General features: G+C 32.6%; 6 protein-coding genes across 18 annotated transcripts in view; 5 read left to right on the forward strand and 1 right to left on the reverse strand.

The window, feature by feature from the left end:
• The window catches only part of LOC110672140 (zinc finger protein 10-like), a 1,227-nt gene extending 511 nt beyond the window's left edge, over positions 1-716 (forward strand). The window contains exon 1 of the mRNA XM_058135302.1: positions 1-716. This exon is cut by the window's left edge and continues 511 nt beyond it. Within this exon, the coding sequence (XP_057991285.1) occupies positions 1-526 (526 nt within the window). The 3' untranslated portion in view covers positions 527-716.
• Positions 717-3,733: 3,017 nt separating this feature from the next.
• Positions 3,734-7,147, forward strand: LOC110654530 (tropinone reductase homolog At5g06060). The gene is made up of 6 exons (XM_021810553.2): positions 3,734-3,879; positions 4,084-4,286; positions 4,383-4,590; positions 5,639-5,855; positions 5,966-6,072; positions 6,731-7,147. The coding sequence occupies exons 2-6, from the start codon at positions 4,198-4,200 to the stop codon at positions 6,953-6,955; spliced, it is 846 nt and encodes a 281-aa protein (XP_021666245.2). The 5' UTR covers positions 3,734-3,879; positions 4,084-4,197; the 3' UTR covers positions 6,956-7,147.
• Positions 7,148-26,261: 19,114 nt separating this feature from the next.
• LOC110643225 (protein phosphatase 2C 37) lies at positions 26,262-28,547 on the forward strand. The gene is made up of 4 exons (XM_021795517.2): positions 26,262-26,969; positions 27,068-27,388; positions 27,645-27,750; positions 27,841-28,547. The coding sequence occupies exons 1-4, from the start codon at positions 26,454-26,456 to the stop codon at positions 28,173-28,175; spliced, it is 1,278 nt and encodes a 425-aa protein (XP_021651209.2). The 5' UTR covers positions 26,262-26,453; the 3' UTR covers positions 28,176-28,547.
• Positions 28,548-31,803: 3,256 nt separating this feature from the next.
• LOC110643221 (protein HESO1) lies at positions 31,804-37,993 on the forward strand. Of its 11 annotated transcripts, none has more exons than XM_021795505.2 (10): positions 31,804-32,038; positions 33,457-33,532; positions 33,644-33,805; positions 34,524-34,688; positions 35,174-35,352; positions 35,428-35,523; positions 35,957-36,026; positions 36,469-36,599; positions 36,881-36,991; positions 37,078-37,993. In XM_021795505.2, the coding sequence occupies exons 3-10, from the start codon at positions 33,667-33,669 to the stop codon at positions 37,663-37,665; spliced, it is 1,479 nt and encodes a 492-aa protein (XP_021651197.2). In that variant the 5' UTR covers positions 31,804-32,038; positions 33,457-33,532; positions 33,644-33,666; the 3' UTR covers positions 37,666-37,993. The 11 variants fall into 11 exon arrangements, with proteins under 11 accessions (XP_021651197.2, XP_057989596.1, XP_021651204.2 ...); XM_058133613.1 differs by having other exon boundaries at positions 33,657-33,805; XM_021795512.2 differs by having other exon boundaries at positions 33,485-33,532.
• Positions 37,994-38,788: 795 nt separating this feature from the next.
• Positions 38,789-44,327, reverse strand: LOC110643222 (probable methyltransferase PMT11). The gene is made up of 9 exons (XM_021795515.2): positions 43,478-44,327; positions 42,132-42,281; positions 41,769-42,039; positions 41,373-41,483; positions 41,076-41,235; positions 40,025-40,282; positions 39,819-39,941; positions 39,495-39,572; positions 38,789-39,391 (listed from the first exon to the last, which is right to left on the reverse strand). Exons 1-9 carry the CDS (start codon positions 44,105-44,107, stop codon positions 39,184-39,186), a joined length of 1,989 nt encoding a protein of 662 aa, XP_021651207.2. The 5' UTR covers positions 44,108-44,327; the 3' UTR covers positions 38,789-39,183.
• A 9,204-nt stretch (positions 44,328-53,531) lies between these two features.
• On the forward strand, positions 53,532-58,795 carry LOC110652433 (BTB/POZ and MATH domain-containing protein 3). 3 transcript variants are annotated; one of them, XM_021808024.2, is made up of 4 exons: positions 53,532-54,546; positions 56,154-56,502; positions 56,750-57,066; positions 58,200-58,345. In XM_021808024.2, exons 1-3 carry the CDS (start codon positions 54,164-54,166, stop codon positions 57,041-57,043), a joined length of 1,026 nt encoding a protein of 341 aa, XP_021663716.2. In that variant the 5' UTR covers positions 53,532-54,163; the 3' UTR covers positions 57,044-57,066; positions 58,200-58,345. The 3 variants fall into 3 exon arrangements, with proteins under 3 accessions (XP_021663716.2, XP_021663717.2, XP_021663714.2); XM_021808025.2 differs by having other exon boundaries at positions 56,750-57,043; XM_021808022.2 differs by having other exon boundaries at positions 53,538-54,546; positions 56,750-57,026; positions 58,200-58,795.
• Positions 58,796-60,948: the final 2,153 nt, after the last annotated feature.

Below are 60,948 nucleotides of genomic sequence, written 5' to 3' on the forward strand. Positions count from 1 at the left end.
TCTTAAATCATTTGATTCACGTTACCCATCCGAGGTTTGTAATTTAGATTATGACCTTGACCCCAACCCTGGCTTTAGTATTGTTGCTTCAACTCTAACATCTTCTAGGGTTTCAGCTTTGTCCCTTCAAAGTGATCACACGTTCATGTCTCCCCATCCTTATTCCATTATTGAAGAAAAACATAAGGTGTCAGATTCTTTAGGAGTAAGGCTTCTTGAGATTTCACATTCAAAACCTCAAGAAGTGAAGAATCCAAGGGAAGAAGATTCCACAAGCTTGACACATGATGACTTTGTCCAAACAGATTTTTTTATGGGCTTCAATTCTTTTATTAGCAGAAATCCACCAACTGGTTGTTATGGTGATATTAGTTGTAAAAGGCCTAAAACCAATGCCTTCTCGATGATTAAGCCACGCTCAAGTGATAGACACACTCACCAGCCAGAGGTAATTGAGCCTCAATCTAGCTCCATGGAAGACATAGATCTTGAGCTCAGACTTGGCAGGCCACCAAAGGTGAAGTAGTAGAGCAGTGCATGCAATTGCTTACATCTTTAATAACAAGAAAGAAAATTAATAGTTATCTTAATTTGTTTCTTGTTTTCTTTCCCTTATCTAGTTTCCCCTAGTTTGATCTAATGAATTACAGGCAAAGGCCTCTGCTAAGATCTTGTACAAATATTTGAAAAGTAGAAGGAAAAGCTTTTTCTTTAAAGATTTTCCACTTCATTAATGATATGTTTATTACATCCTGCTAAATTATGCACTTGTTTATATATGTGTTCCGGGAAAAAATTAAACAGAAGAAAAATTTTTGCCAAAAGTGCAAGGAAACCATTGATAATCTTTGTTAGCATACTAAATACCAGTAGTCAACTGCAATTTCACACAGAAAGGGAGGAACTTGACTGTGTCTGTCTGGTTATAAAAAGGGGTGAAAGAACGTGACAGTAAGTCACTTCATCTACATATATACCTAATATCACAGCATGAATTCTTTTTTTCTATTCTTCAAAAAACTGAGACAAGTGAATTACTTCTTAACTTGTAAAAGATATATATTGTACTGATAGCATTCACATATTTTTAAAGAAATATCGCCATATTTATTTGAATTCCCTTTTCAATTGTATATTACCATCACCAAAAGCTTGAGTCCAGACACTTCTCTTTCTGATTCTCATCTACTTCCCTTTGTCCATACCCGGTAAAAAGTCCAAAAAGTCCACCAACTCCATGGAATCAAATTCGATAAAGTATTATGCAACAAAATATATTAAATTATTACTTGCACACAGGGAAAAAGAAAAAATAGATAAATAAAAGCCCCATGTCTACGTGTATACATCAGATCATTGACACTATTTGCGCTTCGGGTACGTGTTACTAGTGGCTATTTTCACTCTCAAACAACCAATCCTAGAATCCTCAAATTTTCCATAAATAAAGAAAGACCCTAGACCTGTACCTGCTTATAGGATTTCAGTGCTAGCATCTACAGGACTAGCCATTTAGCCACTTTCTGACATGAATGGTTCTTCCATAATACACGGCGAGTTCTTAGTGTTGTATTCTTGCTTTTTCCACCTTTCTTGTTAAGGGAAATTGATGAAAAATGGAATTTGACTTAGTGAGTACGTAGGGGGAGGAGGGGAGGAGTTGTCTGCAGTCTGCAGAGGGAATAGCTCTAAGACTTACTGCTATATTAACACAGGGAATTTAAGTTACCCCGCAACATTCAAGATTGTCTTGGTGTTTTCTTGCATGATTCTTGAGGTGGGATTTCTTAATTATTTGGTTTCTAGGTTTTGATAGATACAGAGTCAGAGAGAGAGACATGAAGGGAAAGTGAGGTTAGTTACTTGGGTTTCCATCAAGTAATTGGTTTGCGTAAGAGAAGTTAAGGAGTATTGGTTGGGGATTTTGTCTTGTATAGAGGTTAAGCATTAGTGTTGCTTAGTTATTATGAGTCTGAGGCAAGACTCAGTGTGGTGTGTAGAAGTGACAGGGATAGGGGTCTAAGGGGGTGCACATGGGGCATATATGATACGTCTGCTTCTGTGTTGCTTTCAAAGATTCATTAGATAGGACTATTGAGAGGAATGATAGGGATATATTCTCTCTATCAGCATTTTTTGGGGTTTCTTTATTTGCTGTTATTTGCACAATTGGATGGTGTTCATGTATAGTATATATGGTTCTGTTCGTTTCAGTGTATTCTTTAGTGTAGTTTTTATATCTTTTTTGGCAATTTCAGCTATTGGGTAGCAGTATCTAAGATCTGCTGGATTGGAGAGTGTGTGTGAGAACTGATAACTGAGAGGAAGAAATGGCTTTGCTTATGGAAATCGAATAGATTTTACCTTGCCCTTTAGTAAAAATGTTCATCTTCACCCTTTTAACTCAATGGTACTGGTAAGTGGCATTGAAATGGTTTCTAGAACTGTTCCCAATAGAATACCATTGAAAAAAAGCATGTACATCTTCAACAGGAAAGATAGAACTGTGCATATAAATGGGATTTGCAGGATTTTAATATTTGTCTTCCACTTTTTCTTTTCTCCTTCAAATTCTCTACATAGCAAGGCACAGGAGCGTCAGATGAGATTGTCCACTTCGTTAATTTTTTCTCTCACATTCTCTTCTTCTATGCAGGGTTCGAAGTACAGAAGACTATTGCCCAAATGCTTAGTACTCTTCATGAGGTGAGATCATGGCCATGGCAGGGTTGGGCCACAACTGGCCCTCAAATCGGATATTAATTAGAATCAATCGAGGATTCACGGGCTTGATCCAAATCAGAACCATAATTCAGTTTTAAGTGTCTCAAACCAAAAACTAAAAACTGTAATTCAATTCAGACTTGAAATTGAGTATCACAAAAATTATTATATTTGAACTTAATTTTAATTAATATTTTTAATTTTTAAATTTATCTCAAATTCTATTAAAATTTAACATAAATTTTATAATTTATTTAAAACTTGATTATTACTATTTAAATAATATTCAAACCTATCAATTTTATATGTTTTAATTAATAACCTACATAAAAAATTTTTATAATAATTTATATTTTAAATATTTCATAATTATATAAAATATTTAAATTATAAATACTATTTAAAAAATATATTTAATTAATTATTTATATAAATAAGTTCAAATAATTAAGTATCTAACATATAAAATTTAAATATTATTTTCTAAATTTAAATTTTTCTCAAATTCAATTATATATTTTATTTGAATAATTTGAATAGGGTTTGATCAGATTGTATACTAAAATTTATTTAATTATAAGTGAGATTCATAATTATGAGTTGAATATAATTTATATCTAAATTATTATCTTCATATGTACCATTAAACAAAGTAAATGACTAAATTAATCAAGGGCAAATAGTATTGCCCTATATTAGCGAGTAATTTTTATCTACACTCGAATGTATATATTCAGTTAATTATTGATTCTCATTTTAATTTAAATTATAATAGGTCCATATAAAAACAAATGAATACAAGTTTCTATTGACAAACTCACTCTCATGTTAATATGAATCCTAAATAATAAGCAAGGGAGTCACTTTTTTATAAGAAGATTAATCAAGAAGGTTTATGTAAATCCTTTCTAATAATTTTTCAATGAGATAGGACAAGTTTATAAAATAATGCAAATTTAATTATTTGAAAAATTAATTAGTAGACAAGTTCAAGCACATAATACTAATTCTATCATATGCAATCTTAATTTTCTGATTTCAAACTAGCATATTTGCAAAATCCAGATTTTCTTGGTCATTGAAATTATCAAGATTGATAAAGATTTTTGTTTTCAAGTTTGACCTAATCTGATTTAATTGAAATTTGCTCTTAAGGTAAGTCAAATTTGGGATTAATATTCATACAAGGCCCACTGGCCTGACAAATTGAGCAGGTTTTTTATTTATTTATTTTTGGCCATGCTTATGAATTTAGGATGAGGTTTTGGCTCCAACAGACAAGTAACCTAGTTATGGGTTTGTGATTTGTGATTATCTGGATCCAAAGTTGGATCTTTGACCTTAGATTAAATTTGACAGATTCACTTCATCTGGATATTTGAAAAGTTTCCAACTTTCACAAGATTAGGCCTTGGTCTCCATCGTCATCGTCATCGTCATCGTCATCTTCTCTGCAACGCACAGGACAGAATCATGGCAAAGGCAGAGAGCAGTTTCAAGGAGCCAAGATGGTCTCTTCAGGGAATGACAGCTCTTGTCAGTGGTGGCACTCGGGGAATTGGGTATCTATCGTTCTATCTCTCTTCTTCTGAGGACAATATATAAATAAATATGGTGAAATCACTGCTTCTTTAATCTCTGATTGTGGGGTTTTATAGGAATGCAACGGTGGAGGAGCTTGCTGGGCTAGGAGCTAGAGTTCACACATGTTCAAGAAATGAAGCAGAGCTGAATAAGTGTTTAAAAGAATGGGAAGCCAAGGGTTTTGTGGTCACTGGGTCAGTTTGTGATGTGACATCTGGAGCCCAGAGAGAGAAGCTAATGGAGCAAGTGGGTTCTGTTTTTAATGGCAGTCTCAACATTCTTGTGAGTAATCCAGTGATGAGTAATCCAGTGACAGCCTCAGCTATTGGATAATATCAGTATCTGTACATCTCATGATTTTGTGTGTTTCCTTTGCAATGATTTGTTGCTCTGCTTATTGTTTTCTGCAGCCTTAATTGCAATACTTGCACACATATGTGTGAACTAACTTATGCTATAGCAAATGACATTGTGTATACTGGTTTTTTAGGTATAATCTCCTGGTTCCGGTTTAAAATTGGGTTTTGTTCTTGAATTGATTTGTTTTGGAGGGTTTTGATCCAGATTGTCAAAAGCTGGACTCAGCCCACTAATGGTATTAGGTCTTCAAATTGAATAATAAAATTGTTCTATATTGTGAAATGGCTGTGCAGGTATTTTTCAAGTTATTTATATTAGATTTTCATGATGAAATCAAAGGGCAAGAATTTTTTACCCTTCTGCTTACCCAGTGGATTGAAATTATATCAAAAACAATTTTCATTAATTAAAACTATTCCAATCTTTTTTAATATACTTCTAATTTTCATTGTCCCAGGTTCCATTCTTATGGGGAACATAAATTGAGAATTCTAAGATGATTATTTATTGTACTTATGTGTACTCCACCAGTACAGATTAGCCACAATTCACTTGCTTGAATCATTACTCTACAGTTTAAACTAACCAGGAAGTTATTCTCAAGAGCTCAAGGAGAAAGGGGAAAAACTTTACTAGACTGTTATGATCATTTTGCATGGCTTCAAAGAATGGTTTCTTGTGTTGTAATAAATGAATGATGTTTAAGCCCATAATTTTGTCACAATGCAACAATATTCTTGGCATTTGTTATGTCAGTAATTGTTCAATTTTGGCTTTCCAATGAAGGCAATTGATCACATATCATTCCTCTGTGTGTGTTTGTGTTCTTTAGATGTAATCTTGAATGTCTCTAGAATTTCTTAAGGAGTAGATAATGTTTATGTGCTTATATGGATGATCATCACTCAAAGAATGTTAGTCTTTTCTATAGATATCAGAGATTTTAATGTACTTGATCTCTTACATTCAGGTAAACAATGTTGGCACAAATATCAGGAAGCCAACTATTGAGTACTCTGCTGAAGAATTTTCAAAACTCATGACAACTAACTTTGAATCTGCATACCATCTGTGCCAACTTGCACATCCTCTTCTAAAAGCATCAGGAGCAGGAAGCATTGTATTCATTTCATCTGTTGCAGGTCTTGCGCACATAGGTAGTGGATCGATTTATGGTTCAACTAAAGGTGAGTTACTGTTCTAAACTAGTATATTTTATTGCCCGAGTATGAGTAAAAAATTTGATGGGTGTCATTAATCAACTGACAAAAACGTATATCCATTTGGCTGTTCACAGGTGCAATTAATCAACTAACGAAAAACTTGGCTTGTGAGTGGGCAAAAGACAATATCAGGACAAATTGTGTTGCACCCTGGTATATCAGAACCTCGCTTGTGGAAAATGTACTATTCTCTATCCTGCTCATAGAACATTCTTTTATGTCTGGCAAATAATCATCCCTTTCAAAATATTAGCAAATTGCCATTCTCATTTAAGAGTAAAGGTATTATTTCTTTAAAGTGGCCAAACCTTAATTCTACAGTTAGTTGAATCAGTTATTCATCCTAGTTGGGATTTGCTCTTAGAACTGTTTAGACATAGAAAACCTATAAGCATCAAGTGGATTTCTGGTTGCATCTCGGGGGTCATTTTTACATGAGGTGTATTAAACCATAAAAGATGTGTGTTTACATGCATTATAAGCATGATTATGATATTGCTTATTGTTCTGAAAGCTTTCTTTGGCCATGACCCTAAAACAGTTCAATAAATTGCGATTATACTGCTGTCCTCTGTTTATTGACATGTATCCTTGAAAGTTTTTGTTTCCAAGATCTCCATAAATCCATTAATCTTGACTATAATATTATTCCGATTAACTAGTGAGCTTCAAACCGGGCACTTCCTTCAACAAAAATTCTGTGTGTATATAAGAGTGGATTATTAGACTTGGAGAGTTGTAGTCTCTCAAACACTGCATTTTGGAACTGAGAAGAAATTGGTATAAAATTCATCAATGGTACATATAACAGCTTCTCTTCTGACCATGTGTCCTTACAGTTGCTTGGTAACAAAGAGTTCTTGGATAAAATAATCTCTCGAACTCCACTTCAACGTGTCGGAGAACCGAAAGAAGTGTCATCCCTTGTTGCATTCCTTTGCCTACCTGCTGCTTCATACATTACTGGACAGGTTATTTCTGTTGATGGAGGAACGACTGTGAATGCATTTGATTCTGGCATGAGACTAGATTTAGCAAGCCATCCCTTTTCTCCCCTTCATTGAAAGTGCACATTTGTCCAACATCTTGAATTGTTCCTGCTTCATGACATATTATTTATTTTGTGAACATAGTCTTTATATTTTGTTCTGAGGATATAGTATTTATGTTTGAGAAGCTCTTTGCCTTCAGCTGGTTTCTGAAAGTGTCTAGCAAACTTTCTTTAAAATTAAAATTTTTAGAAGTTTGTTCCTGAACTACCTGTTTGGAATCTTGAATTTTACAATAATTCAATTCAATTAATTTCTTTTGTTAATTCTTATATTAGGAATGAATAGAATTCAACTAAAAGTTATTTTCAAACAAATAGAAATGAAGCATATGATTGCATAAGGATTCAACTAAATTTTTTTTCTTATAAATGAAGTCATGAAATATCCTCTGATTTTCTTTTCTAAAAAAATGCTTTTATTTAAAAAAAAAATGCTAAATTATAAAATAATTTTTTTTTCCTTTTTATTGGATGAACAAATAAATGATGTAATAAAAATTAATTTAGTATCATTCAAAATATAGTGATATTTATATAATTTAAGGCGTGTTTAATATAATTTATTATTAAATATATTTATATCACTTTCTAAAAATTAAATTATAGAAAATTAAAAAATAAAAATTATTTAATTTTGATATATATTTTGTACATAACTATAGTTATAATAAATTATTTTAATTATTATTTAAAATAAATCTTATAGAATTATTATTGAGAGCTCAAATAATTATCAATTTAATTGTTGAAAAAAAGCTATTGGTTGAATTGATAAATTTTAATTTAATAATATTAAAATTTTAAATTTTAATTTTGATTTTTAATTAAATTAAATAAATAATATTTAACAATTAAATTAAACATATAATCAACTTGATAATTTTTTTTATTTTATTTTTCTGAAAGAAGATGAAAGATTGAGTGTGGAGAAGATATTTACGTGCCTTTCGTTTTCTAATTATTATTATTTTTTTCTTTTTGAACTTTTGTATGTTTTTTTTTTTAAATATACAGATACAAATACAAATAATAATTAGAAAACGAAATCCATGCTTTCTCAGCCGTTCGATTCATTGAAGTGTCATCTCAGGAAAATGGCGAATTTTATGTCATATTCAATTATTCAATTATTAGTTCAGAATTCTCATTAAGGATTGCCGTTAAAAATATATATTTTAAAATATATTAATTAAATAATATTTAAATATAATATAATTTAATTATAAAAATATAAAAATAACATTTTAAATTATTTTTTAACAAATATCTTAAAATAAACTTCCCAAGCGCTATCAAACAGATTCAAACGGAATCACGTGGCGCAGGTTTGTGAAACGTCACCGCATGAAGGAAGAAAGAGACAGAGTCAATGGTTGACAACTTTGCTTTTGCTTTGCGAGCGTGTCAAGTAATGAGTGGGGCATTACTTGCACGACCCTATAGGACGGTGGCACACAATGTCAGTTCCCTAGGCTGTGAAGATAGCCCTGTGGGTCGAGTGTGAAGAACACGTGGTATATTTCAAATGTTTTTATGTGGAAGCATTGTGAGTATGGGCATCTTCCTGCATTTGCACAAACATCCCACGTGGGTCTCTTTTTTAAAGATGCAAACCATATGGGTCCATTATAATTAATTAATAAATAAATATACATATTAATTAACATTAAAATTTAATTTAATTGATAAATTATTTAATCATAAATAATTATATATTATATGATCCACACGCATAAATGAGAATAAAATTTAACTTAATGATTAAGATTAATTATTAGAAAAAAAATTATAATATTTAAAAGAGGATGTTACTAATATTTCCTTTTCATTTGCAAAATTAAAAAAAAATCTTTTTTAATAATTAATTATTATTAATGCTTTCATTTGGAGACAGATACCACCTATGTAACACATAAACGAAAATGAGGATACGGGAAAACTAAAAAACGGACATAAAAAAATGATATTTTAAAAAATATAAAAAATATGTAAAAATGTGTAAATATAAAAAATATAAGAGTATATATATATATCATGTAAGATGTTCATTGATAAATAAAGTCCAAATCAACATTCAAATTAAATCATAAATATACATATTTAAAAGTTTCATACTTATGAGAAATAAACATTAATTACGACACATTCAAATATTAAAAAATATATATATAATAAAATTTATAACATTTCCTCTAATTCACAGTCTTTCTTCTTCTCCATGCTTGTAGTTGCATTTTCATAAAAAAAAAAAAACAAACTCTAACTCTGGTTCATCTAATGAAAGGTCGGCAAATTTAAGAACTTACACATCTCACATACTTCCAAATTGATCACCACCAACATTTCACAATTTTGTCTTCTCATTATAATATTGGGAGGAGTTTTTCAACAGAAAACGAAAATTATTATGGATAAAAATCAAGTCCTCTGCACATTTTAGAGTTAATTTATTTATTCTACATGAATGAATAAATGAATAAATATTCTAATTTTTTTTCATAACAAGAGGAGGAAGTAGGTTATTCAAGCACTTTAAAAGCCAACCTTTGAAGTAAAGGCGTATTGGAACCAAAATATACCCACCACTTCCTAGGATCTATAGCATACATACTTCCAATAAAATCAGGATTTGCAAAAGGCCCACTTTTCAAAGAAAAATTTACAAATTCATCATTTGCTCTAATTCGATCATCTTCATAAAAAAAAAATCCTCCTAAAGAATTTAATTCTTTTGGTTGATACTTCTCCATCCATATGAGGAGGCACTCTATCTTCTCCCTCTTAAAGCCATTTTTCACTATAAAATCTTCAAAAATAAGAAAATAAATTCAAGAAATAATAAAAAAAATTATAAAAAAAAGATGAGTATGTAAGTTAGAAATTTACCTTGAATTTAATGAATGAGCCAAACAATGAAGGGAAATGTTACTCTTTACCCAATGATCAGCAAGAATTCGATGAACCACATAATATAAAGGAGAAAACTCATCTACCTGCTTTTCTTCATGATCAAAAATAACTTTCTTAACATTTTCATTCATAGAATCCCACAACTCATAAATCAAATAAAGTCATGGTTTGTCTGTATCACAAACTCTGATCATGTCATAAATGGGCCCAGTAAAGCAAGGATGTAATCAACATTTTCCCACCAATCCTCATCCACCACTTTATCACAAAGAAATCTAGCTTTGCCTTGATCATCTTCTCGGTATTATGCCAATTGATCACTCATAACAATTGCTTCTAAAGCACGCCTATTGAGTTTAAATCTTTTAAGCATCACAACAATAGAAGCAAAACGAGTGTCAGTAACTGAAAGCAATTTCAAAGGGCTAAACCGATTATAAATTGCAAGCCTCATGGAATGATTCATTATAAAACTCTTGATTTGCAAAGCATCTCCAAGTGATCCAATGACACACATCATAAGTTTCTTGATTAATTTCCAAATTTTTTGCTGCACATATATTCTTCAAAGTAAGATTAAGAGTGTGCACAACACAAGGAGTCCAATAAATATGTGGAAACATTCCCTCAATGATTTCTCCAACATCTTTACAATTTGAAGCATTATCAGTAATGACTTGTACCACTTTTTGATGACCTACCTCATCAATTACTTCTTTTACAAAATTAGCAATAAATTGCTTATCTTTCACTTCATCAGAACAATCTACAAATTTGATAAACATGGGGCCAGACTCAGAATGTGACACCCCTTACCCGTCTACAGTGTAGCCGAGCAAGTTATGTCACTCAGTGTGCCGGAGCACCAATTTATGTTTCTATTACAATTTATCCCTTTATAATTCATTTATTTTTCAATTTAGATAAATCTGAATTTATCCGCAATTTTATAGAAAATCCGGCAGAGTGCCGGCTGTAAATTGGAAAAACAGTACTTCTGAACCTGTTTAAAAACACTTCCAAAATAATTTCCAAATCCAAACTCTATTATACACATTCAAGTCAATCTCAAAATCACAATACTATTTTCAAAACTTTCTGTTCACTTCATCACTTGAAGCATATTCACAAATAATTTTCAACATTTCATTTATCAACATACATTATGCAGAAAATCTCAATAATATGAAATTTCATATATTTACATTAATACATAATTACAAGAGTTTATAGTTACAATCCAAACTAATACAAAATGCAAAAATACAAAATGGTCACCTATAGTCCTAATGTCCTACCATATGAAGTGCAGATGTGAGGTAACTTCGGACCCCGGATGCAGCTCTGAAGGCTCACCCCGTCTGATGTCTGCTGGGCTCCCCAGCTAGGTTTCTAGTACCTGCGCATGGCAAAAGCGACGCGCTAAGCAATTCTGCTTAATGGTGACAATATAAAATAAAATAAAATAAAATAAAATAATTATGCAGAATGTATGATTTCATTTTATTGTAGACTTAATTTCTGATATTATTTGTAGTATTATTCACTTAAAATTTGATAAGGTTTATTATCATTGCCCGAGTAACCCATACTAGTTGACTGGACTGGATAAACGGATAAACCGGCACTGGGTACTAAGTACCTCAAACCATCACACCATCGGTCATATTGTGTCTCCCGGTGTGCAACAGAACAGCTAATAAGCTGTAATAATTATCAGGGTCAAAACCCAAGCATATCAACTCAAATAACATAGCCAAAGGCTATTATTTCACAGAATAGCATGGGAAAGTCATGAAACACAGAATGGCATGAAGCCATATGCAGTATTGCTAACATAACCCTATTGGCATGCCAAGCTATCCAAACCAATCTTGTTAGGTATACTAGGGCATTTTACACTTTTGAGTTTTATAATTTTTGAATTTCAAGTTTTGATGTTACTATTCACTTCATTAGTCAACCAAAATGTTGACTTTTGCATAGACAATAGGTATATTGGTTTTTATACTCCCAACATACCATATTTTGCATTCAAAATTTGTTGGTATTGGTTGTCAATACCATTTATTAGCTTAAAGTTAATTGAGCAGAATTTTCAATTTTCATACCTTATTTTTACTGTTCTATTTGTCATTTTTACAGTGGGAATTTGGCAAAATGATCAACATGAAAGTTGTTTCTTATTTTGTCTAGTTTAATTTTCTTTTTTGAATCACTCCATTTAGAGTTTTGTAACTCATGTTATGGTCCAAAAACCACAACTGGCCAGATTGAAATTTTTCTGGACTGACCATATATACAGTGCAGTGAACAGTGACTGCAACTCACTTGTTGGATAGGTTCTGGTCATAATTTGGGTTAGATTTCTTCATGAAAGTTGTTGGTCTATATCTCAACTTGTTGCTGATAAAATTTCAGATCAATTGCACCATTCTACACTGAGGTATGGTCATTCTGCAGAAAACGACTGCAGTTCACCCAGATTATGGCAAGTTTTTTGTCCACTTGGTTTGGTTTTATGGGCATGGTTTCTTCACTAAAGTTGTGCCATTATGTGTCTAGTTTCATGTCCAATTGGCCTTGCATCAATTGAACCTCTACAATTCAAGTTATGGCTGCCCAAACCTGCTGGACTCATATCCAATTCTGCAGGTCACCTTGGGCAGCCACACCAACTGCAATTCCCACTAATCAAACCATCTCATTTCTTGTTTACACATAACCAAATGGTCACTAATTAACCATTAAAACTTACTTTCATAATTACATGATTCAATTCTCCATTTTATACCTAAACCCTAACCCTAACATCTCAAATCATGCATTTAACTTGCATTTCACCAATCCACTTAGTGGGTACATATTGTGGGCTGCCATGATGGTCTTTTAACTTCATTAACTCACTACAAACAAACCCTAACCATGGATGCCATGAATCTAGGGTTTCCATTCAAATGGTATTCAACAATTTTTCTTTGCAATTTACCCATATTCAAAGTTCTTAACATGAATTTAAAGAAAAATTCATGGTTAGGTCACTAACCTTAAAGGAGTGAGATTTTCTCACTTGCTAAAGCTCTTATTTTCCTCTTCTTTTTGCTCCCAAAAGAATCTCCAAGATGCAAGAACACTTTTTTGTGTTGGGAGTTTAGGGTTTAGTGGGGTGAGAACTAGTGAAATCAAGCTTTGAAAAAGCTTGAAAATGTGGCTATGGTGGGTATGTCACGTAAGGGAGGAGAAAGGGAGAAGAAGTCTGATTTTTTTTGTTCCTTTTCCAGCCCATTTGTCTCTTTTAAGTAAACTTATGCCATGTGTCAACATTGGGTTAGTTGGGTGAGTTTTTAATGACATCATGATGATGTCATAAATCTATTTTTCTTTCATTTTCTTGTCCAATTAATTTCAATTAAATTTTTAACAACATTTAATCATATTTTATGTTATATAAATTATTTATTTAACTGGACAAGTTGGCCCAAAAATCATCTCTGAAGACAAAATGATCAAAATGCCCTCCGTTTGGCTTAATGGGTCAAAATTGTCTGTACCGATTGAAAAATTTTTCTAAGTATTTTCTTGGTATTCTAATGCCATAAATTTTACAATTTTTCCTAAATTTTTTTCTTATTAATATTTGAGTTAATTTTTGGTTCCTTACTTTAGTTTAAATTTTTTTTTTTCCGAACGTTCTAGGTATGCAGATCGACATCGTCACCGTGTAAATGATGGTATGCGGACTAGCTAAAATGAGGATGTTACAACTATTCCCGCCTAATAAAAATTTCATCCTCGAAATTTACCTGATGCAAACAGTTGAGGGAACTGTTGCCTCATTATCTCTTCACTTTCCCAAGTTGTCTCTTCAGTATTGTGGTGCCTCCAAAGCACTTTCACCAGTGGAATTTGTTTATTTCTCAGTTCCTTCACTTCCCGAGCTAGGATCTGTATAGGTTCTTCTGGATATGTCAAGTCCGGTTAGATTTCAATCTCTTCTATGGAAATGACATGTGAAGGGTCTGAGCGATACCTTCTTAGCATGGAAACATGGAATACATTATGAATTTTATCTAGTTCTGGTGGTAAAACTAGTCGATAGGCCACTGGTCCCACACGTTCAATGACTTCATATGGGCCAATGAACCTAGGGCTTAACTTACCCTTTCTTCCAAATCTCAGTACTTTCCTCCATGGTGAGACTTTGAGAAACACTTTATCTCTAACTGCATACTCTATCTCTTTTCTCTTCAAGTCGGCATAAGATTTCTGTCTATCTGAGGCAACCTTCAAGTTAGCTTTGATTATCTTCACTTTCTCCTCAGTCTGTTTCACCAGGTCTGGTCCTACCAGCTTATCTTCACCCAATTCAGTCCAAAACACTGGGGTTCTATATTTTCTCCCATACAGTGCTTCATACGGAGCCATTTGGATGCTAGCTTGGTAGCTATTGTTATATGCGAATTCTGCCAGTGGGAGGTATCTATCCCAGCTCCCCTCAAACTCAATGACACAACTCCTTAACATATCCTCCAGGATCTATCACATAATTCACATTGTTACTATCATTTCAATTTATTAATTACGAAAATTCAATTAGTTCTTAGGTTTACCTGGATTACTCGTTCTGACTGTCCATCTGTCTGGGGATGAAAAGCCGTGCTAAAACGGAGTTGTGTGCCTAAGGCTTCTTGTAACTTTTTTCCAAAATCTCGATGTAAACCTTGGGTCTCGGTCAGATATGATGGAAAGTGGGATTCCATGCAGTCTAACTATTTCACTGATATACAATTCTGCTAGCTTCTCCAGTGAGTAGTCAGTCCTAACTGGCAGAAAATGTGCTGACTTTGTCAATCTATCACCCACACTGTATCATGCTTCCTTTGGGTGAGAGGTAGACCACTAACGAAATCCATAGCGACCCTGTCCCATTTCCATTCAGGTATGCTTACAGGCTGTAGCAATCATGATAGAACTTGATGTTCTGCTTTGACTTGCTGACATGTCAAACACTTAGTCACATAGTCAGCTATATCCCTCTTCATACCAGGCCACCAATAATGAGGCTTCAAATCATTATACATTTTTGTGCTCCCCGGGTGCATAGCATAAACACTAATGTGTGCTTCTTTCATAATACTATTCTTCAGTTCCCCATCATTTGGTACACACACTTTTCCTCTGTAGTACAGACATCCATCTGCTTTCACCTCATAATCAGTCTCCTTTCCCTATGGAATTTTATCCACAATAGCCATTAGTTTTTCATCTACCCTTTGCCCATCTTGTATCTGCTGTAGCAGGATTGGCCTCACTTGCAACTCAGCCAAAATAGCTCCATCTTGAGCTAAGGACAGATGGGCATTTAGTGATCTTAAAGCTGTGATAGACTTCCTGTTTAAAGCATCATCAACTACATTTGCCTTCCCAGGATGATAATCAATCACACAATCATAGTCCTTCAGGAACTCAATCCATCGCCTCTGCCTGAGGTTGAGCTCCTTCTGGGTTAGCAAGAATTTTAGGCTCTTGTGGTCTGTATAGATGTAGCATTTTTCACCATATAAATAATGCCTCCATGTCTTCAGTGCGAAGATAATTGCTGCTAACTCCAGGTTATGAGTAGGGTAGTTCTGTTCATGTGGCCTTAACTGCCTGGAAGCATAGACGACCACTTTCCCCTCTTGCATCAATACACACCCTAGCCCATTATGTGAGGCATCACTGTAGATCACAAAGTTTTTTCCCGACATTGGCTGTGTTAACACTGGTGCTTCTGTCAACATAGCCTTCAGCCTTTCAAAACTGGCTTGGCACTTGTCGTTCCAGCCAAATTTCATATTCTTGTGCAATAACTTGGTCATTGGAGCAGCTATAAGAGAGAACCCCTTCACAAATCTTCTGTAATACCCAGCTAGCCCCAAGAAACTTCTGACCTCAGTTGTATTTCTGGGAGACTTCCATTCCATCACTGCTACTATTTTTTTGGGATCCACTCTAATCCCCTCAGCTGATATTATGTGTCCAAGGAAAGAGATTTCACTCATCCAGAAGTCACACTTGGACAGCTTAGCATACAGCTTCTTTTCTCGCAGTGTTTGCAGAATAATCCTCAAATGTTCATCATGTTCTTTCCTGGTCTTGGAATATACCAGAATATTATCAATGAAGACCACTACAAACCAATCTAAGTATGGATGAAAGATATGGTTCATAAAGTCTATAAATGCTGCTGGTGCATTTGTCAAACCAAACGGCATCACTAAAAATTTATAGTATCCATACCGAGTTCTGAATGTAGTTTTTAACACATCTGCATCCTTTACCCTTAACTGATGATACCCTGATCTGATATCAATTTTTGAAAATACACCGGCTCCCTTCAACTGATCAAACAGATCATCGATTGTGGGCAATGGATATTTGTTCTTCACAGTTACTTTGTTCAACTGCCGGTAATCAATACACAATCTCAAGGTTCCATCCTTCTTTTTCACAAACAGCACTGGAGCTCCCCATAGTGACACACTGGGGCGTATGAACCCCTTATCAAGCAACTCTTACAACTGAGTTTTCAACTCCCTCAATTCAGTGGGTGCCATCCTATAAGGAGCAATGGAAATGGGTGCTGTACCCGGTATTACCGCAATAGCAAACTCAATTTTCCTTTCTGGTGGTAAACCAGGCAACTCTTCAGGAAATACATATGGGAAGTCTCTTACTATGGGTATATTACACAGGTTTAGCTTAGCTTGCCTAGTATCAACCACGTGTGCTAGGTAAGCTTCACAGCCTTTTCTCATCAATCTTCTTGCAACTGTGGCTGAGATAACATTGGACAGGAAATCTGTCCTTTCACCCACAACAGTGATCTCATTACCCTCAGAAGTTTTCAGAGAAATCCTCTTCAATTTGCAATCAACTGTTGCCTGATGACATGACAACCAGTCCATACCCAAAATCACGTCAAACTCGTGGAAGGGCAACTCAATTAGGTCTGCCGAGAATTCATACCCCTAAATCCTCAACGGGTAACCTTTATACACCTTATTCACTACCACACTATGGCCTAGTGGCTTTGTGACCAGAATATCTTGATCACACTCCTCTACTGGAACTCCCCTCTCTACGGGTAGTTTGATGCAAATGTAGGAATGAGTGGATCCTGGATCCACTAATGCATGCACAGAAGTGTTGTAGAGGGAAAACATACCCCTGATGACATCCGGGGCATCTTGCTCCTCCTGAACTCTGATGGCATAGGCCCTGGCTAGTATTCTAGTGTCTGGCCTCTCAGCTGACTCAAATGCAGGCCTCAGTGATGGACCAGCTGCCTCAGGTTTAGCGGGCTTCCTACCCCTTTGTGGTGTAGGAGTAGGTCTGTCAGTTTGCGTTGGAGCAACAGTAATAGTCCTCTTCGGACAATTCTTGATCAGGTGTTCTGTCGATCCACACTGGTAAGCATGCACCGGTTACTCACCAACATTCCCCCTTATGCCACTTTTGACAGTACTAACAAGCAGAAGATGCAGGGGCTGGTCCCCTAAATACCGTCCTTGGAGAGCTGCCCCTTGATAGTGTGGACTGGCCTCTCCTAGGTGTGAACAGTGGTCTGGGCCCCTGAGACTGACCCTGACCCTGTGGTGGTCCTGAACTCTGAGCAGGAGGACCCTTACTCTTCTTACTGGGAGTAGAAAATGTACTGGACTGACCCGGACCCCTCTTCTGCTGTCTTTCCCTTCTATTTTGTTCATTGATTCTAACCCTTTCCACTTTTGATGCTGCATCTACTAGTTTAGAAAAATCCGTGATCTCCAGTGCTGTGATCATGACTTTGATGTTGTCATTGAGCCCTTCTTCAAACCGTCTGCACCTCTCTGCCTCTGTAGGGACTATCTCCCTCCCATACCGGCTCAGTCTGACAAACTCACGCTCATACTCAGCCACTGATAACTGTCTCTGTCTCAAACTGATAAATTCCCTTCTTCGCTCTTCTAAATACACTTTGCTAATATATTTCTTCCTGATCTCGATGAGGAAGAATTCTCAGGTGATCCGTTTAGGTTGCACCTCACTGGTTACTGTGTCCCACCACTGATATGCATCATCCTGAAGTAGGGACACAGCACCCACTAGGTTCTGCTCGGGGGTGCAATTTAGCTGTTTCAGCACTCTGATGGTTCTATCCAACCAATTTTCTATGGCCATGGGATCATCCTCCCTCTTTCCAAAGAAATCCACAGCCCCATGCTTTCTCAATTTCTCCAGATGAGATTTCTGTGGTGCTGGTGGAGGTTGTGGCTGTGGTTGTGGTGGTGGAATTGCCCCCATCATTTGCCGATAAAACTCGGTCATTTGTTGAAATAGTGCAAACTGAAGTTGGGCAGGTGCCTCAGCTGCTGGTGGAGCAGATTCTACCCTGCCCCCAGATTCAGCCCTTGGTGGAGCACGACTCTCCACCTCTTCCTCAACTGCTCTTTGCGAAACAGGATCCATATCCTATTCAAAATAAGAAAACAAACAGATCTGCATCAGTGTCACCTCAACACTTACAAATGCAATGCAATGGTATGCACTCTATCTAGGCCCAGAAACGCCTAAACCGATGCTCTGATACCACTAAATGTGACACCCCTTACCCGTCTATAGTGTAGTCGAGTAAGTTATGTCACTCAGTGTGCTGGAGCACCAATTTATGTTTCTATTACAATTTATCCCTTTATAATTCATTTATTTTTCAATTTAGATAAATCTGAATTTATCCACAATTTTATAGAAAATCCGGCAGAGTGCCGGCTCTAAATTGGAAAAACAGTTCTTCTGAACCTGTTTAAAAACACTTCCAAAATAATTTCTAAATCCAAACTCCATTATACACATTCAAGTCAATCTCAAAATCACAATACTATTTTCAAAACTTTTCTGTTCACTTCATCACTTGAAACATATTTACAAATAATTCTCAACATTTCATTTATCAACATACATTATGCAGAAAATCTCAATAATATGAAATTTCATATATTTACATTAATACATAATTACAGGAGTTTATAGTTATAATCCAAACTAATACAAAATACAAAAATACAAAAGGGCCACCTATAGTCCTAATGTCCTACCATATGCAGTGCAGATGTGAGGTGACTCCGGACCCCGAATGTAGCTTTGAAGGCTCACCCCGTCTGATGTCTGCTGGGCTCCCCAGCTAGGTCTCCAGTACCTGCGCGTGGCAAAAGCGACGCGCTAAGCAATTCTGCTTAATGGTGACAATATAAAATAAAATAAAATAAAATAATTATGCAGAATATATGATTTCATTTTATTGTAGACTTAATTTCTGGTATTATTTGTTGTATTATTCACTTAAAATTTGATAAGGTTTATTATCATTGCCCGAGTAACCCATATTAGTTGACTGGACTGGATAAATGGGTGAACCGGCACTGTATACTAAGTACCTCGGACTATCACACCATCGGTCACATTGTGTCTCCCGGTGTGCAACAGAACAGCTAATAAGCTGTAATAATTATCAGGGTCAAAACCCAAGCATATCAACTCAAATAACATAGCCAAAGGCTATTATTTCACAGAATGGCATGGGAAAGCCATGAAACGCAGAATGGTATGAAGCCATATGCAGTACTGCTAACAGAACCCTATTGGCATGCCAAGCTATCCAAACCAATCTTGTTAGGTATACTAGGGCATTTTACACTTTTAAGTTTTACAATTTTTGAATTTCAAGTTTTGATGTTACTATTCACTTCATTAGTCAACCAAAATATTGACTTTTTCATAGACAATAGGTATATTGGTTTTTATACTCCCAACATACCATATTTTGCATTCAAAATTTGTTGGTATTGGTTGCCAATACCATTTCTAAGTTTAAAGTTAATTGAGCAGAATTTTCAGTTTTCATACCTTATCTTTACTGTTCTATTTGTCATTTTTGCAGTGGGAATTTGGCAAAATGATCAACATGAAAGTTGTTTCTTATTTTGTCTAGTTTAATTTCCTTTTTTGAATCACTCCATTTGGAGTTTTGTAGCTCAAGTTATGGTCCAAAAACCACAACTGGCCGGATTGAAATTTTTCTGGACTGACCATATCTACAGTGCAGTGAACAGTGACTACAACTCACTTGTTGGATAGGTTCTGGTCATAATTTGGATTAGGTTTCTTCATGAAAGTTGTTGGTCTATATCTCAACTTGTTGCTGGTGAAATTTCAGGTCAATTGGACCATTCTACACTGAGTTATGGCCAAATGAACAATCACTGTTCTTTTGGTCATTCTGTAGAAACCGACTGTAGTTCACCCGGATTAGGGCAAGCTTTTGGTCTACTTGTTTTGGTTTTATGGGTATGATTTCTTCACCAAAGTTGTGCCATTATGTGTCTAGTTTCATGTCCAATTGGCCTTGCACCAATTGAACCTCTACAATTCAAGTTATGGCTGCCCAAACCTGATGGACTCATGTCTAATTCTGTAGGTCATCTTGGGCAGCCACACCAACTGCAATTCCTACTAATCAAACCACCTCATTTCTTGTTTACACATAACCAAATGGTCACTAATTGACTATTAAAACTCACTTTCATAATTATATGATTCAAGTCTCCATTTTATACCCAAACCCTAACCCTAACATCTCAAATCATCCATTTAACATGCATTTCATCAATCCACTTAGTGGGTACATATTGTGGGCTGCCATGATGGTCTTTTAACTTCATTAACTCACTACAAACAAACTCTAACCATGGATGCCATGAATCTAGGGTTTCCATCTAAATGGTATTCAACAATTTTTCTTTGCAATTTACCCATATTCAAAGTTCTTAACATGAATTTAAAGAAAAATTCATTGTTAGGTTACTAACCTCAAAGGAGTGAGATTTTCCCACTTGCTAAAGCTCTTGTTTTCCTCTTCTTTTTGCTCCCAAAAGAATCTCCAAGATGCAAGAACACTTTTTTGTGTTGGGAGTTTAGGGTTTAGTGGGGTGAGAACTAGTGAAATCAAGCTTTGAAAAAGCTTCAAAATGTGGCTATGGTGGGTATGTCACGTAAGGAAGGAGAAAGGGAGAAGAAGTCTGATTTTTTTTTTGTTCCTTTTCTAGCCCATTTGTCTCTTTTAAGTAAACTTATGCCATGTGTGAACATTGGGTTGGTTGGGTGAGTTTTTAATGACATCATGATGATGTCATAAATCCATTTTTTTTCATTTTCTTGTCCAATTAATTTTAATTAAAATTTTAACAACATTTAATCATATTTTATGTTATATAAATTATTTATTTAACTGGACAAGTTGGCTCAAAAATCATCTCTAAAGACGAAATGACCAAAATGCCCTCCATTTGGCTTAACGGGTCAAAATTGTCTGTACCGATTGAAAAATTTTTCTAAGTATTTTCTTGGCATTCTAATGCCATAAGAACCTCAATGACCCTTCTCTAGAGTCCCAAGAATTATTTTACAATTTTTTCTAAATTTTTTTCTTATTAATATTTGAGTTAATTTTTGGTTCCTTACTTTAGTTTAAATATATATATATATATATTTTTTTTTTCCGAACGTTCTAGCTGTCCGGACCGACACTGGTCACCAGAACAGTAGACTGTACGGACTAGCTAAAATGAGAATGTTACATAGAAACAACCATAAAATTAATCAAATGCCTCCTCTGGGGATCACTCCATCCATCACTCGCAATACTAAAACCCTTTTTCTAACCATGTGCTTTTAAAAGCAACCTCTCTACATTTGCTTTTTCTTGTTGAAGTAATGTGGTTCTCAATTTGTTATAACCAGGCGACACATAACCACCCAAAGCATGATTAGCAACCAAAAAATAAAAACTCACATAATAAGGGTTTCTAGAAAAACCCCCAGTATAGAACATTCTAGCAATCTTTGCATCTAATTGAGCTCTAGTTTGTAAGTCAAAAGCTCTACCAAGAGAAGAATCATTAACTCTTCTTTTTTTTCAAAGATGATGAAATAGTTGGTTCAGTTATATTCAATGAAATAACAGAAGTTATACTAATAGGCAAAGGAACTCGCCTAGATTGTGAATTGGTAATTCTGTTTGCTGCCTCATCCTTCTGTTTCCTCATTTCAAAAACACTATCATTCATCACTTTTTTATACACACCAATCCTTTTTTTTCAGTGATTTTCAATAAATGAGCCTTCACTCTAGTATAAGTCTCTTGCTTTTCTTATCCACAAAAATTACATTTTCATTTACAATTACCCCCTCTTTCTCCAGTTTTCTCAAGTTTAGTTATATATCTCCACAAATGATTAAATTCTTCCTCCCTAGTTTTTGAAGAATTGGCACTAGTGCTATTTGCTAGGGTAGAATTAGAGTTCGAAGAATCCATTCAAATATGGTCCTATCAAAATGACAAAAAGAAAATGCAATTTCATACAATTACAAATTATTTAAACAAATTATATACTAAGGATTAAAGCACAATACAAATTATATATTAAAAGATTAAAGAATTAAATGATAGAATTAAATAAATTGACTATAAAAATTATTATGAAAATTTTTAATATATAATATAACGATACATTAAAATAAATTATATTAAACACATTATATATAAATTATTACAAAAATATAAAATATATTAAATATAAAATACAAATTTTGAATGTTGGAATTTTTTTATTTATCATTAATTATAATTTAAACTTGAAATTTTATAATTTTAAAAACAACTTTAAAAATATATTTACATTTGTACTTAATTTCCTTCAAAACTTTGATTGTAAAAATAAGGCAAATCTTGAAAATTTTTAGTGAATTTGAGAGATTTTTTTTTTATATCTTCCTTTAAAAAAAAAATATTTATGATAACTCTTCAAATTTTGTTTAAGAAAAATCTAATTATGGAATATACATTTAGAGAAAAAAAATTAATATTCAATGTGATAAATTTATGATTAATTAATGGAATAAAATTGTAGTTAATTAATGAAAGTTGCTTAATAAAATTGTTTCACAAAGAAATTAAAAAAGGAAAATAATAAATTAAATAATAATAAATTAATCAAACAATCCCTAATAAACCTAAATACCTAAATATGATGGGGAATGAGAAAAGAGTGCACGATCGGGAATAAGAAAGGGGAACCAGAAAAGCTAATTGATAGAGCAGGCAGAGCGCAGATAGAAAGAAAAGAAGAAAAAGGGAGATGTCATCTTTACCTGTGATGCTATCGTTCCTCCCCTTCTGCTTCTTTTTCTTCTTCTTCTTCTGTTAATGAGGATGGATAGGGCAAATCAGAGAATGAATAGGGTAGATTAGAGATAAAAGAAGAGAAAGGAAGATGCGATTCTTATCTGCGATGCTGCCGTTGAAGGTATGATCCTCCCCTTCTTTTTCTTTTTTTTTTTTAATTCTTCTTTTTCTGTTGATCTTGATTGTGGATGTGAAGTGGTGCGATTTGTTTGCGATTTTAACTTACCCTTTTTCTTTTCTTTTTTTTTTAAATTCTCTTTAAAGAAACGCATTTCCATTGCCGGAAACGCATTTCGGATTTTCAATATTTTCGAAAATGGCCCGGAAACGTTTCCTAACTGTGTCAGGTTGTTTCCTCATTGGAAACGTTTCTGACACTGGGAAATGTGACCCAGTGTCATTTTCGTGCTTCATAGGACACCACTAGAAAATTTTCATTTATAGCTCCAACTACAATCTTGGTGGTTAATTTTATTGAAATTAACTAAAATTAGTGTTTAATTACAGTAAATCATAAAAATATTTTATTTCACTAATTTTTAGTATTAATATTTTAGTTTATATCGAAATAAAAAAGAAAGTTAGTATGATATTTTTGTAATAATAAAAAGACAGACAAATATTTATTCAGGGTATAATTGAAAAAATTCATCAACTAAAAAATTGGCCTTAATGATTAAAGTAAATAAAAATATATATAATTATAACATGTGAATTAACACTGTCTGACATAAAAAAAAATAAAAAGTATGTCGTGTGAGAGTGGTGTGTGTGAGTGTTTCGACTAGCTCTGTGATCGCATTTCACATCGCTTGTGAACGTGTTTGTGCGTTGGGTTTATATGGAAACAAGAATCTTATCAAAATTACTATGATCTTGATAGTAGTCTATTCTTATTATTGAACCCAGTGTGTGTTTCTTATCTCTTTGACAAAAAAACACTACTATATAAAAAGAATGTCTTGCAATTATGAAAGAGTAAATATTATTCACGATTACTCAAATTTATGCGTATTTTCATAAAAATTATTAACTTAAATTTCTTTTATAAAATTTATTAATTTTTATAATAATTTCATAAAAGTTATTATAATTAAAAAGTAAAAATTTATAAATTGACTAGCTAACTTGTAAACAATTTTATAAATAAAATTATCTTATATTATTAACTTTTTAAAAAAATATATAAAATGCATCCAACTGCCCAATTATCATTAAAGCCTTTTTTCTTTATCTATTTATTATTTATCACTAGTTAAATAATTTTATTTATAAAATAATTAATAAATTAATTATTTTTAATTAATTTTTATAAAATTAAATTAAAATTTTATAAATTTTATAAAAAATCAAAATTTAATAAATTTTATAAAAAAATTTAAAAAATTAAATAATCATATATAATAATTACTATTTTTATAACAAGCCTATCAATTCTTTTCATAAGTTCAATATGGTAACAGCCTAGAAAATGAAAAATATCATGAAATTTCTAGCACAAAAGTTGATCACGATAATTATAGTACCCGTAAAATAACATTTAAAATTAATAAAATCAATTTAACTTCAATTTAATAATTTTAATTATAATTTCATCGACTATGATTTGATAAAATTAAAAAAAATTAACTTCATTAATTTTTATATCTTACAATTCGGTCAAGCCAAATCAAAATCACCATGTTATATTAATACTCAGTATTGATAATTTTTATTTCATGTGGGACGGCCGAATTTTTTTATTTTTTTTAAATATTGAATGGACGGCAAGCAGGAGTGCGCGAAACATGTATAAGCGCAAGGAACGAAAGTAGTAGTATACGTGTCAAAGGGTGAGTGGGAGCTGGAGTTGCAGCTTCAGCTCCACGTCAGTTAATGGCCACGTTTCACCAGAAACATTTGGCTAACCTCAGATATTCTGCTAAGCGTCAATCAACTTGGACATGCCGTCCCTATACGTGTCCTAACCGTACACACATCCATCCTGCAACTGGAACCAACCACCAGAAACAAAGCCTACAAACAAACGCCTGATTTCCACTGCTCCTCGCGCGTTGTCTCACTCTCCCAACTATAAATGGGGGGAAAAGGCGGTAAATATACTGCAAAATGGTATCCTATGCTTATATTCATTTTTTTTAATGATAAATATATTACTAAATATTAATTAAGTCTCACTCAAATTTTTAAGATAAAAATTTAATTTATCTTATTAAAATTTAAAGATAAAAATACACCTTATACTTTATTAAAATCAATCAGAAAGTAGTAATATATATATATACCCTAAATACTCATATTTCTTTATTTGCACAAATCATCTTCTGTCTATCTGTTATTCATTCTGTATAATTTTTTAATTTTAATAAAATAATAATAAAGGATATAAAGGCATATATTATTTTACTTTAAATTTTATAATAAGTTAATTACTAAATTATTTCTATTATATTTTAATGTACCATATGATAATTTTGAAATATTATTAGTTAATTAAATAAATTATTTTTTATTTTTAAAATTTATTTATATATATATATATATATACACACATTACAAATAATTTAATTATAATTATTGTCTGAATTGATTTTATATTTTGAGTGGAAAGTTTTTTATATGTATAGTTAAGCAGATAAATTACTTTCAGTTAGATTCATAAAAATAAAATGTTGTCACTCACTCTAGCGCGTGAGTAGAGCGGAATCTCCTATTTGACGATGTTCTGACGTGGCGATATCCTTGGCTATAGTGTCTGGAAAAAAAAAAATCTTCCTCATAAAAAAAAATAAAATAAAAATCAAAACATTAATTATTTTGGCTAAGACCAAAATTCATTAGGAAGAAGAAGAGAGAGAAGCCGTCTCAACTCAGGACCACATGCGTGTCAGGAAGGAAGTTTGTTTCAACAGATCGTGTAGGAAGTCCATTGGGCCACGTATACGAGGTTTAACAGAAATACACGTGGTCAAATCACAGAAGGACAGGGAAATATGGACGGCGTGGATACTCTTTAGTAATCAGTATTTCGACGTCATACCAACTGTACATGTCGGATCTGTGCCCGTGATAGTGACGGGCAGACCTGCCCGTAATTTTAGTGTGGCCCCCAGGTGACAAACCTTTTTTTTAGGCACCCGCTTCTCTCCAAAGCCATTTTAATGGGTCCTTCCTTCCTCTCTAAAGGTCTCTAGTATCTCAATTCATTTCTCTGTCTTCTCTTTGTTTCTTGAGAACCTGTTCTTGGTAAGTTCATCTGATAAAGGGATATTTAAAGAGTTTGGTCTTCTGGTTTTTGGTGATTGATTTTGAATTGGAGAAGGGAAAGAGAACGTTAATGGCTGGAATTTGCTGTGGAGTTGTTGGTGAGAGTGAGACAGCTGCTCAAGTAGTTGAACCAAGCTCACGAGCTTCAAGGCGGAGAAGATTGGAACTCCGCCCATTCAAGGTCATTGCCGATACTGCTGTGCAACCGACGTTGGAAAACGACCGGAAACGGCAGAAACTGGATCTTTGCCCTCTTCCACTCGCCTCTCCTGCACCTAACTCCCCACGTGACTGCGAGAACGCAGTAGAGAGTTGCAAACTCAGCGATGATAAGTGTAAAGAAAATGAACAAAATGAAAATTCTGAGAAGAACGAGTACTTGGGTACAAATCTATCAGTGAACGCTAACTCGGTTTCAGAGTCTGCGAAATCGGGTCATGATGTGGCTGAAGAGTCACCGAAATTTGGCTCTACATCCGTTTGTGGTAGAAGAAGAGACATGGAAGATGCAGTTTCGATACGAACGTCTTTTACTGGCCAGAACACTTCTTTCTTCGGTGTATTTGATGGTCACGGTTGCTCTCATGTAAATAACGCTAGCTCTTCCAGTTTTGGTTTAGATATATTTTTTTTTTTTTTTGTCTACTTAGATTTGGCGTTAATCTCAGTTTTTTTGGTTTTTAGGTGGCGATGAAGTGCAAAGACCGGTTGCACGAGATAGTGAAAGAAGAAATTGAAAGATTCGAAGAATTGAATTGCGTTGAGTGGAAAGAAACGATGGAGAGAAGTTATGCGAAGATGGACAAGGAGGTGGAGTGGTGCAACAACGTAGATAAGAGCATCAACTGCCGTTGTGAGCTGCAGATTCCACAGTGCGATGCCGTGGGATCAACGGCTGTAGTTGCAGTTGTGACTCCGGACAAGATCGTCGTCTCCAACTGCGGCGACTCTCGTGCCGTGCTCTGCCGCAACGGTGTAGCCATCCCACTTTCCTCGGATCATAAGGTGAGTTTTAACAAATTTCCAAACTACTATGGAGTTTTTTTTTCCCCTTAATTTCCGGCCACGCGCCGCTGTTAAAGCAGATTTAGGTATATGTTCGTGTAGCGCGTGACTTTCACGGGCGCATCACTTTTGGCAAAAGTGGTGGTTCCACTGAAAGATTAGACGTAAAACATGTGGGTCAGGTCCAAATGTTGGAGCGTGTCAGGCACATTCCTAGGTTAATTTTTGACGCATTAGTTTCTTTGCAAATCTACAGCCTGATCGGCCGGATGAATTGGTCCGAATCCAAGCCGCCGGCGGCCGCGTAATCTACTGGGACGGTGCACGAGTCCTTGGAGTTTTGGCCATGTCTAGAGCAATTGGTAAGGACGAACAATACTTATTGACCACTATATTTAAACTCCATAAAATAGCGCGAAGAGTACTGATCTTAGCTTGGTTTAATTATTTAGGTGATAACTATTTGAAACAATATGTGATATCGGAACCGGAGGTGACGGTGACGGAACGGACGGCAGGGGATGAGTGTTTGATACTGGCAAGCGATGGCCTTTGGGACGTGGTATCAAACGACACTGCATGTGGAGTCGCACGAATGTGTTTACGTTCACAGAGGCCACCATCACCACCAGGGTCACCAGGCAGCGACGCTGTCATGGGCAGTGAAAGCTCCGACAAGGCATGCTCGGATGCTTCAATACTGCTAACGAAGCTGGCTTTGGCCAGGCACAGTACGGACAATGTGAGCGTTGTGGTGGTCGATTTAAGAAGGAATCAAGAAGAATAAGAATCGTTAGTGCATGATAATAGTAACTAGAAGATAAAAGAAAGAAATTATACTAATGAGAGTCGTAATTAAGGCTGAAAAAAGTCTCGATTTCGATTTTCAGTAAGAGCATGAGTGGAGTAGTTTTATTTAGCTTGAAATTGTATTGTATTCTTGTAGGACATGTCCTCGTGAATGAGGGGGAGAAACGATTAAAAGAAAATCGAGAATTTCTACTTGGAATTTGATTTTCTGAGGGTGGTGCAGAAATTTGCGGGATATTATGGTTGTAGAATTTTGGTGGGGAATATGGTTCTGAAAATATATATAAATTCGGAGGGACTTTTTATTCCTCGTTTAATCCAAAAATCGAGTGTATGTTCAATTTTTTAATTTTTGTTATTTGTTGATTATGTAATTGTGTAATTTTATTGTGATTATGTGAGCAATTTTTAATTTTACTAATTTTTAAAATTGTATATAATTATTCTGAATTTTAAAAAATTCTTTATATAAAATATTGAAATATAATTAATTCCCCATATTTTATTGTTTAAATGCGGAAAGCATCTTGACCGGATTAGTTGGAAGTGTGAAATGCTTCTGTTGTAGAATATTTTAGCTGATGAGGTGTCGTCGTTTTGACTAGTCTAAACACATGAACATGTTGATTTTCTTTACACTGGAAAAACCCTGCTTCCGCCACGCAGCCCTGCCGGGAGGAGGAGGAGGAGGAGGAGGAGGAGGAGGAGATGCAAGGCCCATTTCCAGGATACAGGTTTAGACTAATTACGATGAATATAATGATAATAATAATATTAAAATATATAAAAGGGAATAAGGAGGTGGCTAAAAAGTGTCAACTTGTGGAGACGATAATGGGAAATGAAGTGGAATGGATGAAGATGTTAAATGGGGGGTGAGTGAGCTTTCAGAAACTTAGATCACTATTATTTTGTATTAAGAGTTTCAGTTCCTCCATTATTTTGATTCCAATTCATGACAGGATGTGGGGGTTTCACCATCAATAAACAATCAGGAATGGACACGTAGCCATTTATATCAGATTGGGCATCATCATCTCTGTGCTGTACTGGATTTGGTTAGATTTGATGTTGATTGCATTTCCCTTGCGGTGGTCCTCTAAAAAGGATAATTTTCAAAATAGAATCTTTAGTTGATTTTTTTTTTTTTACTTTATTTCTTGCGGTAATTAAATATAAAAAATTATGCCAAATGAGTAGGAATGTCAATGAGCTAGTAGGATGTGGGATGAAAGACATTTTCGTCAAGAAATCAAATAATTTTAAATTAATTTAATTTAAATCATATAATTAAAGATTTTGAGGTAAATCAAATAATTTTAATTTAATTTAAATAAAATTAATCTAATTTCGATTTTAATTTTGAATGGGTTCTTGCCCGAGTCAATAAGAAGAGGGGAAAAGCTGTGAGCCGAATTGTTAGCTAGAGTTGGTAAATATTAGGCACATGGGGTGGACATTGGTTTCAAGGTAGACCTAATGTGGTCGGCCATTTCCCCATTTTGGCTGATTTGCAGTGCAAACACTATTCACATTTGGAGGAGAAATGGCAATGTGGGATCCCAATCCCAATTTGCTTATGTGATATACCACAATGATCAGTTGAATAGTCTAATGGGATAAAATTCAATTTAGTCCTTCAAATGTTTAATGTTATTTTCTCTGATTTAATCCATTCTTAAAGAATTTCTCACTGAATTTGTGATGGATCTCAACATGATGTATATGGGATAATCTATTGCCGATTCATATTATACTCTTAATAAAGGTAATCACTCTCGGTGATATTTTTTAAGTTTAATTAACACAAAATTTCCCTATAAGAACATATTGCTTGTGAAATCATATATATATTTTTTTTAAAAGTGAGAATTATTTATATATAAAAAAAATGGCCATATTCCATACCTTGGTCATCATCTCCTCTTTATGCTCCTGCCAACTTGATCTGGGGAATACCCTGCCTCAGCTTGTGGGTTTAATAACCATAAAGCATGGGTTATGGGGAATAATCCTTATGATTAATTAATCTTATTAAAAATACCAAGAAAATGTGTACATATAGTTGATGACATCTGTGAGTGCTTAGACCATTAAAAATTACAAAAATTCCAATAAAACCCATAAAGCTATACCCTTTATGAGAGGTCAACTTTCAATATTTGGGTACCCATAAAGAACTAATTTTAAAATTGCTGGTAATGCAACATTTTAGTGGAGAGAGTGGTGAGATGGAGCCTTGGTTCACCTACTACTTGCATCAAATGAGAAGAAGAAGCTAGGCAGGCTTGGAAGGCATGCCAATGGAGTTTACTTGAAAAAGAAATTTCTTATTTTAGTTTTGCACATCATCTTCAATAAGCTTAAAATTAGGCACTAGCTTTCTTCTCCTCCCTCAACCTCAGTCATTCCCATCCCACAATACTATGGAGAAGAAAATGAGAAATTAAATAGATGTGTAGTGTGTTTGATAATTAATATTATGATGATGCAATTGAAGCAAGAAATATTGTAAAAAATTTTCAAATCCAATGGGGAAGAGCATTGTATTGGAAGGTAACCAGAAAAGAAAATGTGATCATTGATCACTACCACAACCATGAGGCCCAACCATGAAAACTGGCTATGGCACTTTCAGAAGCCAATCCAAATGCTATGCACCAGGAATTCTTGTAGTTCTCAGCCCATAAAATCAATAATCCACGTCAAGCACCAACCACTACCCACACTGTTGGGATTACCCGTCGAGAAAAATAGAATAATTAAAGGGGGAGTATAAATTGATAAAATGTTGGAATGATTTTTAAGGTAGAATTCAATTTAATTTTATTGGAAGAATTTAATTCAAATGAAATTATAAGAAATATGTCTTTAGAATATATATTTTTTTAAGTAATAGAATTCATTTGAATTCTATTATTTGAAACAAGTGAATTGAATGTTTTTATTTTCATATTTTATTTTTATTTAAAAATACATAATTAAAGTAGAGATATTCTACGTGTTTAATAAAAAATTTTATTAAATGAATTAAATTTTTATAAAATCAAGTAATTTTTATACAAATTTATTTCTTTTAAAATTAATTTTTTTAATTGAAAATTTGAATTCTAACAATTTAAATTTTTCATGAGAGTTGATTAAATGTAATTTCTTTATTTTTACACTTTCCAAACACTACGTAAATTATTAGGTAAATTAAAACCACACGTTAATAAGCTCTACAATTGTAACTATATGGAATAATTTATAAATTTATTATATATTTTTTAATTAATGTTATATAATTTTCAATTGAAATATTTAATTAAATAATAGCAAAAATGGTAAAATTATTTTTATATGAGACAAAATTTATATTAAATGAAAATTTGCATTTAATATAATTTTCACATTATATGAGAATTAAATTAAATTAAATATTTTATATCAAAATTTATATAAAATTAATTAAAATGTGTATAATAAGTATATAAATGTAAATGTAAAATTAAATTTAAGAATTATTAAATTTATTTTTATATAAAATGGAGTTTATAATAATTTCATCTTAATTAAATGAAAAAAGAAATTATTAAATTATTAAGTAAGGAATTTGCATTCATGGGGAAGCTAGTAAAGTTAACCACTTTCCTAGTCAGTGGTCACAAAAATCTCCACCTCCAGAAATCTACCTCTTTCTCCATCTCTAACCCATCAAGAAAAAGAAACCAATCATTCATCTCCAATTGGAGTTTTTGATCCAAATAATTTCCAAGAGTGACACTGTTGTTGACCTGCTTTCTCCCGCCTTCCATCAATATTTCGACTCAAAAGAAGGCATAACCTTGAAAAAGACAGGTGCAGTATCATACAAAACCTTGCCTGCTAAGTTATACCCATCCCTACCTACATAGTATTTGCCTATATATAGTATTGATAAGATTCTCAAGTTGAACTTGAAAATGGGCAATGTGAGAAGTGGGTGCCCTTCTTTTTTGTCTGATTTGATTATAGGCATGGTAAGGAGGGCTTTTGGTTACTGGTATTGGTTGGTTTTATATTCTTTGTAATCTTATGGAGACGTTTTGCTAATTATTTATGTTTTGTGATGTTTATGTTATCTAGTTGGCCGCATTTGAGTCCTTGCGACGGTGGGTTTAGTTCTCTTTTCATTGATTTTTTTTTTCTTTTGGTGAATTCTGCGGTTGATTTGTTGTTGACTGCAATCTGTGGATACCGGTGTTACCTAATTTTCTTGTTGTGATCAATTTATCTCAATTGTGCTGTTGGGTCTGTTCTTCTGTTTGTAGATGGATCATAACATGGCGGTAGGGTTTATGCTGTTTAGATTCTCGTTTTTATTTTTATTAATCGAGTTGTTGATGGGTAAAATTGATGGGCTTTAATTGTTGGATTGAAAGGATTTTCCCTTTATGAACAACTAAGAGGCATAGTTACTAAAGGCTCAAGGCACACTAAGGCTCCAAGTAGTCTTAGAGCCTAGGCGCTTAACGCGCAGGCGTGAGCCTCAGCGAGGAGAGGCGCAAAAGCAAAAAATTTAAAAAATCCATAAAAGTCAAATAAATGTGATGCTTTTCTTTTTTTTTCTTTGGCATATGTCTTGAATTGGGTTTATTGGTTTGAGTTTAAGTGGTAGTCCTTTTTGCCAATGAAAGTGCTTGCTAAAGATGGAAATAAAGAAGATATGCCTTTCTAGAATCTTGTGCCTGGAACAAAGGTGCACACTTAGGTGCATAAGGCGCTAGGGTTCGAGCCTGGTGAGCCTTGAGCCTAAGGCGTACCTGAGGCGCGCCTTTAATAACTATGCTAAGAGGTATATGTAAGAATTCCATTAAAAAGAAAAAGAAAGGAAAAAGGCATGTGTAAGAATTCTTGCAGTAGAATAACGAGAAGGCAGAGCATTAGCCTGTAGAGAAGTAGATGGATAAATCTAGCATCACGTTTGTGTTTTCTTGAATTCTCTCTATGATCTTAGGCATTAGACTTAAGGGAGGAGGCATTGTTAATTGGGTTAGTATTGACATCAAAGGTTCAGAGAAAATGCAGATAATGTTTCTAATCACCCAAAACCAAAAATAAGAAAATGCAGAAAATGTTTTCCAGTAAAATGAGAAACTCATGGAGCATTCATTATGTATAGATGTGCTTAAAATTCCATTTTATATGCACACTATCGTTTCGTGTATCTTTCTGTATTTCACATGCACTCTCTTTTGTGTTTGATTGTTTTATAACTGCTGTTTTGTCACCTATAGCTTTGTCAAATGAAACTTCCATTGCCAGTTCACTTCATTGCACCCAGATGTTGTACTTAGTAGGCCCTTACTAATGGTTCGTATTTATTTCCTGTTATGTTATGTTTGCTTTCTGCATAGTTCTTAAGCCCTAACTAATGCTAAGTGTTGCACCTGAGTTTTGGCTTTTGTTTAAATGTGTCGTCAGCATTATCAAACAGTGATTAAAGAATGAACGCGTGTGGCATACTGCAGCCTACTATTAAGGATGTACTTGAGGTTATTAAACCTTTACGAGAGGATTGGGAAGTGCGATCTAAAATTATTGAAGAGTTAAAAGATGTTGTTACCTCTGTGGAAAGTCTTAGAGGTATTTATGCTGCATTTTAATTGTTTTGTTTGCTCAATGTGGTGTTATTGGAATGTACTTTCGGAAGGAAATGTTTTTTTCAGCATTCCATAAAATTCCTTTAGAGGTATAATAATTGTACAAGAATTTTTTTTCCTTGTGAAAACTGAAAAATGGTTTCCAATGTCTTCTATTTATTTGTAAAATTTTTAAATTTAGCAACTGCTTACAATATTTTCTTTAATCTTAAGTTGCAAGGTTATATAAAGTCAGAATGTCTGTTTGTATCTGTCTCATGGTGGCGTTTTGATGAATCTGATAGCATGAATTTTTTTATAGTGTAAACCTTCAATTTTTTGAGGTTCTATTTTGATGAATGCAATGCACTTTCTCTGCTTCACAACTGAAATTGATTCTATGTAAATCAGCTAAGAAGCTTAGAACTGTTGTTTTGGAACATGAGCATTGAATAGTGAAAACATAAAGGTTGAAACTTGAGACAAGCATTACAGGTTTGAGTATTAAATAAGCTTTAGTGGAAAAACCTTCTATGCTATGCTGTTTTTCTTCTGCCTTTTTTTTGGAATGAAAAACATGCAACTCATGCAAACATCTGAAAATGATGCACCATATTTAGTTATTTCCCCCACTGACATACCCTGCTTTTTTTATTATTTTTTTTAATGTAAAAAGTTCTGTGATTCACAATAATGAAACATGACTTAATTGGTGCTAACAGGTGCAACTGTGGAGCCATTTGGATCATTTGTGTCCAATCTCTTCACTCGATGGGGAGACTTAGATATCGCTATTGTACTATCAAATGGTTCTTATATTTCATCGGCTGGAAAGAAGCGCAAACAGAATTTACTTGGAGAGTTACTAAGAGCTTTGAGGCAGAAAGGTGATTTAATTCAATGGCTGTCACTGCATAAGAGTTGTATCATTGCACTGCATTTAAGTCTTTTTCATTTTTGTGATTTTTTCGTTTACTAATTACTATAACTTTGCATAACATAATTGCTCATTTCTTCTGCACATTGAAGATGTTAGTGAGGAACTATGTTTGAAACCTTCTATTGATTTATCATTTAGTTATGAATCGATTGGTCAAGTTCAAAATGGAAATTGGAAACTGTGTTATTCATTAATATGTTGTTTTTACCTCATTATTGAATCTCCCTGCCGAAATGTCAACTTGTTCTGGTCATAGCTTCTCAGCAATAGGAATAGTGGTTATGTTATGCTGTGAATCCTTTTCTTATCATCTTATGCATCTCTTTCAGTATGGAGAGTAAGGCTATTAGGAGCAAATTGATGCTCTTTATTGCTTGATTGTTCTCTGATAAAGTGTTACTGTTTTTATTTCATAATCACTTTGATCTGCAGGTGGATGGCGTAGGTTACAATTTGTTCCAAATGCAAGAGTTCCCATCTTAAAATTTGAGAGTGGCCGCCAGAGCATCTCGTGTGATATTTCAATCGATAATCTGCAGGGTCGAATGAAGTCCAATTTTTTGTTCTGGATCAGCCAGATAGATGGACGTTTTCGCGATTTGGTCTTACTGGTACATTCTTAGAGACAGACATGAAATGTGCTGGGAGAATATTCGTGTGTTTCATGCAATGTCTTGTTTCTGTAGGTCAAGGAATGGGCCAAAGCTCACAATATCAATAATCCAAAGTCTGGGACATTAAACTCATACTCCCTCAGTTTACTTGTTATATTCCATTTTCAGGTGATTACATCTTTGCGTGCGGTAATTAGTTGAATCTATAGTTGTTATTGGATTGTGCTTTCCTTGCTGCTTTATCTGGTTGTTATGAACTTAGCATCTCTCTCTCTCTCTCTCTCTTGCATTTATATGAATTAAGATTTCAGTCATGTTTACCATTATTATTAAGTTGCCTTGGTCATATTTCTTATGCCTTTTAAATCATTCCTTTTATTTTGTGTATGGTTTTAGTTTTCTTTTGTTTCCCTCTTTTTTTCCCCCAACCAAATTCCCAGCAAGAAGAAATCATGTCATGTATGGATAACAGAATAAATTCTGTCTTTGGCCTTTCCGTTATATAATCTCTTTTAATCACTTCATGTGTGGTCACAATTGCAGTTAGAACTTCCTTTCTAGCTATCTATTATTTTTTTCCTAAAGACTCTTTTCCTTGCAGACATGTGTACCTGCTATTTTACCTCCTCTAAAAGAAATATATCCAAGAAATGCTGTTGATGATCTTGCAGGTACTTCTCATATTTAATCTTACTTGAGGAGAAATGATAGTTGACGACTCCAAGTTCCTTTAAATTGCTTAAAAGAACAACTCCCTTTCCACTTTCCTGCTCCTTCCCCTTCCTCTTAATTTGATTTCAATATAGAGAAAAAAATGATTTTCATTGCAATAAAATTTATAGTCCTTGATTGCATGTATCTTTTAATCATTTCATTAAATTTACTAGTTGTGTTTTAGAACACCCTTTCCCAACCCTTCAGGAAAAGGAAGTATTTTTTGGCTTGGAGTTCATCTCATCTCAAAGTTATTGAATAATGTTAATTTTGATTCACAGTTTCTTTGCAGACATAGATTGTATGATCTGCTTCATTTGTGTGTACTGATGTAGAGTTCCATTAAGCGTCAATACCAATCTGATTATCTGATATTCCTGCAATCCAAATTGTTGCAAGGTGTGAGGATTGTTGCAGAGGAGCGCATTAAAGAAATTTGCAATGCTAACATATCTAAATATATGTCAGAAAAATACAGGGCAGTTAATCGAAGTTCTCTTTCTGAGCTTTTCATTTCATTCCTTGCAAAGGTAATATAACTCTGGCCATTCTATATGCTAGTGATTGTAGCATTTGGATCAAATGTGAAAACATATCAGGACTTGTATATTCTATGAATGTTGATTATGTTTTTTTATCGGGCCAAAGTTTCTTAATGTGCTTTCAAATGGCAATAATGTATTAATGTGATAGTGAACTGCATATTTTATGGATATAATATGTTTTTTAGTGTTCTTGATTTAGGTCCTTGAAATTTAGAAGTGCTCCTGCCCATTTCCTCTTTATGTTTACTTTGTCATGTATTTTGCAGTTTTCTGACATTCGTTCAAAGGCTGCAGAGCTAGGAATTTGCCCATTTACTGGACAATGGCAAGAGATAAGCAGCAATATGAGATGGTTGCCCAAAACATATGCATTATTTGTAATTCTCTCTCCCTTCCCCCACCACCCAAAAAAAAAAAAATCATTCAAACTTCTGATTTTGTTTCTTCTGCTGATATCTGGTAGATTGAGGATCCTTTTGAGCAGCCTGAGAATACTGCAAGGGCTGTCAGTGCTGGAAACCTGGAAAAGATATCTGAAGCATTTCAGACATCATATGATAGGCTTGTTTTGGCCAGTCACAATAGTAGTTCTCTCCTTAGCATGTTAGTCAGGCCACAAATAATAAATTTCATTGCAGAAACACCTGCTGGGAGCTCAAGTCACACTGTTGTGGACTACCAAAGTACTCGTCCAATGATGAGCAGGGCTGTGTATTCTCAGTCACAAGTGCAGCATAAAATTCAGAACATGAGCCTGGAAGGAAATCCCAATTATTTAGCTAAGAAAAGACAGGAGAGTCGTCCCAAAGTTTTGAGCAAGCCAAAGGAAATTCGTCCCAACAATTCGAAGTTGCAAGTGCAACATCCAGTTCAGAACACAAGACTGGAAAGGCATCCCAACTATTTCACCAAGCCAAGACAGGGCACTTGTCCTGACAATTCTACCAAGCAAAGACAAGAAAGTCATCCGAGTTATTTAACCACGCGAAACCATGCACGTCCACATCATGGTCAGGGCCAATATATCTGGAGGCCAAAATCTGATGGTTAGTACTTTAGGGGCTTAATTTGTTCTCCTTTTGGGACATATATTATGACAGTTGATTGAAAAGAAAAGGAGTGACATACAGCTATTTGAGAATTTCTGGAATATTGTACCAAAGACTCCCTGTGTTTTCTAGCTGGAGGCCAGCAACTGTTAGAGAATGCATGACTGCTTCTAGAATTTTGTTAAGTTGATAAAAGGATCGTTGTGCTTTTTTTTTTCCCTCTTTAACTGGGAGGCCACAATTGAATCTAGTTGTCTGAACGTGTAATTTGTCACCATTAGGGGAGCATTTTTCGGTTTTAATAAAAAATCTGAATCAAATCGATGTAAACTATTTTTTTTTTTTAGTTCATGGGTTCAGTTCCGATTAATATTCTCTTGGTTCTTCAGTTCACAAATTACTTCACTGAATTTCCTAATCTCTCATACCGTAGTTAATCTACGTTCACAGATTCACTACATGTCTCTACCGCATCTCACCTTTGAATCGGTAGTCATCAAGCATTCTTGCTCCTTGCCATCGCACGGTGTAAGAATCCGTCGGCTGTCCTCCATCAACGGTTCATGTGAGTACGTTGTCTAGCTATCCTCTATCGACGTATTGTGTAAGACCTTTGTTGTCCTGGCCAACTCGTGGTCTGCTGTCAAACTTCTCAGCAATTTGCACCTCCATGCCTCGTTGACGCTATCAGTCGCCTCGTCGGTCATCACTATCTTCTGGCCAGAGGTCGATCACATCACTGAGTTTTGTTTGATTGTTAAAACTGTGGAGTTATATGCTGTTTGATTATTAAAATTGTTAGATTTTTGCATTTTTAGAATTGCTGGTTCTATTGTTTGGTTGTTGAAAATCCATGCATTTTATTTTACGTGCTGTTTGTTTGATAGCTGAAATTAGAGGAATTAATGGATCAAATGAGGAAGAAAAACAGTAGATCTAGAGGAGACCTATCTAAACCCAGCCCAAAAACTATTAATATAGGAGGAAAACATTTATTTATAAGAAAGCATGAAGAAAATTAAAGGGATGGGCTACCACCGGCCATGGTAAGTCCTAATGGTCTTGTAATGGTTTATGAAATGAAATCTAATTCCTATCATTTGAAAAAGACAAAAGGCAAATGTGTATATTGAAAGAATATATATATTTTTTTCGTGTCAATCCGATATAAGAATAAATAATACAAATGCCTTTACTTTAAAACTATGAGATCCTGTTTTACACTTTACAAAGCTCTAGCATAGTTCTCTCTTTTATGCACCATCTCTCAGCTGCCCAGATTTGGCCATATCAGCAACCACATCCAACATAAGGCACCAAAATGAAAGGATGGGACGTTAAAGAATTTTAATCATCCAACGGCATACTTGCTATAGAATGAAACATTTCTTCCATCTGCAATAAACTCTTTCGACTGTTGTCTTTTCAACATTTACGTTAATGGGATGCTATTAAGTCTTGTTGGTGTGATCTTTACAGTTACCTTTAAGAGAACAAGTCAATTTTGGTATGCCAATTGCTCAACGATGCAATAGTTGTTTGTCACAGATCAAGATCCTATAACTTGCATGTGGACCCTCAGATGTATCATGCAATGCGACATGCCAACCCATGGCCTTTGCTGTCTCTTGAAGTTCATCCATGACATTGAGGGAGTCACGAATGTATGCCCGACCACCAGGTCTGAGTATGCGATCCATCTCAAGCATGATGGTAGAGATATTACATCTAATGGAAAAGAAATATCCAGGTAAGAAGAGTCACCTTGACCTTATAAATGTAATTACACGATTTGCTAGCAGTCACTAACTGAGCAAAGACTAAAGCATACCTTTTCCTTTCAATAGAGAAGAGCCCAGCTGCATGCAATAAATCATAGGTTCTTGGGTACGTATCAAATGGTTCACACCTGATAACATCATATAGAATTGAAACCCATTAAAACATTTTAAAGCAACAGATGAACCGTGAAGAAACTAGTAGGCCAATTTGGATAAAGCATAATATTATCCCCATTATCAGTGATAAAAAAAAAAAGGGGGTATGCAGAAGAAATGGTCACAGGAACATCAGTTCATTATTTTTTGATATCAAGCATCTTGTGAAAATAATCATTATATACCCCCAATAGTGAATCCTAGCAGTAACATATTACCAATCATGCATCACTCCTAGAAGTCCACGATCATATATAACAGGCAAGGTATTGGGCCCACTAACAGGAACCACATTCAGAACCCAGCAATCAAATCCTTGGTCAATTAGTGCAGCTGCAAATCTGCCAAATCAATAAATAAACCACAAGATTTCAGAAATTTAAGAAACATTATGATGAAAAAACTCAAGATGAGATGAACAAACCCTCCAAAGCTGGCTCTCATATCCAATACGTTTCTTAATTTGAACTTCTTCCAATGCCAAGCACGTACATAGCTGGCTATTATTTCAGACCAGTATTTTGATTCCGCCTTGAATAGCTCTTTTCTGGACATGTCAGCATCCATTTGTATGCTCTGGAGCCTATCAGGTGCGGTGTGCAAACGGTCAGGCCATTTGGCGACATTTGCTCCATATCCATCTTCAGGAATTCGAGTAATGCATGCCTTCAGATCAACATACCTAACAAAAATGTGCAACCCACAAGAAGAATTAGCCAAGTGAACTTCAAGGTGCAGGGAAGTTATTTTTGTATTAATTTCGTCACTGCATATAACTTCAGTTGCAGGGAAGTTATATGGGCATTAATTTTGTCACTGCATATAACAGTTGACTGTTCCCCAGCTGGCCCAAGAGAGATGGGAGCATTTTTTAAGACTTTTCTCACATATAAATAATTTAAAAAGACAGCAAATAAAAATTTACAGATATGATCCATGGCAAGTATGCCTGGAACATTAACAAGGAAAAGGAATGCCCAAAAGTATGGACTAAAGTTCTTATGTTTAGGTGAGGGCAAAAACAATGTCCTTCACAGCATTGTATAATTATCATCCAATAAACTATCCTAATTCTTTCAAACAAATTCTCTCTACAGAAAAACCAAGGTGTTGAAAGAAATGGTTAGGTTTGTTAGTCTACCTAATTAAAATTAGAATAAACTCAAGACGTGCCATGCAAATGTTCATTATCTTACATTCACTTTTCTCTCAATTGGCATGATTTTTAATGTATTTTGTGAAAAAAATTGAGGTTTCTGAAATGGATGTGTTCTCTTGATCTTATTTTTCCTTTCCACGTTTACTTTTTAGTCAGATGTCAACTGTGCCTACTCAAAATTCAGTTTTACCTCTAGTTTTATGCCTAATAAGCATATCTATGTAATAAATGTTTTTACAGCAAGGAAAACTGAGACCATTAGTACACAGATACTACAGCTGCCAACAGAAAAATTTAGGCGGGACAATTGATTTACCAAACATTGTCAGGGTCATCGTTTGGATCACACAAAGGAGGCTTTATTCCTGCTTCACGGCTTAGGTAGCAGCTGTTGTTGAAGGGTTTCTTCCATATTGCAATATATCCCTCCTTCTTAACAAGTGTCCAGCAAAGACGAGTGGTAAGGTTAAGCATCTCTGAAAAATATACAAATGCAAACGTAAGTAATCTCTGCTTTTGTGTGTATGCATGGACCATTTAAGGATGACTAGCAATAGTCATATGAAGAAGCTAGTTCATTTAAAAATTGCTTATTGAGAAATTGAATTCATACCTTCCCACTGTTCCTCTAGAATTTGCTCATGCTTATAAACTGGCTGTGCTGCCCAAGCAAAGTATCCTCCTGCCCGAAGCATCCTATTGACCTCAAGGAGCAGGATTCCATCTTCATCAGAATGTATTAGAGGAAAACTCGAAATCAGAAGATATGCAAATCAAGATTAAAAAGATACAAGGTAGAAGGAAATGAGTTAGTTGCTTATTTTCAAGCAAGCATACACTAGCCACACAACTTTACAAGAGATATTGGGGAAGGGAAACAAAAAGGTGAGGGAAAAGACTAATAATCATGGAAGCATGTGCCAATTCCAAAGATGCAATATAATGCTCAATTCTGTAGCTCTATACTTCATTTGATATTGAAACTAGGTGACAAACAGAATGAACATACCATCACGAGTCCAATTGATTCTACATCTTGAACAATGTATTACTTCAAAGGCTTGACTTGGAAATAACAAACGGTGAGTAGCAAATGCTGCAATCATTGCAGGTACACCGCGCTCAAGAGCAAACTGAATTTGGTTCTCATGAACATCCTTGGGAGCTATTGACATAGTTAATACATTCCTTGATAGCAAATAGGCACCAAAACTTCCCACACCACATCCAACATCCAGAACAACCCGAGTATGACTACCAAATGCAATATCAGGGACCATCTACACGTACAAATTATGACACATTGAACATGTATTAGACAGGATGCATAGGCCCAATTATATGTTTCCTCTGTAAAACAAAAATATTAAACCTTATTAATCTGATCCAAATATTGATCTGCCCCATGTATGAACTGGGTACCACCACCAGGAAACTTAAACTTGTCTTTCACTTTAGAAATCCAGTTTTGACCTCCTTTATCTTCAACTAAACGAGTGTGAGGAACATTGCTATACCATACCTGTAATGAAGTAGCATGTCATATTAAGAGAAATTACACAAAAAAAAAAAAAAAAAAAAAAGCTAAGTGTTCAATTTATGAAAATACCAACATGAAATGAAATGTTCAAAAGAAACCTAACAGGATTGTCTAATAATTCAATCAGCAAATGCAACAAAGTAAGAGCCTGATTGGTGGTGTTCCAGGTAGCTGGTGGTTTGGCAAAAAATTGTTGCTGTTGATATGTTACCTTTAAGGGTGTAGTTTATTTTTAAATATATTTTAAAATATCTTATATTATTTTCCTTAAAAAAAATAAAAATATAATTAAGAAAATTACTTGTAACTTTAAGTCTTTAACTATGTATATATATATGGTTGTATTAAACAAATTTTTTTTTCCTATAAATACAAATATCATAGTTATTTCAATTCCAAGATAAAAAACTAATATTTTTAATTGACTACAATTAATTTGATTATATAAAAATTAATTTGAAAAATTATTTTTTGACTAATGGGTTTTAATAGGGATATCTTAGTCCAAATAAAAAAATAAAGTAAAAACAACTATTAGGGAAAAAGCTCTAAAATGAAGATTTTAGAATCAGATAATAGCTGCCCATATTAATTTGGTACCAAATTGTTTGACCTAGCTGTTTGAAGGATAAAAACCTATCACTAGTCTCCAACAGCACTGCTAAATCAAAGACCCTCTAACACATGTTTAAACACACCAAATTCCACACATCTAATGACAATATCATGACAATTGCTAAGTAACAAATTTATATAAACCACAGCAGAAAAGGAGGGTGGATATGCAATAACAATAATGTTTTGTTTTTCTCCTCCTCAACCAGATATATAATGATCACCACAATCACCAAATTCTACATTGTCAACAGAAGTTCAATGCCTTTGCATAACACAAACGGAGTTTGCTTTGAAAATCCATTCAGTAGAACCTAAGACAGCTACTTTTATTTGATTAAAACCACCAAAAACAACTTTCATCGTTCTTTTCTTTCCCTCCATTTCTCTGCAACAAATATAACAAAATGGAAAAAGATAACCATAAATCACCAATACCTTAGCATTATAACCATAAATCACCGATACCTTAGCATTTTCATTTTCATAGTTCTTTTGCCTCCATTTCTCTGCATCAAATATACAATTCAAAAGGGAAAAAGATAACCATAAATTACCAATACCTCATCTCGACTCCTCGGCCACGGAATTGGCTGTCGGTAGCCTTTCGGCTGCGGGACCAAACAATTCAATCCTTTCCCTTCCTCCGGGCAATGCCGTTCATACTTTTCACCTCTCTCCGTCGAATTCAACCTCTTAATCGCCTCCACATTATCCAAACACGGAATATACTCTCTCATACTCTCCGGGCAAAGCTCAAATCTCTTAACCCTGATACTAACATCTTTCTCACCACTCTCAACTCCAGTCTCATTCCCCCAATTCTCCAGAACCTCCGGATCGAACTCCCCAACCTCAAACTCATTCCTCATTCTCCCATCACTGTCAAGAATCCCAAACGTCCGATTCATATCAAACAGCGAAGACTGATCTGTCGTCATCGGTGGCGGTTGAAGTGGAGAGGTTTGGGATTGAGTTTGGGCGATGAGAGCAGTGATATTAAAGGACTTATTGAAGTTAGGCGAAACAGCGACGGATTTTTGCGGGGCTGAAGAAAAGAAGATGAGTTGCTGGTAGCCATTGGAAGACCAGTGCCTACCCAAGTAGAAGAATGTGATGAAGATTAAAATGAAGGCCGTGATCTTGAGAACCAGAGGGGTTTTGAAGAGATCCACATTGGTGAGAGCTTTCATGGTTGCAGAAGATAAGCTAGCATCCAAGCAGAGATCTCGGATTGGGGTTTTATCTTATGGGTTGTTAATGGAGGATTATGGGGAGATTAAAGATGGTTAATTGGGCATTAAGGCCATCTTGTGGAGTGGGTAGGCTGCAGTTTTAGCCAGTGACGTTTTGGATTGAGGATGAGCTGTTGGTTCGTTACGTCGGTGTTCTGGTGACTGGTAATGTATAAAGGGAAGGGTGGAGTTGGAAGTTGAGAAGGGCTATATATATAATAAACTAATTTTTTTTTATATATTTTTACTTTTAAAATATTATAAAATATGAAAGTTTTGATATTTTATATAATTAGAAAGAGCAAAAACTTAAATCTATATAATACGTAAAAGTATGAAGGTAGAAGGAATATTGACTTATTTTTAAATTATCTTATAGTATTTATAGTTATATTTTTTTATTATTTAATTTAATTTTATTTAAAATTTAAAATTTAATTAATTATATAATTTTAGAGTTTATATAAATATAAAATTTTTAATTCTATTTGCATTTAAATTTTACTTAATTAAATTTTTAATATAATATAATTTAAAATAAAATTTTATAAAAATAACTTCATCATTTATATTATTTATAAAAATAAAAAGATAATTAATTTATGTGAATCACTTTTTTTCATAAATTATAATAAATTTTTATCTCTATTTTATAATTATGTATGAAAAAATATTTGAATACAATTGTATTCAAATTTAAGTAAAAAAACAAAAAAAAAAGATATTAATTTTTATCGGTCAAATGTATAAATTCTTTTATTAAATTTTTTAAAATTTCTTTTAATTTAGTGTCTTATAAATTTTGTTCTAATTAAAAGTGATATATGAGGTTATGTGTGTGTATCTATATATATATATATTCATTAATTTATTAAAAATTAATATGCAATATATAATAAAATTATATAAATATAAAATTTTTAAATAATATGTAATTATCATACAAAGCGTATAAAATAAATTATGTATATAAAAAAATACAATAAATAAATATATGTTATTTAAAAAAAATTAAAAACAAGCTTGAAATTAATTATAACATTAATATAATTAATAGAATGATTAGAATTTATAATAATAATTTTTTTATTTTTAAAATAGTACATTATTGAAAGTTTAAAAATGCTAATATGTGTAACATAAAAAAATAATAATTTTTATTTTTTAAGAATCCTAACTTAATAAATAGTGAATATTTATAAAAAAAAAATTAAGAATCATACTCTAAAATATAAAAGTAAAGTGATATTTTTTTTAAAAAAGAATACAATTATCCTATGAATATAAATATTATATTATTTAATAGATTTTTTATTTATTTGAATTTAATAATTTTTTTAATAGAAATTTGACATTTACTTTTAGAAAAATAATTATAAAAAATTTAAAAATATATTATATGTTAATTTGATAAAAAGTTTTACTGCTAATCGAATAATTATCTATAAGTTTGTTATAATTATTTCAGTTAAAAATAATAATATATTAACGTCGATATTTTTTATTTTTTATTTTTATATAAAAGGAAAATTATAGTTATTAATTTATTATTTATAGAAAATTTATTAATAAGTATATTTGTCAATCTTATTTTTGAAGCTTTTTCCTATATCACGAGAAAATATGAAATTATTAAATTATATGTTAAATAAAAATTAACAATATTGATACTCATTGATATGGAGGTACATAATTAATTTTATCAAAAAAATAAAAAAAAATCAAATTAAAAATAACTAATAATAAAAAAAAAGATCAATATGATATAAAAATATATCAAATTAAATTTATTTTACTATTATATGTATAAACTCTTAAATAATATTAGAAAAAGTTTAAATTTTCTCGATAACTATATATGTTTTGTAAAAATTATAAAATATTAAAAACTAATTTGTCTTTATAAACTCAACACTTTATATTAAAAATATTTAACATGAAAATACATAAATCAATAAAATAACAAATATTTAAATTTATATATTTATAAACACAAACAATTATAAAATTAGGTTATAACAATAAAATTTTAAAAATAAACTTCACTTCTATAATTTTTTATTTTTATTGATATACTTTGTTTTTCATTAACTTAATTTAAAAAAAAAAGTGCACATATAATATACATGTGAAAAAATGGAAAATATTATATTATTATACTAATAATAATAATTAATATATTGTTATAATAATATTATATATAAAAATATTAAATTATGAGTATATATAACAAGTACAGAAAATGTGCAATATACGTTTAAAAAAAAAAAAGTTATGTGAAGGGAAGAGGGAAACATTAGCATTGGTCAAATTGTCCTTTATTATTTATATTATTCACAATTATATTTTTAATTATTTAGTTTCATTTTATAATTTATATAAATTTAAAATTTTTAAGATTTAAAATTTAATTATCTATATAATTTTAGAATTTATATAAATTTAAAATTCTTAGTCCTACTTACATTTAAATTGTACATAATTAAATTTTTATCTTAATATAATTTAAAATAAAATTTTATAAAAATATCATCATGATTTATATCATTCACAAAAATAAAAATGTATTTTATTTATATAAATCACTTTTTAATGAATCATAATATATTTATATCTTTATCTTATAAGTATTTATGTGAAAATATTTTAATATAATTATATTTGAATTTACAAATATAAAAAAGAAAATAAATTAATTTTTGCCAATCTCAAAATATGAATTTTTTTATTAATATTTTTGAAGTTTTCTATTAATTTAATTTCTTATAAGTTTATTTCAAAAAAAATTTATATAAAATAAATTTATTTTTTTTAATTATTGATATATTTCTAAAATTCTTAATTATTGCTTTAATATAAGTTATTTTTAATTAAAGTTAAATTTATAAATCCTATGTAAATATAACTACATTTATTGATGAGCTTTTATATATATAAAACAATGGAAAAATATTATAAAAAAAATTCACATTCGTTGGTTTATAAAAAAATATTTAATTAGTATATAATATATGATAAAATTATATAAATATAAAATTTTAAATAATATATAATTACATACAAAGTATATAAAATAAATTATATATATGAGAAAAAAATTAAATAGATAAATATATTATTTAAAAAATTAATAATGAATATAATATGTTTGGCTTGAGTTTAATTATAAAATTAATATAATTAATAGAATGATTAAAATTTATCATAATGATTTTTTTAATTTTAAAATGATATATTATTAAAAATTTTAAAAATGTTAATGTGTGTACATATAAAAAAATAATATTTTTTTTTAATTTTTTAATATTATAATCTTATTCTAACATAAAGTTATAATAAATACGTATAAAAAAAATTAAGAATTATATTCTGAATATAAAATTTTTATTTTAATTAAATAAATTTATATTTAAATATAAACTTAAATTGATATTTTGACTTAAAAATAGTCTAATTTTTATATGAATACAAGTATTATATTATTTAATATAATTTTTATTTATTTGGATTAACAACTTTATTTGTTGAAATTTGATGTTTATTTTTTAAAAAATAATTTAAAATTTTTAATTTAAAAATAAGTTATAAGTTAGTTTCACAAAGTGTTTTATTGTAAATTGAATAATTATATATATATTTTTTTAGTATAATCATTTTAATTAAAAATAATAATATATTAACGTTGGTATTTTTTTTTATTCTATTAGCATTGATTTTTTATTTTTTTAATTGAAAATAAATAAGAATTTAACATTATATAAAATTATACTAAATTAAATTTATTTTACTATTATATGTATAAGCTCTTAAATAGTATTGAAAAAAGTTTAGATTTTTCATGCAAATTATATATGTTTTATAAAAAATTATATAATACTAAAAGCTAATTAGTCTAAAAAAAACTTATACATTTCATTATTGAAGAAATTTAATACATAAATATATGAACCAATAAAATAACAAAAAGTTAAATTTATTTATTTATAAAACTCTTACAATTATAAAATTAAATTATAATAATAAAATTTTTCATAATAAATTTCATCAAAATAATTTCTTATTTTTATTGATACACTTTTATTTTCATTTACTTAATCTAAAAATAATAAGTGCACATGCAAAATACATGCCATAAAAAATAAAAAAATTATATAATAATAATAATAATAATAATAATAATAATAATAATAGTGTATCGTATACAAAATTATATATAATAATATTAAATTATGATACACATAATGAATACAATAATATATGCAACGCATATTTAAAAAATAATTAGTTTAATTAGTAATTGAGTGATCTTGCAAATTAAAAGAGGGGAAGGGTTACCAGCCTTCAAAATTTGAAATTATTATACTTTTGTCTTCTATTTTAATTTGTATAAAAAACTTTAATTCTATAATTTATTACACTTCAGTCTCTTAATTTATGAAATTGTTACACTTCTATTCTCATCTTTAGTTTATTACCATATAATCCTTCAATTTTGAAATTGATTATATTTTAGCCCTTCACACCAAAAATCCCTTGCATCTTCAACCAACCTTATACGTGGCAATGTCATAGTGCAAAATAAAAAAGAAATTGAAAAAAAAACAAAATACTACATATAAAATTCATATCACCTTCTCTCGTCACTCTTTTTGTTCCCTTATGCTTTCTCTCTCTAGTTCTCCTTGCGCTCTCTCTTATCACTCTCCCTCTCTATCCTCTATATCATTTAAAACAAAAAGTAAATAACTTTCGACTCCCTCTCTTTTCAAATCGAAAAGAAAAAATCCCAAAAATATTTTTTTAAGATTTCTTCTACAGTCGATTATAAGTAAAAAAAAAATCCTTATATGTTTGTTAACTGTCATGACCTAACCTATGAGCCGGACCGGCACTAGGACTTGGGCCAACCTAAAGCCCCCGAGACCCATAGTAAGCCTAACTATTCATCAATCCAACTCTAAGGCCCATTTGGGCCCAAATTTCAAGAATTCAACCGGACAGAGTCCGGCCATAAAGTGGACCTTTCAACGGGGAGTTTTTAACTCACCCAACTTGTAAACATAATATATATAATCATTTGGGGAGCTCAGCTCACCCTCCACATACTCATAACAACATAAAAATAAATGGGAGCTCAGCTCCCTCATCCAGTCTAACAAACATGCATATAATAATAAGTTTACAGATCCAACATGGTAATTATATTACAGACCCAAATCAATGAATATTTCTAATACATGCGGAAATTCTATGAGTTAACAGAATTACACAAACATAAATAAATGACCTGCGAATAAGAAAAGCATGTTAACCACAACAATAATCCTCCTGTAGCTGGAAAAATAATGAACAGGAGTGAGCATTCAACTCAGAGAGTAAAATATTAATTTTAACCATAATCTCTATAACTATCTAAAGCTAATGCACCCTGTAGAGTGAAATGCAATATCGGCAATATTTTCACATTATAACAGCAAAAAGGTAATTTAGAGCACTCACACACCCAGTAATATCAAATCATAAATATATGGGAGCTGATCTCCTATACAACTCTCTTTAATCCAACCTATGCCAGCGAAGAACTCAAGCCGGACTTTCGCTTAATAAACCAAATCGGGGTCCCAGCGAAGAACTCAAGTCGTGTCTACCTCGAAGGACCGGGTCCCAGCGAAGATATCAAGCCGTGTCTAGCCGTCCTATCCATAGCTAACACCACATCACACGCACGCCAACGCACGCACACTGCTCCAAATTACCACAACAACATCCATGGCACTTTAACAGTTGTGAATGCAACATAAAATGTGCCTAGAGTTTAACTACATAGATATATATATATATAAGTGATGCATGGGCATGCTTGAACATATAATAATATCGAAATTACAATTAAAATTAATGTTTTACTCACAGACTCAATCGAAGTCACTGTGACGGCTGGGCAGAGGAGGAAGGCTGTCCCGGCTCACCTGACAAATTTTATTATAATTATTTAATACAATTGACTCGATACAAACTAAGAAAAGACCAAATACGTCCTAAGTCGTGTCGAAAATCCGGCAGAGCCTCCCCTATATCTAGGACCTCCCTAACCTGCAAAAGGGCTTAAAACACACTTCTATATTCACAAACCATACACCTACAACTCAATCACATCACACACCCCCTCCTAAACCCATCCAAACAGTCATCAATCACAATATATAAAATTATAGTTTAGTCTTTGTAATTGACCATTTTTGCAAAAACTACTCAAATAAGCTCTAAAAATTCTAAAATTTTGCCCCGCAGTCCTTAGCAATATTACTACACTAATGTAAAAAGAATCATAATTTTCTGAACTACCACGAATATTTTATGGATTTTTAATCCTATTCAAGCACTAAAAAATTACGAAATAGTAATGTTCGGATTTACCTATGCCGATTCTGACTACGGGGACACGCTTGGGATGTTTGACAACGGTGGGGTAGTCAAAATATCGATCCACTTCCAAGACTTTTTCGGTAGCCAGTCTGTCTGGCCAGAAATTCACAGATCCGGGCAACCGTCGAATTTCCGCGAATTAAAGGTACCTACACGAAGCCCACAACACGGGAGTTAGTATATAATTTTTACGAAATTTTCAAAGCTCATTTAATGCTCGGAAAAACACTACAAAGTTTCATGGGACCCATTGAAAAACGGTGTACAAAAATTTTGAAATTTATATTGCCGCGAAACTCTCGACGAGTGGATCGCTCTGGTACTCTCGGTTTTCTCGTGGGGTTCACGATTTGTGAGAAATCTAGCCCAAAAATTGAAATGGGCTAAAAATTTCCGGATAAAAATTGGGCAAATCACTCGATGGATTTTGGTGTTCTTGGTGTCTATGGAAAGCTCTCGAGGTGTAGATGGTGTTTGACACAAGACCCGGCTCAATCGATGGCCGGATCGGCCGAATTTCAGTCAGGAAGGTGAGGCGTTGCGCGCGCGTAGGAGAGGAGTTCGCACGCGTTTTTTTTGCTGCCTGGGACGTCGGCCAGCCATGTGGAGGCACTGGGGTGGCGCTGGTGAGGTGGGGAGGGCTGGGTGGCGGCGGCGCGGCCTGGGGAGGAGGGAGGAGAGAGAAAACGGGAGAGAGAGGGCGAGAGGTCGGGACGGGCGGGGAAGGGAAGAAGAAGAAAAGAAAGGCCGATCTGATTCGATCTGTTCGATCCGGTCTTGTTCGATTTGATCGGTCTGATTCAGGATACAAAATTTTAAATTTTTACTCTGCCTTGGAACCGAAAACGATGCCCAAAAATTTCGAAAAAATTTTAAAAAACTCAGAAAAATTCATAGACTCCAAATATATTTTTAGTTTTGCCACGTGGTCTTTAAATTAATTTTTAAAAATCATCAAAGTTTTATATTTTTGGAAAATCAAACCCGATTTCTAAAATCCGAAAAATTTCAAATAATTTCCTAAAATTTAAATAAAATTAAAATATTAATATTACTCACAAAATAATAAATTTAAAAATTTGGGGCGTTACATTAACTCTCCAACATGTTTTTCTATTGCCTTTCAAAATTGTTGCTAACAATATATCTAATTCAATAGAGAAATACTTATTTCTTATTAGTTTTTGTTTTTATCGAGATAGAGGAAAAAGATGGAGAGTAATAAGAGAGAGCATGAGGGGAGAAAGAGAGTGAGGAGAGATGATAATATGAATTTCATAAGTGATTTTTTTTAATTTCTTTTTATTTTACACTATGACACTGTTATACATGAGGTTAGTTAGAGATATGAAGATTTATGGTATAAATGATTGAAGTATAATAAATTCTAAAATTAAGATATCTTATGATAATAAACTGAAGATAGGATGAAAGTATATAATTTTTAAAATTGAGAGAATAAAATATAAAAAATTTCAAAATTGAGGGATTTTATGATAATAAATTGAAGATAAATGATGAAAGTATAATAATTTTAAAAATTGGGGGACAACTCTAAATTTAAAAAATAAACTTCAAGTTTAAATTACATACCATAAATTAAATTTTAATTATTAATTAAAATTTTAAAAAATCGATTGAATAGAATAAATAAAAATTTTTTTAATAACTTATATTATAAAATTTTTCAATGGTTTCATTTACTCCAATTGTGAGTATCCCTACGGACGATAAATAATAATTAATTTTTTTATTAACATTTGATAAATCATTCATGCTTTACCTTACTTAAAATAATACAAGCATAATGGAAAATAAGCATTATATTCTCTTATCTATTAGATAAGATAAACATAAGTAATTGAGAGTTATCTTTCCCATTAATAATTAAAAATTTTAATTTAATTGAAAGGTACAACATTTAATATAGGAGATTAAATTTAAAAATTCTCACTTTATTCAATTTTTGAAGTCAATTATATTCCAAAAAAACCAACTAGTGACTTTGTGTTTCAAATTAATGACTATAATTATTCTAAAATTAAAATTTAATTATTATTGCTTGTAATTTATTTATTAATTTATTTCTATTCAATATATATTAAAAAACTTATAATTTAATATAACAGTAACCCTTTATTTAGGAAGAGGATCTTTTAAAGTAATGTAAGATTTTTCAATATTTAAAAACTTTAAACTTGTATTTGGTAGGGTAAAAGTTTTTTTAAAATATGATTTTTAGAGGTTTTATCTCTATTTTTTTAATTTATCAAATTGGTATGTTAATAATATATATTTTTTTAATCTTCTCAATGCTTTTAAAAAAATCCCAAAAATCCCCTTTCTCTCAAATACTAAAACATTATAAAAATTTAAAAATAAGAAAAATCTTACTTTAAAAAATTTTACTTTATAAAATTTTATTTTATTCTATTTTTTCTGAACGACTTGTAAATTAGAATTATTAAACTTATAATTCTTTTTAATTGAGGTTTTGCGATTCAAATTTGATGTTATTAAGAGAATAATATTTATTTAACTACTAAATTAAGACTAGACTATTAAATTAAGATTAACTATAATTTAATTTTTAAAATTTAATAAAACTTATGATTTAATTTCTATATTTTTAAAATTAATTAATTTAATTTTTAATATTTAATAAAATTTATAATTATAAAAAATAACTAAAATACTATTAATTTTATATATTTTCTAACTCAAATAATTTGGCACTGAAGTTTATATTATAAATAAAATAATTTAAATTAAAAAATTATTTTATTTATAAAATTTATATAAAGTGAATATTAAAGATATTTTAATTATTTTTTTCCTAATAATTAACAATCAATTAAAAAATTAAATTATATAAATTATACTAAATCTCAAAACTAAATTATTTGATTCTACGACCTAAAACTTTTTTTTTTAAGCCTTAAAATTTAAGAAAGCAAAAAAGAATATTACATATTTTTTACGAACTCGTTTCCCAGGTGGATTATGCCTCCTCGGCCTCCATTCCCATTCCCTTACACAAAATTTCTTCAGAATAAGACCCCAACCAAACCCACCACTCTCCTGTAAAATCAACCATTTTCCTGAACTTTTACGTCTCTCTGTGTGCCACCTGTAAGCGTTCTTCACAACCACGGGAAAAAAAACATAAAAACCTTTGTTTCTAAACCCCCTTTGGTCTCTTTATCACTTTTCTCTGGCCAATTCCCGATCTTACACTACTCCTGTTTGTACAGTTAGGTCACCGATTTCTTTTCAATTCATTCTCTTCCAGCCGTATATTACCCAATTTTGCCTTTAATTTGGTTCTAGGGTTTGCTTTTGCTTATACAACCCTAGGATCCGAGGAATTTTCTCGGATTTTATACGATTCAGTGGAATTGATCCTTATACCCCAGAGGGGTATATGTAGTATCGTGGTTCGTATTACGCGCATAGGCATTCCAGGGCTTGCCTGATCATCATTAGCCCTATTAGTTGAAGGATTGTTTAAGGGATTCTGTAATTTAGGCTGATAGAGGGGAAGGGTTGTCATTGCTTTTGCGAAGAACTGTGGAGTTCGATGAAAGCATGAGCGATTTCAAGGCGGATTTTGATAAGGAGTCGTGTTCCAGGTCAATAAACGAGACGGTCAATGGGTCACACCAGTTCACGATAAAGGGATATTCATTGGCGAAAGGTATGGGTGCTGGGAAGTGCATATCGAGTGATATTTTCTCGGTGGGAGGTTACGATTGGGCGATTTACTTCTATCCGGATGGGAAAAACCCCGAGGACAGTTCCATGTATGTTTCGGTGTTTATAGCCCTCGCGAGCGAGGGAACGGATGTCAGGGCTTTGTTCGAGTTGACGTTGGTGGATCAGAGTGGGAATGGGAAGCACAAAGTACATAGCCACTTCGATCGTGCGTTGGAGAGCGGGCCGTACACGCTGAAGTATAGAGGGAGCATGTGGTAAAGTTTTAATTTCTTTAAAAAAATTATTTATAATCCCGTTTGATTTTATACATTTGGGGGTTTAGTGTTTTTACGAGAATAACTGGGTTAAGGATGTGGTATGGTTTGAGGGGAGGATGAGGTTTCAGGGTGTGAATTTGGCACATCGATGATTTAGAAGAATAGTTGCATCACATAGCGGCATGTGATGGTTTTTCTGTTCAGATAACTCCCGTCAACGATCATTATATGTCTGTGGTTTTTCTGAGTTGCCATTGACCATCAGTATATGTGTTTCCTTTAATTACTCTTTATTTGTTTGGATTCTGAGTTATAGCAGGAGTTCCCATCCACTTGCTGAATGTAGTGCGTTTGGTTGATTGTTTGTTATATTAACGGTTTAATATATGGTTTAGGGACTGAATTTTGTTGGAAAGATATTCTGAATTGCATTGGTAGAGCTATTTACCATGAAAAAAAAAATGCTGGTATTATTTTTGCGGTTTGTGCTTTTTTGGATATGATGGAATTATGGAAGACTTAAGCTCTTCAGTTTTCACTATAGCGGGGCAATTTGATCTCATATTCTAATGTTACTAACATTATGGCTAATGGGTGTATTGATAAGTTATTGTTCAGCAGGAAGTTTTAATTTGAATTTGTATATAAATTAGAAACAACAAAATAATGTCTCTGGTTTATTTTATTTTAACATAGACCAGGAACTTGGGATTCTATCTTCATGGAGATTTATTTTCCACTCCATGGAAAGTTCAGACACAATTATATTCGATAAATGAATAAGGGTGGTATTATAAAGGAATTGTACCATAACTAATATGATTTATCCTAAAATTGTAGTCTTTTGTAATTTGTACTCTCACGTATACTTCCACTTACAGATACATGTATGATTTATCTCTAAAATTTTACTTTTTTGTTGCAACTGTATGTTGAAATGCAACTATGTTTAGCAATGCGGCAGCCTTTGTTGCTGCTAAATTTTTACAATTGTATTTTTCTTGTGCCATTTATATCCTTACTCTCAAACAATGAGATATTCTTGTTAATCACTCCTTTATCTTTTAGGGGCATATCTGGTAATCCAACCATCTTCTTGGTATTGAATTTTAGAATAATAAAGTGGTGTATGCAACTATGCATTTATGTGCTGTCAGTGTATTGCATCTGCAAGCCATTACATCAAAATTATATTTCCTGGGATTCCTGTGTCTGCGTTATAGGTTACACTGCTAACTAGTTGATATTGTGTGATGCTAATTTAAGTTGGTCCACTCCATCACTCCATGGTGTATTTAGTAGTAAATTAGTAATAATATTTATATATGTGGTCAGATAATATTGTTTTATGGAGTTTGATTTTTTGTTTGCAGTAAATGTTCTTAACTGTCTCATGGAAGTTTGTTATTGCGTTTGGATCTTTTAAATTGTTGCAAGTTGAAGTCCTTTTAGTTTTTTCAGTTTGTGCAGGTGCTTTATGCGTGCGTGTGTGTGTGTGTGTGTGTGTGTGTTGGTGTGGTTGTTGTTAGGGTGTGGATGAGGGATCTATTGGACAACATCTTGATGTCTTCACTCATAGTACTTTGCTGCTCATTGTGTTGCAGGGGCTACAAGCGTTTCTTTAGGAGGACAACTTTAGAAAATTCCGACTATATAAAGGATGATTGTCTAGTTATGAACTGCACAGTTGGAGTTGTCAGCACTCGTCTTGAAGGACCAAAACAGTATTCCATTCCTGTTCCACCTTCAGACATGGGTCAGGGCCTTAGGGAACTCTTAGAATCTGAAGTTGGTTGCGACATTGTTTTCCAGGTTGGGGATGAAACATTTAAAGCTCATAAGTTGATACTTGCTGCTCGTTCCCCTGTTTTCAGAGCTCAGTTTTTTGGACTTGTTGGGGATCCCAACCTAGATAAAGTAGTTGTGAAGGACATGGATCCCTCAATCTTCAAGGTAATTTTCTTGTTATTCTCACATATATTCACCATTGTTATCTATCACCTTTTTCACCTTGGACAGTTGGACTTACGATAGGGTTTATGTTTTTGCGTACACAATACACCGTGGAAATATTTCTAATTCAGTGCTTTACCCATATTATTATGGTTGAAGTTCTCTGCAAATATCTTTTTTTCCTAGACTTTTGATCAATCTCAATATTGTTTAATAACTTGAATGGGTTCTTTATTTCTCTTTCCAGGCAATGCTATTGTTTATATACACAGACAAACTTCCTGATGTACATGAGATTACTGGCACAACATCTATGTGCACGTCCACCAACATGGTGCAGCATCTATTGGCTGCTGCTGACCTTTACAACTTAGATCGATTGAAATTGTTATGTGAATCAAAGTTGTGTGAGGAACTGAGTGCTGATACAGTGGCAACAACACTTGCATTGGCTGAGCAGCATCAGTGTTTGCAACTCAAGGTCATCTGTTTGAAATTTGCTGCAAATCCAGCAAACTTGGGAGGTGCGTGTTGTTCGTAGGTACTGAGCATTGCAGATGTCAGGTTGTGTCAATCTCGATGTTTTGCCTTGCTTAATCTGCAGAAGTAATTATTGAAGTTTTTTTTTTTTAACACCTGCATATTAAAGATGCCAAAAATTTTTTATAAATGTCTGATATGGCTTACTTCTTGAGATGCGAACAAGTTTGGTTTGCATCATGCTTGCATTTCGACAAAGGTGAATCATTGCAAGGCCTTCATATGAAATCTAGTCAGTTCTATTAAAGCTTTAAATCTAGTCTTTATAGGGATTTTTTTTTTTCTTTCCATGTCAATTTCCTCTTCTTTAGATTCTTTTTTAACTGTTTTTCCCATGTGGGTTTGCATTTGTGTCTCTGTTAATGAGATTGTGACTCCTTTCATTTGGTCTCCTTGGGGGACACTAATTTTCATTTAAGGGGAAGGATATGGGATGGATTCTAAAATTCTATATAATATCAAACATTTCATATATAGGTGTACATTTGTATGGACGTATGGAGGCTGGGTTGTCTTGGCTTTGTCTTTGTAGCATAATTCAAATGCAAAAGATGAAATATTACTGACACAAACCCACACAAGTGAAAATTGGTGCCTTTTCTCAATGAGTATTCAAATCAGCCATATATATCCTGGCAAAAACAGACAGGAAGGAGGGGAGAACATTGACAATGAGAGTTGCGAAGATCATGGAATTCCATTTGTGGGTGGATATGTATTAGGAGTTCCATTATATGCTTGAACCTTGAATGGGCAAAGAATATGATTGATGGCAACTGGACCAGTTGTTCATTTTCTTTTAATTTCTAAGTCCATGGAAATGTTTGACCTTTGATATTTCAGAGGAATTTCATTGTGCTTTGTTTATGGGCTTTTGGAAGTCAAATTATTAATGTCCTTGAACCAAAATTATGCCAGTTGTAGCATATCCTTGGGATGATTTTTGCATTCAAGATGCTATCTTGTGGAACTTTTTTATCTTTCCAGCCGTAAGTTCTCATAGTTATAGACTAGGAATGAATCTGCTCGTTTATTTTTATTTAAATGCCTGAAATAGCAAAATTTAAAATTTCCTCATGTATGCTTTCCTTCTTATTTTCTACATTTTGCTTGCTGAGAAGTTGATACTAATGTTATACCTTCTTCATTTTTTGCAGCGGTAATGCAGTCAGAAGGTTTTCGACACTTGGAAGAGAGTTGCCCTTCACTGTTGTGTGAGATGCTAAAGACATTTGCATCAGGAGATGAGAACTCAAGTCTGCTATCAAGTCGGAAGAGGAGTGGTAGCAGCATATATGGGCTCGATCTAGGAGCCGCAGATGGGGCTGCAGCAGAATCAGTGAATCCCAACGCCAGGCGTGTGAGGCGGCGGTTTTAGGATGTATAGTGTTGGTACTGTTATCCTCTGTTGAAAGAGTTCAAGGATAGTGTTTGTGGCAGGTCTTAGCTATTAGCATGGTTCTGTTTTGGTTGTACAGTAATTATTGAAGGCCAGTGATGAAACTACAGAAAAAGGAGAAGAAAATTATCTGAAAGTTTGACAGTATCTGCTGCTCTTTCTTTTCTGCTTCTTTGGCCTGCAAGGGAACTTAGATTGTTTTGCTTTTGTTGAACTGAAACAGGAGGTAGTCAAAAGTGTAATATAATCTTGAGTGCATTACAGTTATTAATTTTTTTAGCTGAACCATATATTCTGCAGTGAATGTAATGTTTGTTGCATTTATCTATATCCATTTAGGAAATGTACTGCAAATGCTGTGCCAAAATTCTTTCTATGGTTCGTGGTGGATTAAGTTCATGGAAGATCTCCAAAGCTACGTAATCTTTGATCCATTTACACAACCGTCATAGGCTACTGTCATTTTAATGTTTACCATTTCAAGCTTCACCGAGGATTAGGAAAAGAAAATGTTCTGAAGAAAAACAGTATTTTAGATGTTGAAATTATCAGTTCGAAAAAGGTTAATTTGCTATTTTAATATTTTTATAATTTAAAAAAATGTATGTAATTTAATTTTTAAATTAATTTTTAATAGTTTTCAGTTAATATATTTAAAAAATATTTTTTTTTCTCAATCACAGTTTCAACTTGATAAGGCTTGGATAATTTTGGTCCGCTTGGTTCAATTTCATATAAAAATTAGATTTTTCACTTTAAAAAATAATTAAAAAATTAAAAATTTTAATCGTGAATTTGATCAAATCAATTTGAATATGATCAAATTGAATGAATAAAATATAAATCGAAATAGAAACTAGAACTGATATCTAAACCAGGAAATCATTCTTTCCAATATAAAGTCTTCAGCGATTTGGATCGAAATCACCAGTACAATTCCAATTTCAGTTTAAATTCAAATTGTGCTCATGCTTAGCTTCGCAAGTAAAGTCAAATGGAAATTTAACCATTGCTATACCCCTAAAAAAATAAATTAAATATAAAAATAAAAGCTAAACATGTCATGATAAACAATCAAATGGAATAATAATTACTTCAATTCATGTAATTATACTTTGATTATTATAATAATCATCATAAAAAAAATTCATGTAATTATAATTACTTCATTTTTTTCATTGTCACAGATATCATCGCTAGTTCGTTTTAACCAGTGATTCTGATTTATTGGTTTAAGAGGATTGGGACCTGACATCAAAGACTTTTGATTTTGATTTTGTTCGGTTTGACCAAATTTAATGACTGAACTTTTTACAAGAAAAAAAATAAAAATAAAAATCTAACTTTGACAAAAAAACTTAATCAGATTAGATCGGCTAGTTTTAGTCTAGTTTAAAGTCACCATATCATTGAGCTAAATTACTGGTTTTGATCTAATTCAATTCAATGAGGTAGACTGAGATTGCCTCCATGAGCATTCAGTTCAAACTAAATCGAATCAAATTTAACCGAATTAAATCATGAAAACTAAATTATATATTTTAAAAATCGAACCGAACTGAAATGGATGAAAATAGAATCGAACCAAACTGTTTTATTTTAGTTTGATTCGGTTCAAACCGATCGGTTTTGATTTTTTATTATTATTTTTTAATTTAGACTTGATTTTTAAGTTATTTGGTTTGATTTTGACTTGGGTTTGAACCTAATAACAATTAATCAATAAAATTAAATAATTTATATATATAATTACATATAATTCATAAATTCCCCATAAAAATAAATCAATTCAAAAATCAATAAATTTATTTGGTTCAGTTCAGTTTAACCTATTTTTTTTCTCTTTAAAACTAAACCGAACATAAATAATCTAAATTTTTATAATATATAATCGAACCAAACTGAATTATATTAAAAACCAAACGAAATACTAAATTAAAGCGATTCAAATTAAATTTGAATCGAATAATTCTCACCCCTCCCCTGCAGTCCTCAAGATAGTTTTGGTATGGCATGAGCTCATAAACTTTTTATTAATATTGACTTTAGATTTGAGCAGGTAGATGTCAGTCCCATTTCAAACTTAATTTAAAATAACATTGCCATCCTCCTATTATTATCATTATAAATATATTAAATATTAAAATAAAAATTATTATATTACTTAAGTTTTATTCTGCAACCAAACATAAAACTAAACTAATAATTATGTTGCATTAAATTATAATATTTACTTCATTACATTATTTATTACATTGCCAACCTTTACTTAAGATGACATCATCATCATCATCATCTTCTTCTTCTTCTTCGTGTGTTCCGCTGGTTCTTTAACCTCCGCAGATTCCACAATGGTCATGGCTCATGGAGGCAGAATCTGTTATAACAAGTACGCAAATTTAAGACACACACATAAATTGCACAATCATACAATATAGAAAACAGAAGAAGAATAACGCAGTTCAACTGTAATGTTTACGTCTATGGGTAAGACAAGAGAAAAAGTT

Source organism: Hevea brasiliensis, chromosome 14 (assembly GCF_030052815.1).
Source record: "Hevea brasiliensis isolate MT/VB/25A 57/8 chromosome 14, ASM3005281v1, whole genome shotgun sequence".
NCBI lineage: Eukaryota > Viridiplantae > Streptophyta > Magnoliopsida > Malpighiales > Euphorbiaceae > Hevea > Hevea brasiliensis.

Bases quoted from the DNA above. Each gene is read 5' to 3' on its own strand.
- LOC110643225 (XM_021795517.2), top strand. From the start codon at position 26,454: ATGGCTGGAATTTGCTGTGGAGTTGTTGGTGAGAGTGAGACAGCTGCT. The intron at 26,970-27,067 runs GTAAATAACGCT...TTTGGTTTTTAG, and splicing joins ATGGTCACGGTTGCTCTCAT to GTGGCGATGAAGTGCAAAGA. The intron at 27,389-27,644 runs GTGAGTTTTAAC...GCAAATCTACAG, and splicing joins CACTTTCCTCGGATCATAAG to CCTGATCGGCCGGATGAATT.
- LOC110654530 (XM_021810553.2), top strand. From the start codon at position 4,198: ATGGCAAAGGCAGAGAGCAGTTTCAAGGAGCCAAGATGGTCTCTTCAG. The intron at 4,287-4,382 runs GTATCTATCGTT...GGGGTTTTATAG, and splicing joins GGTGGCACTCGGGGAATTGG to GAATGCAACGGTGGAGGAGC. The intron at 6,073-6,730 runs GTACTATTCTCT...GTGTCCTTACAG, and splicing joins GAACCTCGCTTGTGGAAAAT to TTGCTTGGTAACAAAGAGTT.
- LOC110652433 (XM_021808022.2), top strand. From the start codon at position 54,164: ATGAGCGATTTCAAGGCGGATTTTGATAAGGAGTCGTGTTCCAGGTCA. The intron at 54,547-56,153 runs GTAAAGTTTTAA...ATTGTGTTGCAG, and splicing joins AAGTATAGAGGGAGCATGTG to GGGCTACAAGCGTTTCTTTA. The intron at 56,503-56,749 runs GTAATTTTCTTG...TTCTCTTTCCAG, and splicing joins TGGATCCCTCAATCTTCAAG to GCAATGCTATTGTTTATATA.
- LOC110643221 (XM_021795505.2), top strand. From the start codon at position 33,667: ATGAACGCGTGTGGCATACTGCAGCCTACTATTAAGGATGTACTTGAG. The intron at 34,689-35,173 runs GTGATTTAATTC...TTTGATCTGCAG, and splicing joins AAGAGCTTTGAGGCAGAAAG to GTGGATGGCGTAGGTTACAA. The intron at 36,027-36,468 runs GTACTTCTCATA...AATTGTTGCAAG, and splicing joins TGCTGTTGATGATCTTGCAG to GTGTGAGGATTGTTGCAGAG.
- LOC110643222 (XM_021795515.2), bottom strand. From the start codon at position 44,107: ATGAAAGCTCTCACCAATGTGGATCTCTTCAAAACCCCTCTGGTTCTC. The intron at 42,282-43,477 runs GTATTGGTAATT...ACTTCATTACAG, and splicing joins GGCCGAGGAGTCGAGATGAG to GTATGGTATAGCAATGTTCC. The intron at 39,573-39,818 runs GTAATATGTTAC...TGATGTTATCAG, and splicing joins CTAGGAGTGATGCATGATTG to GTGTGAACCATTTGATACGT.